The sequence below is a fragment of the Globicephala melas genome, chromosome X (genome assembly GCF_963455315.2).
Source record: "Globicephala melas chromosome X, mGloMel1.2, whole genome shotgun sequence".
NCBI lineage: Eukaryota > Metazoa > Chordata > Mammalia > Artiodactyla > Delphinidae > Globicephala > Globicephala melas.
In genome coordinates, this window is record NC_083335.1 from 2,507,708 (window position 1) to 2,576,964 (window position 69,257).

At 45.9% G+C, this 69,257-nt stretch overlaps 2 protein-coding genes across 3 annotated transcripts; one reads left to right on the forward strand and one right to left on the reverse strand.

The window, feature by feature from the left end:
* Positions 1–2,311: 2,311 nt before the first annotated feature.
* On the reverse strand, positions 2,312–29,117 carry NSDHL (NAD(P) dependent steroid dehydrogenase-like). The gene is made up of 8 exons (XM_030851513.2): positions 28,881–29,117; positions 22,699–22,813; positions 18,949–19,107; positions 12,261–12,407; positions 7,771–7,899; positions 5,309–5,451; positions 4,459–4,561; positions 2,312–3,694 (listed from the first exon to the last, which is right to left on the reverse strand). The coding sequence occupies exons 1-8, from the start codon at positions 28,928–28,930 to the stop codon at positions 3,362–3,364; spliced, it is 1,179 nt and encodes a 392-aa protein (XP_030707373.1). The 5' UTR covers positions 28,931–29,117; the 3' UTR covers positions 2,312–3,361.
* Positions 29,118–29,183: 66 nt separating this feature from the next.
* CETN2 (centrin 2) lies at positions 29,184–33,529 on the forward strand. Of its 2 annotated transcripts, none has more exons than XM_030851514.2 (5): positions 29,184–29,282; positions 30,145–30,303; positions 30,562–30,690; positions 32,096–32,233; positions 32,665–33,529. In XM_030851514.2, the coding sequence occupies exons 1-5, from the start codon at positions 29,184–29,186 to the stop codon at positions 32,752–32,754; spliced, it is 615 nt and encodes a 204-aa protein (XP_030707374.1). In that variant the 3' UTR covers positions 32,755–33,529. The 2 variants fall into 2 exon arrangements, with proteins under 2 accessions (XP_030707374.1, XP_060148176.1); XM_060292193.1 differs by lacking the exon at positions 29,184–29,282 and adding an exon at positions 29,287–29,419.
* Positions 33,530–69,257: the final 35,728 nt, after the last annotated feature.

Here is a 69,257-nt window from a genome sequence, read left to right on the forward strand (position 1 = left end):
GTGGCCAAAGGCCTCAACCATTCCTGTCCTGTCTGCTGAGCCAGCGTCTGCCTTGGTTCCAGTCCTTCCCTGGTTTGGAGTCATGGACCCCACAGATGGAACAGCTGGCCACAGGCACCCCCTGTCCCAGGAGCACACGCAGATGGGGGTGCCCATGATGCCTGGGAGCCCCAGTCTGGGCTCTGCCCCCTCGGCTTGTCTCTCTTGGACCCTCTGTCCAGGGCAGGCTTCTCTGCAGCTGCTGGCCCCCAGCCCACTAGCTCGAATTTTGTGTTGGGCCACAGTCATCTGTGAAAAGCTGATGACAGCTCTGTGCCTCTCCTGCCAAAAGACACACACTCACAGATGCCCCAAAGGCCATGTCCAATTTATGGGGTTCACAGACCTCCCGAGTCCACGCACGAATGCCAGGCCTGGAACCTCTGCTCCAACTAGGCCCGCTGGCTGCTGTTCCCCATTCCTTGGACTGTTTCCTCTGCTCGCAGCTGTTACTCCAGGATTATAGGCCAGGCAGGTGCTTACCCACGCTTCCTGACCTCCCCTCTGTGCTGTGGGGACACTGGTTGCCTCTACCGCCAAGGAGCTCCTGCCTGGCGTGGGTAGGAGGAAGCACACAGAGGGAATACAGTAAACGACGTAAAGATCGAGAGCCTTGGGCTGGGAGCCCAGAGGAATGGTCTCCAGTCGGGAGGCTCAGGGTAGGCGTCGGCGGGGAAAGGGAGCTGGCCATTCTGGACTTGGGGCCACACGGGGGAGGGGACACTGCAGGCGGCGGGGGCAGCCTGGGCAAGGGGATGGATGACACGGCCAGAGCAGTCTGCCGAGGGCACAGCAGGTGGGAAGCCCAGGGAAGAAGCTGGCAAGGTGCACTGGGCCGTTAGGGACTGGCTGCAGAATGTGCTCAGGAGAAAACTGGGACCCACTGAAGTGTTTCCGGCAGAGGAGAGGCAGGATCTAGTTGTGGTTTAGGAAGGACACCTGTATGGGCGTAGAGTCTGCATTGGAGGGGACACAGATCAGCTCAGCCGTCCCAGTACACCTGACCCAGGTGCGCATGGGGCCACGTGTGGAACTAGGTCAGCACGGATGGGGAGGGGAGAGGGCCTGAAACAAGAGAGCTCCCCAATGAACATGCAGAACCGGGCCTGGACTTGTAGCTGTCCCCAAGCTGGGAGACAACGGCCTTCCCTCAGGCCTGAGGCTGCACAGGGGTGAGCCACAGGCCGGGTCGGTCATCCAGTGTGTCATTTTAGGGACGTGCACTGCACTGCCAGGTTCTGGTTGGCAGGAGAGGGACGGGGTGGGAAAGCGGAGGGAAGGCGGTGGTCCAGGGATCTGGGCAAGTTCAGTCTTTCGGGGGCTGACGCGAGGTTCTAGCTGTACTCAGTGACCTGGTGGGAGCCCACTTCAGTTGCTCTGAACCACCGGGGGGGCTTGTGAAACAGAGTGCCAGGCCTGCCCTCCAAGTCTCAGTTCAGGTCTGCGGTGGGGCGCCAGTTTCTAACAACTTCCCAGGGCTGTGCAGAGTCTGTTTTCCTGGCTGTCACACTTTCTACAAACGGGTGGGGGGGCCGAGAGCATTTTGGTCCTCGGTGCTCCTCAGCGAGACCCGCCAGCTTCAGTCTTCCCGGCCTGAGACCCCTCCTTCCAGTAGCTCCAAAAGCGGAGTCTTCCCTTCACTGCCCTGGCCTCCTCCTGCCTCTCACCCCCCAGAGGAATCCTGACTCCTTTCCAGGCCCTTCCACTAAGGCTCCATTTCTAGTTCCATGGACAGCTGCAACATTGCTCAGAGTTTTGTTACTTCCTATCTGGTCTCTCAGGCTCCACACAGGGTGGCTGGAATGAGCTTGTGGGTTTTTGCTCCCCATTGCTGGAACTGTCAATGGTTTCCCAGGCCTACAAGATAAAGTTCAGCTCAACTAACCTCCAAGGCCAGCTGGACATTTCTGTACTTCATTGAATCTGAGAGACAACACATTGCTAATGAAACTATGACAAGCCAATGCCTGTGAACCTTACCTTTTACCTTGAAACGCCATCTAGGGGCCTGCACCTCCTTACTCTTTAGCCATCCTTCAAGGCCTTTGCTGGAAGCCACGTATCCTTCCTCTGAACTTACACCACCTCGTCTCAAGTGTGTCTATCATTTCCTACCTGCTATTATAGGGGCTTGTGAACGTATCTTAACTCCTCTGTTCTAACTGCCTTAGGGGCAAAAACCCTGTTTTATTTCTGTTTGTGTCCCCCCACCCCAGTAGCTGTTTCCCCCCAGGTGGGGGTCAAGTTCAAATCACACAAACTGCACAGCATGTACAATACCTTCACTTTATTCCAGTCTCCCCAGCTGTCTCCCCACCCTTGCACAAAGGCAGAGAAGCAAACAGAAGTCTTTAACGTTACATTTCAATGAGTCTGAGAAGAAACCAGATTCTGTAAGCAGAGCACCAGAAAGTAAAGAATGCTGAATCACTATATGTGCTATGACTGTCAGAAACTGGCCTGAAGGGTTCTATGGGCGTGAGCCGCAGGGAAGTAGCCCTTTCTGCATCATCTCGTGCTGTTTCTGCCCAAACTCCAAGCAGATAAAGGGGGTACTCTTCTCTCTGACCTTTTCCACGGCTTACTGTCAACCTGCCCAATGTCCCATGTTAGGAGAGGTGCTAAACAGCTTCAAACGGCATGCCACTCGGGCAGACCACCACCTTGCCATTAAAAGGACACAGGGCTCTGTGGGTAAAGAGAAAGGCGCCCATGAAAGAATGCTGTATGAAAAAATACTGCAGGCAGGCACACCAGCTGCACCTGAGAGAGAACTTGGGAGCATGCAAGGAGATGAGCAACTGGTCGCTCTTCTCCCCAGGGATTTGGGGGGTTTACAGTTATTCAAGCTTTTTAAAAGTTTTTGCTCCAAACTCTGTGTCTATTTAAAATGTACACTTGAAGCCTCACCATGTGTTTAGAACTTCTGCTTTTCTCTAGGGTATCTGTCATCTGTGGCTCCTTGAACAGTCTGCATGGAAATAAGTCTAGGACCCCCTCCTCGATCAGCAGATGGCTTGTTTCTTCCCTAGGCTTCTTTGATTGTTTACAAGGTCACTGGAATAAGGAACCCAGGAGGAAGCGGGTGGGGGAGAGGGAGAGAATACAAAACAGAAAACCAGGAAGCTGCCCTATTTTAAGAAATCTAAATCCAGTCCTACGAAGAAGAAACGTCTGCTGCTTTCGCCACCCTCGGAGTCACAGAAGGGTGGGTGTGCCCTCGCAGAACCAGCCGGAGGAGACCTAAGCTCAGAAGAAACTCACTGCGAGGAGAGAGTTATCGGCTGGGGAGTGCGTGGAAGGGCCCGGGCTCCAGGCCGCCTCACTCCACCTTCCGCAGGTGGCGAAAGCTCCGCACCGTCCTGTCCACGGCGTCATCCATGCTGACCAGCGGCCGGTAGCCCATGACCTTTTTGGCTTTCTCACAGCTGTAGTAATGGAACGTGCCAGCCAGCGCGACCCGCATGGGCGTGAAAGTGGGCTGAAGCTGGGCTATGGGACTGATTACCGTCACCAGGAGGGACAGCAGGAGGGCCAGGTAGTAGGCCACCCAGTAGGGGATGTGGTACTTGGGGGCCTCGTAATTGAGGCCTGTCAGGATGCGGGACAGGAAAGTCCAGAAAGGGATGGGCTCATCGTTGGTGATGTGAAAAGCCTGCAGGGGGGAAGGAGAAGTTAGGAACTGCTCCCCAGCAGGATGGGGCGGCAGGCCATGCTTGGAGCTTGGAGCTCAGCCAGGACCAATATTTTGAGAAACCAGTGGCCACTCCCTGCCTGCCCGCCCCAGTTCCTTTGCAAGGCAGCTCGAAAGTGAGGCGGTTATTAAGCCTACACAGGCCGCAGGCTGCAGGCAGCTTTCAGGCGATGACAGGATTTCAAGGGAAGCTTAGATTGCACTTGGGAAGGTACGTTTGTTAATTTAATAATTGTGTTAATCACGGTAAATGCAGTAAATCATCTTATCTTCAGATGCAACAAACGGGTCATATGACATTTCTGAAACGTGCTGTCTTTGGTATAAACTAAAAGCCATACCCACCATACCCCCGCCACACTGAGAGTTACAGGAGGGGGAAAATGGCAGAGGCCCAGGAGAAAAAAATGAGCCCAAATACGGGGGATTCCAAAGGTCGGAGTGAGAAACAAAGAAGACGGGGGCCCTAGGAGTGGGAGTGAAAGGAGCCCGCGTGTGCTCTCTCATCTCTGCGTGAGAGCTGACCTCACCCCACCAGAGGGGCTCAACCGTGGCCCAGTGGGATCCTAGAGCGGCTTTGCCAGGATGCAGGGTCACAGAAGCCACTTGCCAGTGGGTCCAATCACTGGGAGGAGAATTGTGAAGGCAGGCGGACACACAGGGGCAGGAAATGGTGGGCCAGCTGCTGCCGAGCAGGTAGAAGTAGGAAGAAGCAGGTGCCTTACCTTCCCACCCAAGGCTGTGTCTCTGGAGAGGTGCTCTGCAGCCAGGATGTGTCCGTGGACCACGTTTTCCACGAAGGTGAAGTCCACCAAGTTCTCCCCGTTCCTGCATGTGCACAAGGAATGGGTTCCCTGCGCCGGGGGAGAACCTGGTAGAGCCCCTGCACGTGGACCCAGGGCCAGGACCCGCCTTGGCAATGCCAGCCCCTGGCACACCTGGGCATCCGTAACAGTTGAAGATGGGCAGGAGGCCAGGGCTCCTAGGCCCTCAGGGCCAGTGGGATATTTAAGGGCCCACCAATGAATCTGCAAGTCCCATGCCCTGCCTGAGAGGGTTCATGGGGCAGAAGAGTGTCCTGCCACAATCCATGTCTCCCTGGAACTTGGGACTATGACCTTATCTGGAGATAAGGTCTTTGAATATGTAATTAGTTTAGATAATGTCACACTAGTGTAGGGTGGGCCTTAAACCCAATGACTGGTGTCCTTATAAGAGGAGGGACGTTTGGGTACAGACACACAGAGAAAAGAACGTCACATGAAGATGTAGGCAGAGACTGAAGTGACGGGTCTACAAGCCAAGGGACGCCAAGGGTTGCTGGCAGCCACCTGAGACTGGGAGACAGGCCTGGAACAGACTCTCCCTCAGAGCCTCCAGTGGGGCCAACCCTGCCCACACCTGGATTTTGGAGTCCTGGCCTCCATCACTGGGAGTGAATCCATTTCTGTCGTTCTAAGCCTCATTTGTTGTGGCAGCCCCAGGAAATGAGCAGCGGGCAGCAGAGAAGGCCACGTAAGGCAAGAGCCGACTGTGTCCAGGGCGGGGGGTGCGGGGAGGAGAGCAGCAACTTACCCGATCATGAACTTCATCTTGCCTTTCCTGGCCGCCTCGATGAGAATGGGGACCAACTGGGGGTCCCTTGGGCCAAAAATGCCATGAGGGCGGATGGCTGTGGTTATGAAATTCTGGCCAGGATCGTTGGCACCCAGTACCGCCTGCGGGAGAGCAGAGGGACCATGTGGGCTGCAGACATGCTCCCCAGGGAACAGGACCTTGCACAGGGGCATGGATGCCGCCCACTGTCCCGGGCTACAGACTCACGTCAGTGACACTTATAATTCGGGACTACTTCTGTATCCCTTTCCCCACTCCAACACCCAAATCTGAAAACACAGGAGACAGCTGGGTCGAAACCAGTAGAATCTAACAGAAAGGCCTGGGTTGGGGTTTAAACACTAAAATGCATGAATGCAGCAGTTTGTGGAAAATATCTGAGAGATCCAGTTAATGAGTTAGCTGGGGGCCTTCAGTAAGGCTGCTGCCACCAAACCGGCTCCTGACTTAAGTTCCATGTGCCAACTGTATGTTTCCACCAGTCCTGGGCTGTTGTGGTCAGAACTGAGTACCACCTCCTAGGAAGGGACTCTGATGAAGCCAACTGGGCTGGAAGAAGGGGCTGAGAAGGGAGAAGGTCTGGGAGAAACAGGGCAGCAACTCAGTAGCTAAACAGATGGACCAACATGTCGGGTGAATCCTCAGAGCCATGTTCTGTGTGGCTTAATGTACAAGCTAGAACTTAAGGGCTTCAAGTACAGAGAAACAAGTTTTGTCTCAAAGGGAACAAAACTTCCCAAAGGATCAGATAGGTTGTTGTTAAAAATGGGGACCACGATGGTACTACTGCCAAGGCTGTGTGCTGCTGAAACGAGATGGCCCACCTCACCTAGGATTTCTACTCCGTGGTGGCAAAATCCTCATTCACGTTTCGGTCCAGTGAGCTTAAGCCACTTGTTGACTGTGTTCACAATGATCCGAGTTACCCAAAGGTGGAGCTGCCTCTCCCCTCCCCCCACCAGGCCCTGGTCCCCACAGGGGCAGAGGAAATGACTAAATAAGCCTTCAAATGCCCTCTAGCCGAGGCTCATCTCTGTTACTAAAGAGGAGAAAGCTCTGGGAGTCCTAGATAACACCACACTCCATCTATTATCTGTCAGCACGTTTGAAAGCCGGCAGCAGCTTGACATCTGCCGCCAACTGGAGGCTCCAGCACAGTTACTGCCAGAGGCGTTTACAGGCTGAGCTCATTTCCAGCAGAGCACCCAAGAGTCAGTGCAAGTGACACGACGATGGTCTGAACCACAGCTGCCACTTGCAGCACCTGAGCCCAGGGGGTGGGAGACCCAGGAGCGCTGGCGGAGGGTGCACGGGGCCCAGTGGAAGCTTTAGCGCTCCTCGGGTCAAGTCTGAGCAGGTGGGAGCTACGTGAGGCTCTCTGTGCTCCAAGGAGCAGGCGGGCAGACCCAGGACTGGAGCTTGCAAAAGCTAGGCCTCCATGCGCTGCACCGGGAAGCCCTTGGGTCTCCCGGCAGATGAGGTCTTTGGGGACTTTCTGGGTTGGAGTAATAGCAAACAGATGGGAGGCGGCTGACACTCAGGCCACGCAGGGGGACTCTGGCCAATCTGGCGTTAAGCTCTGGTTCCATACATACCGGCTGCGAAAGAAAACCTCAGTAGGCGTGGCCCGCTGCCAACAGCTGGGAGAGGCAAACTCACAGCTGCCTGGCTAAGGTGAGCTGCCTGTGGCCGATGAGCATCTATGGCCTACAGTATCGGGTGTCCTCAGGGTAATATTCTCCTGGACGTTAGTCCCGGAGCTGGCTACTGTCACAGTCTCTGCTACTTGGCCCAGACTGCTGCTACAACCAGGTGCTCCCTGGTGAAGCTGGCTTGCCAAGTGGAAAAGTACTTTTCCTTAAAATAAAGCAAGAGCCTTCCATTGTTTAATTTCAAAAAAAAAAAAAAAGGACAGAGGGTGCAAGAGTGCCACTAGGAAGGTGTGTTCAAATCAAAACACACTTGAGTGTTTAGCCTGAGTTCTGCCTCCCACTTTGGGTCATCATAAATTATCTGATTGCTGGAGCAGTTCAGTAAACTCGCATGGTATACATGTTGAGTGCAGGCTCTAGAGCTGCGCGACCTCAGGGAGCTTCCGAATCTCTCTGCACCAACTGTCCTCCTCTGTAACCTGGTGACGGTAACAGTACCTGCCTTATGGGGTCATTGCGAAGTTTAAATGAGGCAGCTCCTCGTAAAATACAGAGTAGCGTCTGGCCACATTAAGCTATTATGTTATTATTTTTTCTGTTATTATCCTTGAAATTGAATTCCATCCACAGATTTTACTGCCCAATTTGCATATTAGGCATCAGAATACTAACTTCCTATGTTCATAAACATTCTTCTTAAGAATCTAAATTCTGTAGACGTTCATGGACCTCGTTTGTCACTCACTCAACCAGTTCTCAGGTACGTACTCTCTCCTGTAAGATCTTCGTCTCCGTGTAGTAGTCAATGGGTTTCCTGGCATAAGGGAGGTCTTCGGTTCCATTTTTGATGTCGACACCCTCAAAGATGACACTGGCACTGCTGGTTAAAATGAGTTTCTGGCAGAGGAGAACAGAAGATTTAAAAAAAATGAGTCAGGAACGATCGCTGTTTAAACATCACGATGGTCAGGTAGGAAAGAGAATCAAATGGGACGTGCTCACAACCCTCGCCCCATACAGATTCTTTGCTATGATGCCTTCCCTTTTCAGGCCTTCTTAAAATAATGCAAAGATCACCATCTTTTGCAGGTATGGGGATTTGAGACACATTATGGTATCACACTCTAAGACAGTGAATTTCACATATTCCCCCCTCTCATCACAACCAAGGGATAGAACAGACTTCCATTATTCATGGTATCTCACTATGGGAGTGATTCTCCATGGGGGAAGGATAGCCCACAAACTTCGAGGGAGATGCCTGTCTGCAAAAGACCCTGGTGATTCTGATCCCAACCTTGGCACGTCAGCACACACGAATGGGCACGTGCACATGTCCACTGGCGAAATGCTATTTGAAAGGAAGCTGCTTTCTTACGAGGGTTCGTAGCTTCCAGCTACCTGGTTAAGGGCAGCCCATCCTAAACTGAACACCATTAGCTCGAATCACATCTTTATCACTTTTATTCAACAAGGTCCTGGAAGTTCTAGCCAGCATGGTAGGATAAGGGAAACAACAAAGTATAATGATTTGAAAAGAAGAAACAAAACTATTGCCACTTACAGGTGTTGCAAATGTCTACATACAAAGCACTACGAATATACAGAAAATATTAGAGTTCAGCAAAGTTGCTGAGTACAAAATCGATATACAAAAATTAACTGTGCCCCTACACAGTAGCAGTTGAAAATGTCATGTGAAAGATATTTCAACCACCAAAAGCAAGGTACATGGAATAAATTTAACAAAAGATGTACAAAACCTTTATGAAGTAAAGTATAAAGCTCTATTGAAAGACATTAAAGAGATAAATAGACATATTATGTACGTATTTATGGATACGGAGACTCAATATTTGAAAGATATCAATTCTCTCCCAAATTACCTTTAGGTTTGAGGCAATTACAGTAACATTTCCAACAGGTTTTATCAAGGAACTCGACAAGCTGGTTCTAAAATGTATACGAGCAAAGGGCTAAGAATACACAAATTCTTTTTTTTTTAAATTTTATAAAATATTTTCAATTTTTAAACATCTTTATTGGAGTATAATTGTTTTACAATGGTGTGTTAGTTTCTGCTTTATAACAAAGTGAATCAGTTATACATATACATATGTTTCCACATCGCTTCCCTCTTGCGTCTCCCTCCCTCCCACCCTCCCTATCCCACCCCTCCAGGTGGTCACAAAGCACCGAGCTGATCTCCCTGTGCTATGTGACTGCTTCCCACTAGCTAGCTGTTTTAAATTTGGTAGTATATATAAATCCATGCCGCTCTCTCACTTTGTCCCAGCTAACCCTTCCTCCTCCCCATGTCCTCAAGTCCATTCTCTACGTCTGCGTCTTTATTCCTGTCCCACCCCTAGGTTCTTCACAACCATTTTTTTAAAAAAATCCATATATATGTGTTAGCATACGGTATTTGTTTTTCTCCTTCTGACTTAGTTCACTCTGTATGACAGACTCTAGGTCCACCCACCTCACTACAAATAACTCAATTTCGTTTCTTTTTATGGCTGAGTACTATTCCATTGTATATATGTGCCACATCTTCTTTATCCATTCATCTGTCAATGGACACTTAGGTTGCTTCCACGTCCTGGCTATTGTAAACAGAGCTGCTATGAACATTGTGGTACATGACTCTTTTTTTTTTTCATTTCATTTATTTATTTTTGGCTGTATTGGGTCTTCGTTGCTGTGTGCGGGCTTTCTCTAGTTGCGGTGAGCAGGGGCTACTCTTCACTGTGGTGCGCAGGCTTCTCTGTGGTGGCTTCTCTTGTTGTGGAGCACAGGCTCTAGGCGCGGTTTCAGTAGTTGCAGCATGCAGGCTCAGTAGTTGTGGCACACGGGCTTAGGTGCTCCATGGCATGTGGGATCTTCCCAGAACCAGGGCTCGAACCCATGTCCCCTGCATTGGCAGGCGGATTCTCAACCACTGTGCCACCAGGGAAGCCCCATGACTCTTTTTGAATTATGGTTTTCTCAGGGTTTATGCCCAGGAGTGGGATTGCTGGGTCGTATGGGAGCTCTATTTTTAGTGTTTTAAGGAACCTCCATACTGTTCTCCATAGTGGCTGTAACAATTTACATTCCCTCCAACAGTGCAAGAGTGTTCCCTTTTCTCCACACCCTCTCTAGCATTTATTGTTTGTAGATTTTTTGATGATGGCCATTCTGACTGGTGTGAGGTGATTCCTCATTGTAGTTTTGATTTGCATTTCTCTAATGATTAGTGATGTTGAGCATCCTTTCCTGTGTTTGTTGGCAATCTGTGTATCTTCTTTGGAGAAATGTCTGTTTAGGTCTTCTGCCCATTTTGGGGTTGAGTTGGTTTATTTTTGATATTGAGCTGCATGAGCTGCTTCTATATTTGAGAGATTAATCCTTTGTCAGTTGCTTCGCTTGCAAATATTTTCTCCCATTCTGAGGGTAGACAAGCAAATTCTGAAGAACATGGTTGGGGGAGTGACTTGTCCTACACTAGATACTGAGGTTCATCCTAAGGCAGGGCACAGGGGCCAAGAGAGTTTGAGAGCCGGGAACAGGCCCGCACAGATGTGCTGCATAGGGCGCTGAACAGCGGGGAAAGGATGGATCGTATAACACATGCTGCTGAGCACCAAAACATCCTCTGTCTACTTCAGAACATATACGGACATAAATTCCTGGTGGATTAAGGATTTAAATGTGGGAAGTAACACTTTAAATCTCTGAAAAGAAAAGCACAGTAACCAATCTTTTGATTGCTCTATTGAGAGACATTCCCTAAATACTACATTAAAAAAAACACTTCCTGCACTGTTACCCACTGAGCAATCCTGCCACTTCAGTGAATATACCAGAGCTATGTATATCAAGATGGAGAAATCTCAAAAACATAACGTTGGGGAAAAAAAGCAAGTTGGGGGCTTCCCTGGTGGCGCAGTGGTTGAGAGTCTGCCTGCCGATGCAGGGGACACGGGTTCGTGCCCCGGTCCGGGAAGATCCCACATACCGCGGAGCGGCTGGGCCCGTGAGCCATGGCCTCTGAGCCTGCGCGTCCGGAGCCTGTGCTCCGCAACGGGAGAGGCCACAACAGTGAGAGGCCTGCGTACTGCAAAAAAAAAAAAAAAGCAAGTTGCAGGAAGATATATTCAACATGATATTATTTTTACAAAGTTTTAGATTTTCTTTCTTTTCTTTTCTTTTGGCCACGCTGCACAGAATGCGGGATCTTAGTTCCCAACCAGGGATTGAACCCACACCCCCTGCAGTGGATACACAGAGTCTTAACCACTGGACTGCCAGGGAAGTCCCCTACAAACTTTTTTTTTTTTTAACGTTTTTATTGGAGTATAATTGCTTTACAATGGTGTGTTAGTTTCAGCTTTATAACAAAGTGAATCAGTTATACACATACATATGTTCCCATATCTCCTCCCTCTTGCATCTCCCTCCCTCCCACCATCCCTATCCCACCCCTCTCAGTGGTCACAAAGCACCGAGCTGAGCTCCCTGTGCTATGCGGCTGCTTCCCACTAGCTATCTATTCCACGTTTGGTAGTGTATATATGTGTATATATATATATATGTATATATGTCCATGTCACTCTCTCGCTTCGTCCCAGTTTACCCTTACCCCTCCCCGTGTCAAAACCTGGAAACAGCCCTGGTGTTCTGACACCTGCTACAGCACAGACGAACCCTGAAGATGTTACACTAAGTAAAGTAAGTCAGACACGAACGGCCACATGTTGTTTGATGCCACTTCTATGAGGCCCCTAGAGTCAAATTCACAGTGACAGGAAGCAGAATGGTGGGCGCCAGGGGCGAGGGGAGGAGAGGGTTAGTGTTTAATTGGTACAGGTTTCAGCTTAGGATGATGCAAAAGTTCTGGAGACGGATGATGGCGGTGCTTGTACAGCAATGTGAATGTGCTTAATGCCAGTGAACTGTACACTTAAAAATGCTTAAAATGGTAAATTTTATGTTTTATATATATTTACATTATATATATATATATTTAAGCCACAATAAAAAAATACAAGCAATTTCTAAATTGTGTAGCTCTTTAACCAAGACTAATAAAGCTTAGGGTCCTCAGATGGTCTGTTCAGATGCTCAGCAGGTCCTAGGGCTGAATTTCTAGGCTCTTCACACTTTAGGAAGCAAGCCTGGCTAAGCACAGGAAGAGAACAAGAGCCCTGGTCCCCACACACTTGGAAAGGGCCATCACACGCTCCCGACAGCACTCATTCCAGCTTTCCCCTTACCTGAACCCCAGCCTCTTTGCAAGTTTCAATGACATTCTTGGTGCCAACGTAATTCACTCTGTAAAAGAGTTCCTTGTTGTTACTGGATGGTGGGGGCGATGCGCAGTGGAAGACTGTGCTTACACCTTTCAGAGCTGGGTACAGATCCTGGAGAAGCAAACAAAGACAAAAAAAAATCCCTCCTGCTTTAGACAAGTAAACATCCTCCTCACATTACCACTCTCCAATCTGGGGCATGTAGGTGTCTTGCCCTTTAATAATTCTACAATCAACACAGAAATACATTCTCACTGTAAAAGAGTCAAACAACACATAAGTACACGGCACAGAAACCATATTGTCCCTTTAACCACCCCCCTCCCCATTACCTGGGCCCAAATAAAAACTGGTTTGGGGCATGAGAAGCCTGTGGGATCCAGAGAAAGGCAGCATCTTTGCCTTTGCGCCTCATGGGTGGTGGGTGGGTGGGGTACAATTCAGGGCACCTGCAGTTAAAGCTCCTGGGGAAGATGAGCCCATAGATACACATTATGAATCATATGAAAAGACAGTGTAAATACCCAATACACAGCAGCATTCCTTTCCGTGAAACTAGACATAAAACAGTAACCCAAGACAAAAACATGTGCGTTTAATTTATTGCTACAGGGAAGCAGAGCTCCTGAGATCGACGGCTGATTGCAGATCTGGGGCAGGAAACAGACAAGATGAGCCAGGAACACCTTGTCGCACCAGAAAATAATTCCTGTTAAAAGGACTCGAGAGCCAACTTGAAGACGCTCCCACTGGCCAAAAAGGAAGGGACAATTTGATCCCCAGTATGAGTAAGAATTCCTTTTGCAAAGTGGCAAATAAAGGGAAAGAGTCAAGCATTTAATCTGCACAAGGTACAAAGATTTGAGCTAAGAAATAAAGAGAGAATAATAGCATGTCACCATTTTGTGAAACCTTAACTGAGTAATAAGATCTAGGAATGATCAATAGATACTAACATCACCAAAAGAAAGACAACCATGAATTATGTGCCTAGATCCACCGATTATTAGCATTTTGCCACAATTTTCTCTATGTAGACATGATGTTTTTCCTTGAAACCATTTGAGAGTAAGCTGTAGACATCATGCCACTTAGCCTCTCAAGTCTTCACCAGGCACCTCCTAAGAACAAAGACATCCCCTAAATAACCACAAAACATTCATCGCATGCAAGAAATGTAACAGATAGGATACTCCTACGCAATCATTAGTCTCTATCCAAGCTTCCCCAACTGTCCCAATAATGCCCCCTCAATTTGGATTAGTCTTTTAGATTTAATACTTTTGGCAAGAACATCACACCAGTGACATTATGACCTTCTCAGGGCATCACCCAGTCTGTCCCATTGTTGGTGATGTTGATCCAATCATTTGCTTAGCGGGACGGCTGCCCGATTCTGGCCATCAAAAAGGTACCTTTCCCTCTGTGTAATCCACTACTATTATATTTGGTGAGGCTCAAAATGTCCCAGATTTGGCCAGTGGAGGCTCTTCAAATTGGTTCCTGTGTCTTTTTGACATATTCTCATTAGTTTTTGAGTACGTCCTTAATTTTGTCCTAGGAAAATATTCCAGGCTCACCTTGTGCTACCTACCCTGCCCCAGAGTCCTGCATAGGCTATTTTCCCAAGAAGCCCGGGTTCCTATTATGGGCGGTGGTGTGTAGAAAGCAAAATCTGAGCACCGGGTGTGCTTATGGCTGTTGGGGTGTCAATCCATGATGCCTCAACGGAAAAAAACCAAACCAGAATCAGATGCAGTCTTTACTCCACTAGAAATATAATACAAAGCACAGATATGACTTCAAATTTTGTAGTAGCCACATTAAAAAAGGAAAAAGTGGGAATTCCCTGGCGGCCCAGTGGTTGGGACTCTGCGCTTCCGCTGCAGGGCGGCGGGGAGGCCTGGGTTCAATCCCTGTTCGGGGAACTAGGATCCCGCGAGCTGTGTGGCACGGCCAAACAAATTAAATAAATAGAAGTAAAAAAATAAAAAAACATAAAAAAGTAAAAAGAAACAGGTGAAAATAATTTTAAATTATAAATTAAGAGAGACTTAAACATTTCATTCCTGTCCTGCCTCTTCAGTTGACTGCAATATTCCTCAACCTTTTTGGTTCCTTATTTGGAAAGACAACTATACAAAAACATTGCGAGACATTCAGAGATATCTCAACACTGGTTAGAAATTAAGCAATTGTCAATATGTTTTAGGTGTGGTCATGGAGTTGTGTTTTTTCAAAGGATTCTTATCTTTTAGTAACAAATACTGAAATATTTACAAAAAAAAAAAGACAAGATGTCTAGGTTTGGCTTTAAAATAATCTGAGGGTGGGGAGGGGATACAGATGAAACAGGCCTGGCTGTGAGTGTATATGGAATAGAGAGAATCTATAAAATATTACAAAGACAGAAGGAGAAAGAACACATGGAGGAGAGACTAAGAGACATGTAGAATATAACGAAAGACTTTACTGTATGTCCAGTAAGGCTGCCAGAAAGAATGCGGGTAGAGTCAATATTTGAAGAATTTTCTCAAAATGAGGCCCACTAGGTGCTGAGTGGGGTTCAAAAAGAAAACTAAAATTCAGACCATAAAGGACAAAAAAGAAAATCCTAAAAGGCATGAGGAAAACTCAGCTGACCTACAGAGGAACGATGCTCAGATTGAGCGATGGGGGGAAAATTGTGAAACGAGAATTCCACCTGCAGCCAAACTAGCATTCATGAGTGACGGGAAAACAGAGACATTTTCGGGCATAAAAGGACTCAGCGAGTTTACTGTGTACAGATATTCGCTGGGGGGAATGCTACAGGAAATGCTTCAGCAGGAAGAGGAAGGAACCTGGGAGAGAGAAATGGGATAGGAGAGGTGCTGATGAGTGGAGACTTCAGTCGATCCCTCCCTCGTCCTTCACCGTCTTCAGGGTGAAGAAAATCTGGAAGCGAAATACTGGCAACGATAGCATGGGAGTTGTGGGGGAGTGGTTTGGAGGGGAGCTGAAGTTTGCTAAAGAGCCTGTCTCCTTTGAGGGGACATGTCAGTGATCAAATGAGACCATATCCCTGCCATCAAGGAGGGTCCATTCTCTGGGTGGGGGGCACAGATACCTAAGTTTACACAGAGTATATCAGCTAGTGCCAAGTGTTACACAGAAACAAAGTGGAGTAAGGGAGATCCAGAGGGGCTGAATGCTTAGCATAAGGCGCTCAAAGACTTACAGGAATTTCCCGAACAAGCTCTGCGGTTCACAAAGAGCATTCCTGACAGAAGGAGCAGCGAGTGCGAAGGTCCTGAGGCAAGAACTCAGTTGGTGAGTTTGAGAAGCAGTAAGGAGGCCAGTGTACCTGGACAGGAGCAATGAGGGGGAGTGTGGGAGCGGGTGAGGTCGGATCACGCAGGTTCTTGTGGGTGATTATTCAGGTCTGTATGTTTGCTATAAATAGGACTGGACACCCCTGGAGGCTTCTGAACAGAGGAGCCCTGAAGTCTGATTTATGCATTAAAAGGGTGGTGGCTTGGACCAGGGTGGTAATGGAAGGGGTGAGGAGCTGATGGATTGGAGATCTACTTTGAGAGTGGAGTCAACAAGATTTGGTGATGGATGGGATCGAGGGTACGGAAGAGAAAGGAATCAAGGATAAATCTAAAGTTTCTGGCCAAAGCAATCCGAAAGACAGAGTGGGCATTTATCAAGATGGTGAGGACTTTAGTAGCAGCAGGTTGGCTGTGCTGGGGGAGGGGGCCGGCTTGTAGCAGGGAGCCAGGAGCTGAATTTAGATACAGCACAAAGAGAGATAGCCAGCAGGCAGCTGGACAGACACGAGGCTGGAGATCTCAAGCTTGGAGCTTATTAGCTTCTAGACTATTTAATCTGTGAGCCGGAGTGGATTCACCAGGACGCTAAGTGTGCTTGGAGAAAAGAGATCTAAGGAATAAGCCCTGGATCCTGCCAAGTTTAGACATTACAGAGATAAGGAGACTGAGGAGGGGCAATTGGTGAGGCAGGAGGAGAAGCGAGCGGGTGGTGAGTGAAGAAACTATCAGGTGCCGCGGAAGGGTCCAGGCAGATGAGAAGCACGGTGTGGCCACCAGATCTGGTCGCTTCCAGGTCCCTGGTGGCTGTATCAGTGGCTGTTAGGTGAAGACCTAGCTGGAGTGCTGCTATGAGACAATGGAGGGAAGCAGTCAGAGGTGCTGAGAACAAATTGCCACAAGGGGAAAGTGGGGCAGTAGCTAAAGCCGCATCAGGGCGTTCTGTTTCCTTAAGATGGTGACGCTGTGCTGATGGCTGCGATCTGGTAGGACAACTTGCTGATCAAGGAGAGAGGGTGGAGAATCCCTAGAGGAATCACCAAGCAGGGAAGAAGACACGGGCTCTAGCTGGTGCCTGGACCATTTCCAGGGCTAAGCACGTGAAGAGTGTAGGTCTGTGGATATGGTGCCGGAAGGTACATGGGTCGCTTGAAGAGCACGACCGTGAAGAAAGAGGCAACAAGCTTGTGTTTTCTTCTCCAGCCCCGTTTGGCTGCACAGAGACACCCCACGGAGGTAGAACTGGATTTAACCAGGGCTGGGGTTTAACCCAGGAAGTACAACATGATGGGGAGGTTTATGTGTCCATTTTTCCAGCAGACACTAGTCCAGGGGCTGCTCTGAAGATATTCTGTAGCTGTGGTTAACATCTACAATCAGTTGACTTGAAATCAAAGGAGACTGTCCTTGATAATCTGGGTGGGCTTCATTCAATCAGTCGAAAGGCCTAAGAGTAAAAGCTGTGGTTTCAGGAAGAAGAAAACCTGCCTCAGGACTGCCTGAGCTTGCAGCCTGCCGGCCTGTCCTGCAAATTTCAGACTTGCCAGCCCCCACGATCCATGTCTCCCTGGTTATTTCTCTGGACAACTCTGACTGATACATACAATGAGGGCTGAGAATCATGCAGGAGAAAGTCAGCCATAGACTTGACAGCAGGGAGGCTCTGAATGGGGTGCGGGATAGTGGGAAACGGCCAGATGCCTGGGTGGGTCACAGACCTGGTAGAGTGGAGGTCTTAGAGGCTGTGAACTGGAAAGATAGGAGCTGGGGCTCACAGTGCAACACCTGTAAGTGAGATCACGGAGAGGACACACTTACTGGGGACAACCGAGGTCCGGGTCTAGGGAATGACAATGGGAGTGGAGGCCAAGGCGAGGGTACTGGCAGGATCATAGGTGTGAATACTGAACTTGCCAACAATTACGATGAGGTTGACCTTGGCCAGGAGCTAAAACCACTGAGAAATGAGATGGAGTCACCTGGGAAAGGGAGAGGGTGGCTGTGGATCATGGCCACAAGGAAGGGTACGAGGGTATGTACAGCCTGCTGGTATTACCTTCAAAGCTGGAGGGAGCTCGAGTCAGGGTGAGAGAAGCAGTGATGATGAACAAGGAAGACTTCTACCCCAACTCCAGGCCCACAGGTGGGGAGGGTTGGGTAAGGAAGACAGCCTGGAATTTGACAGGGCTGCAGGGGAAGCCATAGCCTTAAAATCCAAAACAAACAAATAAACAAACTATAGCCAATGATGCCAAAGCCGAGAAGAAGAGCCCAGTGACAGGCTGAAGGAAGCCACTGTGATACATACAACATGCGAAGGACTGTCTCAAATAGAAAGGAATTACACATCCCTAGGAAGAACAAGGTAAAGCCAAAGACTAATGAGCGAAGGTCAGCGACACGCATTTCACAGAGGAGGGTCAGGAAAAGGCGTGGCGCCTAGCCACCCGTGCAGGGGGCACATGTGACACTAAGCGTCACTGAGGTAGCACTTCACACTCTCCAGAAGGGCAATACCAAAACGTCTAAGAATACCAAGTGCTGGCAAGGACATGAGCAATGGGGATCCTACCACACGGCTGCTGTGAACTTAAGTGACAAAGCAGCCTTGTTGAGCAATTTGGCAACATCTTAAAATTCAAAATATTAACACCCTTATAACTCGGCTAAATCTTGAAAACATTAAGGGAAAGAAGTCAGTCACAAAACGACAAATATTATGATTCCACTTATGTGAAGTGTCCAGAATAGAGATGGGAGATGTATGGTTGCCAAGGGCTGGCGGCGGTGGGGAGGACAGGAAACGGGGAATGACTGCTAGCAGGCCTGGGGTTTCCTTTTTGGGTGGTGACAATGTTCTGGAATTACATAGCGGTGAGGGACGCATCACTTTGTGAACAGACTAACAACCACTGAATTGTACACTTTAGAAATGTGAAATTTATGGAATGTGAATTATATCTCAATTAAAAAAAAAAACTCCAGCAATTGCACTTTTGGATATACACTCTGGGGCTACAGTCGGCACACTATGGCCTGCGGACAACTTTTTGTAAATAAAGTTTTATTGCTACTCAGCTACACCCACTCATTTATGTATTGGCTACACTTGCCTTCGAACTACCAGGGCAGAGTGGAGTAGTAGTGACAGAGATGACAGTTACTCATTCTCACTAGTAACAATGTGGGTGTGTGTTAAATTCTTTCCTATAACTTTACAATTTTTCAAAAAAACTTTTGTTTTAGAAACAACAACTTGGCTGGCCTCTGAGCAGCGTAAGTCTGGTAGTCTCCCTTCAGGGGCCTGGGGCAATCGGCAAGGCTGGGTGGTCTGTTACCTGTTGGCTGCAGAGGTCGCCCAGGAAGAACTGCACGCGGGGATCGTCGAACCCTTGCCGAATGTCAAATACGTTGACAGCGTAGCCTCTTGCCAGCAGCTGCTCCACCATGTGCTGCCCCAGGAACCCAGAGCCTCCGATCACTGTGCATTTCATGGCCTGCAGAAAGGGAGGGATGGCAGTGGGGTACGGGTGTGCTGAGAACTATTAAGAGCCTGGACTCACAGACCATGAGCCACTACGATGGCAGGTCCATCTCTTAGTTTGAAACTGTTCTTGAGCCAAGTTGGAAGCTTCATATAATTCTGGTGTCCTATCACCAATGCCAACCTTCTCTCCTGGGATCAGGAGAGGCAGGATAGCAAATGATACTGAGGCAGACTTTGGTGAGACTGGATGACCTGAGGGGAGTTCCCTGGCGGTCCAGTGCTTATGACTCGGTGCTTTCACTGCCGTGGCCCAGGTTCAATCCCTGGTCGGGGATCTAAGATCTCACAAGCTGCACAGTGTGGCAAAAAAAAAAAAAAAAAGTGACACCTTCTTGTTCCCAATAGCTGATCCATGGGCACTTCTAAGGCAAAAAGCAAACCAACCAACCGACCAACCACACACATGAATGGAAAACCAGAACAAATCAAAACGTGCCACCCACTCAACTGACAGTGTGCACTTAAAATATCAGAAAGGAGAAAGCAGAGTCTTCTTACTTCTTACAGAGTCTTCTTACTTCTACTTACAGGGCAAAGTCAGCCCCCTTTGTTCCCCAACCACTATAGGGCTGGCTGTGTGGCTTAGGACTCGTCACCTAACCCCTTCTCGCCTTAGCACATCCATGTAAGACTGTGCTTTTGTCTGATGGGATCTCCTGGTGGGGTTGCAGGGAGGATGGGTGAGCTGTTCATCAGCCAGGCCCAGGGCTTTGCTTCCCCTTCTCTGAGCTCTGAGGAAGTTGTTGAAAAATTAGGGGAGAGCTATGGTGTTTACATTTCAGTTTCTGCAACACATGCACTCTTGGCTAAAGTCCAACTCTGGTAATTGGGGATAAAGGAAGGACAGTGCACCACATGCAGGCACTTGAATATTCTGACTCCAGGGAGTCGATGCAAAACTGTAGCTGGTGTACGCTGATGAAGCTGGCTACAAGGGGCCCAGATGGAGGCCCTGGTATATCCCTCCTCCCTGGGGTCTTTGTAAAACCATATCTGGGCTTCCTTAAGATGACAAACCCCCATTCTTCCCTGAGCTCATGTACAGTAAATCAAAGTTGGGGATGAAGTAGAGATCGTAAAGAAATTCTGCTCCTGATTAAAAAACCAACCAACCAACCTGCTATGTATGCCTTAAATGCCTATATAACTGAGACATGCAGGAGACTGCAGGGGTGCCAGAGCCTCTTCTACGGCTCTACCCCTCTCAACCTGTCATCCCATCTGGAGTGGTATTGTTAGTGGAGTCCACCAGGCCCTCTGTAGATGGCTCCGTAGCTTTAGCATCATTTGTTCAGGCATTTGTAATCTCCTGACAGAGTCAGCCTCACTGTGCCACCCCCCGCACCAGATTATCTTTTAAGCCCATTCTCGTCTATGCTTCAGTTACTGCCATATACATGTAATCACAGCACACTACATTATTTGTACCTTTACTAAAATTTCTAACACACCCCCAGGGCATAGGCAAATGAAATTACACAAATCCCACTCGATCCCCCTTTCGGCAATCCCTTATCCTCCCGTTCCCCCCCAAGTCAGCTGCACAGGCAAATGCATTTTTTTAGAATAACTCTGAGCATCCTTGCTTCCCAAGCTATTTTTTCTTGGTTTAGTAAAAATCTGCCTGAGCCCAAAGAGGGTCTGAACTAGACATGTCTAAGGGCATCCCAAAGGATTTCAGAGTCTCTTGTTTATATTATCTGCAATCTCTAGTTACAGTTGTTTCAAAAGGCTGATATGGTCTAATTAAAAACAAATCAAATAACCTTGCTACTATGTCTAGTGCAATCTCGTTTCACGATTTTAAATGTGAGCAATCCGTACTCCTCTCTTTGACAGTGACGTGGATTTTTTTATGATATTGAAATGTTGCACCAATATTGCCTGGGAAGCGTGGGTCAGCAGCTGTGCCACAGAGAGTTTTGTAATGATGAGAACAGAGCTGGCATTTACCCCAGAGAAGTCAGATGTGGGATGGAACCATGGTATTCGGTTACAGGAGATCATGTGAAATAACCACTTAACTTTTCATGGCCATGAAAGATGGCACGGGGCAAGTGGGCCCAGCAGACAGAAGGAATATGCACTAACAAGTAAGAATGAGACTCCACACTGGAAACAGGTAGCGAGACTCAAGAATGGGGTACTGCCGGGAGTTATAAAATTGACATCTTGGAGACAGTTTTAAGAATAGGAAAAGGAAAGAGGGGCTTCCCTGGTGGCGCAGTGGTTGAGAGTCCGCCTGCCGATGCGGGGGACGTGGGTTCGTGCCCCGGTCCGGGAAGATCCCACATGCCGCGGAGCGGCTGGGCCCGTGAGCCATGGCCGCTGAGCCTGAGCGTCCAGAGCCTGTGCTCCGCAATGGGAGAGGCCACAACAGTGAGAGGCCCGCGTACCGCAAAAAAAAAAAGAATAGGAAAGAAAGCCATCTAGACATACTATTTCATTGCAATATGATCTTGAGAAAAGAGAATGCTCCAGGTCACTGGGTTTATTCCATCCTTTTCTGTTTTCCCTTGTCTTTAGCCGTGGGCCATTTTCTCAGAGAAGTCTTACACAGAATGTATATATAAGTTAGGGTGAAAGTGTTCTTTCTATTGTAGTACTTTGTGTAACTTTTACTCCCTATAAAGTCAATCAATGAGAACGAACAACCATCCGAATCCGGATTGTTTCTGGTTGCTGAGTAAAGTCCTGGTTCACACAAATAATGAGCTACAGACGGCAAGGAGCTCTGGTGGTTTGTCTGAGCGCTAGAATCTCAGATTAACGCTCAACTACAGAGGCAGAGAGAAGACCTTACTCTGAGCTGTACACTAAAACCAGGGTGATCTGCTGACCTCTGGCAACCTCCTGGGAATCCCTAATTTACTAACATTTGATATAAACACATTTTTTACCTTGGTGTGATTTCATTTCTGAAGTGTTCGTTCAGCAAAAGTGAATCCAACCCACTCTTTGCAGATCTTTGTGGAAAAATCTCCAAGAGGCCTGACAATTCCTTCAAGTCCCTTCTGACACTTGCGACGCTAGACTTTAGGAGGCCTTGCTACCGCCCTTGTTGGCCCTGGAAAGGCTTCTGCCATTCTACCCAGAAGCACAGTCTAACCTGCTGGAGGCCACGTGAAGGCAAACCGAGGCACCCAGCTGACAGCCAGCAGTTACTGCCATGTGTGTGAGGCTGCCTGGAACATACACCTCAGGGTCCCCATGATAGCGGCTGTGACAGCAAGCCCAGGGGAGACCCACCAAGGAACCCCTGCCCCCTGCTGGGCCGAGCCCAACCTGTAGAATCGTGAACAAAGAAATGGGTGTTGTTTTAAACCGCTACATTCTGACAGAGTTTGTTACACAGCAGTAAGTAACTGGTGCCTTAAATAAAGATATATATCTTCTATAAAGAAACAATACTCAACATTGATTGATTTAATAAATGAACCAAATACGATTTTTAACCCATAGCTATGTATCAATGTCTTGTTGGTATGTATGTGTTCGACTTTCCCCTTACCTGGTTTTGGTTAACCCTTTTCGTACTCACTTTTGGAATGTCTTCTGTCAAATGTGTCCATGTGCCCTGGTCTCGCACTGGCTCACCAGCTGCTTGTTCCATTTCAGCTACAAATTTGGCCCTGTCTGCAGTCAACTTTTCGGTCCTTAAAGACATATTTAGAGACAGACATGTTATATAAACTGAACCATCTTTTAGTTATTAGTGTTCTGTGTGGATGCCCCCCTGCACACGCACACATGGAGTTTTCACAAAGAGCTCAACCACAGCTTCAGCTGCTGGATGAAGCACTCAGCGAACATTCCTGTGATGCAGGCTGCCCTCAGAGAAGGGCCTGACTGGGCCCATAACTCACTGTATATTTGGCTCCAGGCAGAACAGGAAGCCAGTTAAATAATCTCATCCATCAGTTACAATGAAAAGAATATGTCTAACATCACAGCTTTTCCCACAGCACTTCAATTATTGTCTATTTCTCTCGAGTCGATCAGTAGACTAGTAGACTGTGGCAGCGCAGTGGGAAAACGCACAGACCCGGGGAGGCCAGGTTGCAGTCCTCGCACTGTCAGAAAGCGTATCAATCTGCTCATCCCCATGGTGCCAGGGCATGGGATGCTGTGAGGAGGAAGAGTAAGAAGAGACAGAGCTCTCCTTGTTGGTGGAATTAAAGCCACCCTGCCCACATATAGAACTCAGAGTGTCTGGGGCCACCGGAAACCCTCGGGAAGTGGCCAGAGTGTGGTGGGGACCCAGCAGTTCATAACCAGGAGACAGTAGCAAAGCATATCAGGTGATAAAGTCCCACAACAAGACCAAACCACTGAACCGCAAACAAAGAGAAGCCGTTCACTTTGGGGTTACAGTGCATTAGGTCTTGATCTGCTTTCTTGGCAGTGGTCAATCTACCTAAGTCACAGATCCCCTAACACCGGCGGGTGGCAAAATCCATGACAAAGAAAGTCTAACTGCTTGCAAAAGGCTAGATTCAGAGAATGCTCTTCAGTGAGGAGGTGGCAGGCAGGCAGCCCGATCACACACACACACACACACACACACACTCTGCCACGTGTCCCTGTAGGAGCTGATTTTGTGGCCTGGAAATGGATGTTAGGGTCCTCAATGTCTGATGGAGCCATTTTGGGGACACATTTCTGCGACCACAATGGAAGTTATTAGGAAATATATTTCAAAACTTCATTTTTCACAGAACTTTTTAGAAAGCACACCAACGAATAAGTGAAGTTCACCTGTAGCTCTAGGCCTATCCCGTCTGCCTTGTACACCATAATCCTCTTTGTGTCGGCAGATGGCCCTGTCATCTGTTCTCCCTAAACAGATGTGGCTGGCGAACATTTTATCCATTTGGTTCAATGTGCATCTGCCAGGGAACAAGGATCTGGGCACTTGCACCAAGGCCTAGCAAACAGTGTGCCTAGAGGTCCTGTCTGTCTTGCTCACCACTACATCTTGGCCCTCACACGTCCACTGGACTCATGAATACATGGTGTGTGTACGCACCCATGCTTTCTGCTTTCAACCGCGTACACACAGACACCCCCATCTAAGATGCAGGAGCTTCACTGGGGGCAAATGGGTTTGTTATTTTTCTGGTGGTGTTACACTCACCAATACCCACTGCTGGTTTCTTACTCAATCTCTCCTGATACTCAGGGAAGCATGAGGAAATGAGAGGGCAGACAGCATTTGGAGTGCTGTGGTCACAAGCCCAGGGACACCTGGAACCCCCAGAAGCTGGCAGAGGCAGGAAGGATCCTCCCCCAGGGCTTGCGGAGGGAGCCTGGATCCATAACATAACTTTCAAGTAATGCATATACAATTCTCAGCAAACCAGCCTCTTTAAAAACAAAAACAAAATCAAATCTAATTTGTCTCAAATTATATACAAATTATTTTAAAGTTTGTAAATACTTTAAGCCAGGTAAGAATTTTGCTGATATTTTAGTGGTCTGTAGAGGCTGGGTACCCAGGTCTAGCCTAGGGAATGAATCAGATCCCACTGGCAGCCCCCCTCCCCTGCAACCTAAATCCCCCATGTGATATATGTTCACGTCCAAATGAACACCAAGAAGAGTTGTGATTTAACAGACATTTCTCTAAAAAAGATATACTTTACAGATGACCAATGAGCACATGCAAGTATGCTCAACCTCCCTAATCGTCAGGGAAATGCAAATCAAAACCACAGTGGGCAATCACCTCATACCTGTTAGGATGGCTATTATCAAAAAAACCCAGAAAACAGAAAATAACAAGTGTTGACAAGGATGTAAAGAAACTGGAACCCTTGTTCACTGTTGGTGGGAACGTAAAATGGTGCAGCTGCTGTGGGAAACAGTATGGTGGTTCCTAAAAATATTAAACATAGAATGACCGTAGAATCAAGCAATTCCACATCTGGGTACATACTCCAAAAAACTGAAAGCAGGGATTTGAACAGATATTTGTACACGCATGTTCATGGCAGCACTATGAACCGCAGCCAAAAGGTGGAAGCAAGTCAAGTGTCCGTTGATGGATAAACAGATAAAATGGAATATTATTCAGCCTTAAAAACGAAGGAAATTCTGGCAACTATGGAATGGGAGAAAATATCTGCAAAACTTGTATCTAATAAAGAGTTAATCTCCAGACTGTATTAGGAACTTCAAATCAATAGCTAAAAAAGAAAAGAAAAAAAAATCCAACCCAAACTAATAACCTGATTAGAAAATGAGCTTAGGACTTGAATAGACATCTCTCCAGAGAAGACATACAGATGGCCAACAGGTACATGAAAAAATGCTCAATGTCATTAATCATCAGGGAAATGTAAAACAAAACTTCAATGAGATACCACTTCACCCCTGTCAGGATGGCTGTTATCAAAAAGTCAAAAGATAAGTGTTGGCAAGGATGTGGAGAAACTGGAACCTTTGTATACCGTTGGCGGGAATGGAAAAACGATACAGCTACTGTAGAAAACAGTATGGAGGTTCCTTAAAAATTCAAATAGAACCACCAAACCACCATATGATCCAGCAATTCCAATTCTGGGTATATATTCAAAAGAGTTGAAGCCAGAATCTTGAAGAGATATGGGTACTCCTAAGCTCATTGCAGCACTATTCACAACAGCCAACATGCAAACAACCTAAGTGTTCATTGATGGATGAATAGATAAAAAAAATGTGGTATATACACACAACGGAATACTATTAAGCCTTAAAAAAGGAGATTCCACTATATGAGACATGGATGAACTTTGAGAACATTATGCTAAGTGAAATAAGCCAGTCACAGAAGGACAAATACTGCATGATTCCACTTATATGAGGGACCTAAAGTAATCAAACTCACAGAATCAAAGAGTGGAACGGTGGTTGCCAGGGACTGGGGGAGGGGGAAAGGGGGAGTTACTGATCAACGGGCAGAGAGTTTCAGTTAAGCAAGATGAGTAAGCTCTAGACGTGTGTTGTACCTATTGTACATTCAAACATTTATTAATATGGTGGATCTCATCTTAAGTGTTCTTACAACAATAAAATAAAAATGAAAAGAAGGGACATTCTGACACATGCTACAACATGGATGAACTTAAGCTAAGTGAAATAAGAACCTTGGAGACATTATACTAAGTGAAAGAAGCCAGACACAAAAGGACAAATACTATATGATTCTACTTACATGAGGTCCCTAGAGTAGTCAAATTCATAGACACAGAAAGTAGAAGGGAGGGTGCCAGGGGCTGGGAGAAGTGGGAGAATCGGGAAGTGATGCTTAGTACATATAGAGTTTCAGTTCTACGAGATGAAAAGAGTTCTGGAGACGGATGGTGGTGATGGTTGCACGACAATGTGAACGCACTTAATGCCACTGAACTGTACACTCAAAATGGTTAAAATGGTAAATTTTCAGTTCTGTCTATTGTACCACACATACACTCACACGAACAGCTGTAAGTGAGAAAATAAGACCCCAAAGAGCAACGTTCTAAGGTTCACACATCAGAAGCCTCAAGTCTTTTTCCTTTAAAATGATAGGTGTCTGAATTAAAACCAGTACGTATGCCCTTGTTCCTCTATACACACTGGGACAAGGCCTTAGGCTAAAAAGAATCTAGGAAGAGAACCATCTTCTATCAGGGAAACCCAAGCGCCTGGCTCCACTTCTGGGCAAGGGGGAGGAAGGTCACTGATAGGATTAGATACCGGGAGAAGGGAGTGAGCCCATCACCGTCTTCCTGCTGGGGAGAGTCTCCAGCTAGTGAGTCCTGGGGACAAAAGGACGGGATAGTCTGTCCATTTCGAACCAGATAGAGACAAGTGTTCCTTCCTTTGCGAACGTGGGAGACCAGGCTCTTTGTGAAGCGGAAATCCAGAGCAGCTCAGAGGGGTGTGTTGGGGTAGTTGGGGCCTGGCCTGCTGCTGTCCACAGACTCAGTGCAGGAAGCTAAACTGTGGCCACCACGAGCTCGATACCCTAGTCTGTGGAAGAACGACGCCAACAACATCCAAGGCTTCCCAGCACTTCCCCAAAAGTCTCAATCAGCTCAGTCTTGTCCTTTCATGGATCTGAGGTGTCTCTGTGCTTCTGTCAGTCATTCATCTCTCTGCTGGTCTACTGACTTTTAGGACACAGAAAGGCCCTGATTTTGAATTTGTGGTGGCCACTGACAAAGCCAGCCTGAGAGCTTTAGCTTATGCTGTTCCCTCCACCTGGAATATTCTCCCTGTCCTCTCCATGGTGAGCTGCTCTGCTCAGCTGTCCCCTCTGCGAAACCTCCTCCTCCTCCCCGGGCAAGGTTAGCAGCTTCCTCAGAACAGGTTTCTCTTCTCATTCTAACATAGCACACAGCTTTAGGCTTTCTCCCCGCCACATCTGTCCTGGCCCGCCAGGCTGTGAGCCCCTGGAGGGCCAGCAAGGACCCTGGAATGGAGAGTATGGGTTGAACTGTGCTGCTGCGGCTGGTGTAAGAGGCCTCATCTGTAGAGCAGCGATCCTTCCCACAGACTTCAGAGTTGCTGTAGGGCTGAAAGAAGCCCCAGGGGTAAAAGGGGAGCTATAACTTGTCAAAAAGTTGTGAAAAAGCACCCTGGTGTCAGCTCACTCACTCATACATTCCCTCATTCACAAGGCCATTGCCAAACAGAACCTTGCACAGCACAGACATTCAGGGAGTCCAGCATCTGGGGTGGGAGTCAGGCTTAGCAGAACATTGCAGAAGTGCCTTTGACTTCCGATGAGGGTAAACCCAGGCGGGGAGGAGATCCCTAAGCCAAGTTCTAAGGCCCTGGAGGCGTGAGTCAAACAGGGGGGCTGGCTGTCTGGCTTGTACTCATAGGGAGGCTGCTGCTGAAGGCCTGAAGTGGGAGAGGAGCGAGCAGCAGAGGTGAGAAAGAGAAAAGAAACGGCATTTAAGGGGGAAAATGGATAGAACTTGGAGGCTGGTTAATGGGAAGGGGGCACGAAAAGAGTCAAATATGACTGCAAGGTTTTGGACCTGGTTTATGCTCAAAGAGGAAGAGGGTAAAGGGCAGAAGGTCGGTGAACACTGTCGTTTAATGAATGTCAGTAAACCTCAGGCTTTCTCAGCCTGAGAAACTTATGCTCTGTCCCCTGCCCAGAGGGGAAGCAGGTAAGGGCTGAGAGCACACGTCCCGTTGTAATTCTCCAGGCAGGTCTCACACTTGCAAAACTCCTGTGACTTTGCTTACGAGGTGTCTCCGCCTGCAATGCCCCTCGCTATCCACCTGGAGTGTTTGGGTGCCAAAAAGAATATATTTTGATGACCTGCTCCCTCTCACGCTCATATCTGCTTCACTCCCTTCCAAGTCCGCTCCCAGGCCTCCAGCTCACTTCCCTGGGCTGCTTTAAGCCAGGCGAGAACTACAGTGATCCTGTCTTGGAACCTACTTGAGAGGCAGGGGGTGCTCTTGAAGGGACACGCTCAAAGAAAGAGCCTCAGCTGCATTTGGCCGCTAACTCCCAGACGTCCGAACCTCTGCGACAAGGCTTGGCACGTCCCTTCCCTTCTCCGGGTCTCAGTTGCCCAGTGAGTACAGTGTCTGCTCCAACACGAAAGGTGACGCTCTTCTCTGGCCTCTCTGACCCTAACTCAATCTCAGGCCAGACCAGAGAGTCCCCGAGCCGGATCGCCCCACCCAACCCTTCCAGTCCTGTCGCCGACACAAGGGCGAGGTCGCAACCCTTACCCGTCCGTAGGCGGCCCCCTGGCTGTCCCCAGCGCGTCCGCAGCCTTCATCCTCAGCGCTCCAGCGGCCTGCAGCCACCCTTTTCTCCTCGCCCGCGTGAGCCGAGAATCTGCCGAGGCTCTTCCACCAAGGGAATTGGCTCTGTTCGGTGCTGGCTCAGCCAGTCGCCGCTCGCGGCGTGATCCTGCCCAATGAGGCCAGGCCGCGAGCGCACAGCCCCCGGCCCTGCGCCGGGAGTTCTTCAGATTAGCCCCACCCACTCCAGCCCTGTGCCAATGGGGAGCGGCAGCGAGCGGTCCGCCAATGGGGAGCGACGCCGCGCGCGCGGGGCGGTGGGAACGGAGTCGAGTCACTGTGTACGTCGGTTGCCGTAACAACGGGAAGTGGAGTCCATCCGCGATGGTGAGTGCGTGCTGCCGTCTGGAACCCCGCGTCCAGAGGCTGAGCCCTTCCCAGGCCTTGGCAAGGCCCCGCCGCTTCTCCTGCGCGGTTCTCGGCCTTGGCGCACTCCTTCTTCCTCTGAGAGCTTTCCCGGAAGGGTAGGGTAGAGATGCCGGCTGCCCTGCTGGGCCTGTGCTTCGTCGCTGTGTCCCCTTCAGCCACAGCCGCCCCCTACCCGCCCCTCGGGTTCCCCTGGCCTTCTCCAGCCCCTTCGGTGACCGTCCCTGGGCAAAAAAGACTCGGGTTCCCCCCAGGCCCCGACCCCTCTCTGACTCTGGCCTTCTGGCCGCCTCTACCAAAGTTTCCACACAGAGCTGGGGGGCAGTTTATTATGTTTGATGATTAATGCATTTAAAATGTTAAATATAGGGACTTAGGGAAACGCTTTGAGCTTCTTGGAGAAGGCTCAGAGTTACCAAGGGGATTGAATTTTATTATTCGATATTGACAGAACATATATCTTACCTTAGTAATATTTGGCCTAAATCTAGAAGTAATCAGAAAATCGGAGAACTTAGAGTGAAGCGGAGTAGCGTTCTAAGGACATTTTTATAATTAGGATTCCCAGATTCAGGGAGAACTGGTTATCTGTACAGTTCTCCCCAGTCAGCTCCTTGGCTAGCTCTCTTTTGGGATGATTTTTCCATAAGAGACGTCCAAAAGAACAAGAAATTTCCTTGCTTCTACAAACAATAGTTTGTTAAGCAAAGTTTTGGAATTCGTTGGTATAAGCTATCTTAAAATACGTGTGGTTGTAACTATTTTATGTAAAATGTGGACTCTTACTTAATATTGTGCTTCTGTGTTTGTAAAACATATAAAGGCCTCTAACTTTAAGAAGGCAAACATGGCATCAACTGCCCAGCGGAAAAGGATGAGTCCTAAACCGGAGCTTACTGAAGAGCAGAAACAGGAAATTCGAGAAGCCTTTGATCTCTTTGACGCTGACGGAACTGGGACAATTGATGTTAAGGAACTTAAGGCAAGCGCTATACATTCCTGCTCTGCTGACTTATCTTTTCTCTGCCTCTTTGTCTTCTGTGCTGTGTTTTCCTGTCTTTACTTACCTCGAGAATTATTAAATAAAATTGAGCGCACATATCAATTTGCTTAATGTTATAGTGTTTCTTAGTCATTTTAACAGGATTGTGGCAGATGCTAGCTTAACACCCTCAGCACTGTCATTGTTTCGCGCCTGGGCTTAGATGTGCCTATTGAGATGATCCTCTTTTTGTTGTAGGTGGCAATGAGGGCACTGGGCTTTGAACCCAAGAAAGAAGAGATCAAGAAAATGATAAGTGAAATCGATAAGGAAGGGACAGGAAAAATGAACTTTAGCGACTTTTTGACTGTGATGACTCAGAAAATGGTAAGTTAGCTAAGATGATCAGCATATTTTCCACCAATAATGGTGGACAAATTTGAATCTCGATATGGAAATGTCTTCACTGAAGAAAAGTTAACACAAACTGGAGAGTTCAGATAAAGGAGAGTATTTGTGACTGAGAATTACGATGTTTAGGTTCTACTTGGCTTTCTTCAAGGCCACAGAGTCACAGGGAAAGTCATTTTACCCTCTGAAAGGAAGTAAAAGTCTTCCTGCTCTCATGTTTTTTGCTATTACCTTTCTCCAACTGGTATGTCAGTGTGATACCCACAAGCAGTAAAACTTTTCATAACACCAACAATATTACAGTGTCTCGCATTTTGACAAGACAAAGTCCATGTATTTAAAGTTTGAAATTCTTTTCTCTCCTATTTGTCGTTATTCTGGGCAGCCTCAGCCTGAGGCTGTGTTTTTATCGCACTGAGGATTTGGTCTTTCACCACTTCCAAGGTTGAATTCACCCATTTTCTAGTCTCTTGGGTGTCACCCTTTTAAAGGGTCCAAATGGTCCAGAGAGACTCTAAGATGACACCTCACCAGTCTACCTCAGTCCCCTGAGTGTCCCACCCAGGAAAGATGTTCACATTGGTCCATTTCTCTTTCGTTGACCTCCTGGCTCCTCCTTAATGTGGCTCAGCTATGTTCTATTGGCCTGTGGAAAAGTAACTCCATCAGTGTTTCAAGTGTGCTTCCCAGGGCACAGGCCCGTTCCTACTCTAATAATCCTGTTGCTTTGAAATGATCTAATCACACCTATATTTTTCTTCAGAGACTAGTTCAAGAGTTCAGGAAGTTTAACATTCTGTGAAAACCTAGTAAAGCTGTCCCACATTCAAGGTTGATTCCCAGATTGGTCTTATTAGAGGCTCACTCTATCTTTAGCTACGTTTCAGGAATATTTGGACTTGGAGCTCTTGGAGATCTTACTCTTTTCCTCTGTTAGAGTACTTGGGATCCCAGTAACGCTTTGTGATCTCGTAACAAGTGAAATAGTCTTCTCTTTCCTCCCTCCCCCTCCCACCTCACCAAGATTCTCCCTCCTCCACCAGCTTAAGCAGTATATTTCCCCTAAATTTAACTCCACCGTCTGCTTGTATATCTTAAAAACAAATCTACTTTCTCTTTGGTTTATACAGAAAGTGTTTTAAATACAATCCTTTATATTTCCTTTTTAGCCTCTGGGTTTCTAATAATTTCATCGTTTGTCCCCTTTTTCTACCCTGGTTGATGTGTGATCTTCTGTGATCTAGCCCCTGTGGTCATGAAGGCTGTTACCAAGATGTCTGTGCAGGGCAGGGGGGATGGGCGGTGGTGGGGCTGCAGGAGCCAAGTAAGTATGAGTCATGACTGTCTCCGTATTCATGTGTTTTATGTTCTACTTGTTAAGTCTGAGAAAGATACCAAAGAAGAAATCCTGAAAGCTTTCAAGCTCTTCGATGATGATGAAACCGGGAAGATATCGTTCAAAAATCTAAAACGTGTGGCCAAGGAGTTGGGTGAAAACCTCACCGATGAGGAACTGCAGGTTTGTGATGCATCAGCCTGGAGCCCTGTGTGACTTTTCTGACTTACATTTTCTCTGGTTACATATGAAGGAAAACTAGTGTTCTCTCGTCGCTCTGTTGACCACTTAATTTCTCTTTTGATAGTGTGACAAACCTATGGACGCTGCTCCCAAAAAAATGCACACATGAACAATTTTACTTACTATTTTTGGTTTTAGGAATCTCCCTAGTCAACATGATCGTTGAGCTTCCTTCTAGGTGATACACATGTGGCAAAGTATGGCTTGGTTTTCAAATGACTTTTCAGGACCCAAACCATTATAAAAAGCAGCACATTTGCATCAGGTGGACCACAATTGTCTATTCATGTAGCATTTTAAAAGCCTGTTACTTAGTCACATTTTCGTTTCATTTATGAATTAATCTAACCGGAATCTTTTCTGTGCTGAAGGAAATGATTGATGAGGCCGATAGAGATGGAGATGGAGAAGTCAATGAGCACGAGTTCCTGCGCATCATGAAGAAGACCAGCCTTTATTAAGATCAGTGTCATCTGTTATAACGCGAGCACGTAGAACTCGATTTCGTGCCTGCTGTTGTCTGAAGCCTGGTTTTTGAGAACGTAAATTATTTTTCCCCCACTGACCTCTCTGTATGACTTTAGTACTAACTCTGAATCTATTTTCAACTTTTGAAAGTGTTCTTTGAAACTGAGGTTCTTTGCAAGGTGACCTACTGACTGCTTTAATTCCCCAGGACAGCACGAGAGCACGTTAGAGTGGAGAAGAGGGTCTTTGAGCTTTTGCACAACTGCTGTTCTGCCTTGTGTCGCTTAACTCTTGTCCCGCATTCCCACATTTATGCCACCGCAGAGCAACTTCTTCACAGGCACACGTTGTACTTGTGTCACCACAAGCAGGGGGCATCTCTTCAATGGTTCCAATTTTAATTGGCACCTGAGTGCAGCTTTCTCTCTCTCTCTTTTTTTGCGGTACGCGGGCCTCTCATTGTTGTGGCCCCTCCCTCCGCGGAGCACAGGCTCCGGACGCGCAGGCTCAGCGGCCATGGCTCACGGGCTCAGCCGCTCCGCGGCACGTGGGATCTTCCTGGACTGGGGCACAAACCCGTGTCCCCCGCATCGGCAGGCAGACTCTCAACCACTGCGCCACCAGGGAAGCCTGCAGCTTTCTCTTTTATAAAACCCAGTGAACTCTCTTACTTGCATTTGGATGTGTGTGTGTGTGTGTGTGTGTGTGTGTGTGTATGCGCACGCGCACTATTTGTTTTGTCTTCAAATAAAACCTTTCTTATTTTGAGCTCTTGTTCTCTAAGGATGACTTCTTTAGCCTTGACTATGCGTTCAGCTTCTAAACCATTTCATTGAACGTAGCCTGGTAGATCCCAAACTCCTTGCCAGCCCGTGAACAGAAAACAAAATGATCCTTTACTATGGATGCGAATTGCTTTTTGCCCTGGGAACCCATCAGTTTCTAAAATTAGTTGACTGTTTTGCATAAGCCTAAATGATGCCCAAAAAAATAGTTTTGGCAAAGTGTACAGCTGGAAAAGAGTCTTATTGGTAATTTGTGCTTGGGACAAATTGGGGAAAGCCAGGTGATTATGACAGTAGGTTGAGCTTAGCCAACCTCTGGTGGTCAGTTTATTTGCTGGATGGTGTCTCAGAATCTCTGTGTGGTTCGGGTCCAGTGACCTTGTCTAGCGCCCTCCTGGCCCCATATGGGATGACCTATAAGAGAAATCCCGGCAGATGGCATTAAAGTCTCTGCCCCAGGCTGAGGGTGAGAAGCAAGAAGGGATGAGGAGGAATGGAAAACCGATTAAGCTGATAAAAACAGAACACCTAGGTTAATTTGAATTTCACATCAATTTTTTTTTAGTGCAAGTGTATCCCATTTGGACATTTTGTTGTTTATTCATTGTTGATCTGAAGTTCAACTTTACCTGGGTGTCTTGTATTTCAACTAGCAGCCCTGTGTGGGGTGCATGTTAAAGAGGTGTGACCATGGGCCTCATCCTGGAGGACTTGGGGGTCCCCTGGACAACTCTCCTGCAGAGGGACTTCTTGAGAAACACTGAGGTATGTGGGGGGAGCCCAGAGTAGCTTCAGACCTGGGTTCTCACAGGGGCTCCACCACTTTCTGGCTGTGTAATTTGGGGCAAGCTGCTTCTCTAGGCACCCCAGTCTCCTTGTTTGTGAATAGGGAGAAGAGTGGTACTTAACTCAGAATCGCTGGTGGGGCCAATGAAAACTTAACAGAAAGGGCCTGGATTTATAGTGCCGAGAAGGAGGCATTTCAGAAGTATTTGTTCTCACTCATTCCTTTGGTATGGTTGTCACATAAGCTTTTGGTTAAATGTGGGTCCATGAAACTTTTATGATTACTGTCCCCAAAGTCGAGTTGACAGCTTTTCCTGTGAGGATTTGACCTTTGTCATATTGCTGGTTTTTAATAAGAGGCATATGATCTGATAAAAGACGTACAATATTGGAAACGAGTGAAAAAACTGGGCCCTACTTCCCATTTCACTGTTAGCTGTCACCCTGGAAACATTCTTATCCCCTCCTGCTTAACGTTCTCCTCAATGAAATAAAGTCAGAATCTCTTGGAGGGAGGGAGAGTGGCAAGTAATGTGTTATCCCTAAGGATCGGGACAGACATAATGTGCTTGCCATATGTATGTCTGGCAGCCATTCTAAGATAGGTTTTTTGGGTTTTTTTTTTACACCTTTATTGGAGTATAATTGCTTTACAATGGTGTGTTAGTTTCTGCTTTATAACAAAGTGAATCAGTTATACATATACATATGTTCCCACATCTCTTCCCTCTTGCGTCTCCCTCCCTCCCACCCTCCCTATCCCACCCCTCTAGGTGGTCACAAAGCACCGAGCTGATCTCCCTGTGCTATGCGGCTGCTTCCCACTAGCTATCTGTTTTACGTTTGGTAGTGTATATATGTCCATGCCACTCTCTCACTTATCCCAGCTTACCCTTCCCCCTCCCCATATCCTCAAGTCCGTTCTCCAGTAGGTCTGTGTCTTTATTCCCATCTTACCCCTAGGTTCTTCATGACATTTTTTTTTTCTTAAATTCCATATATATGTGTTAGCATACGGTATTTGTCTTTCTCTTTCTGACTTACTTCACTCTGTATGACAGACTCTAGGTCCATCCACCTCACTACAAATAGCTCAATTTCGTTTCCTTTTATGGCTGAGTAATATTCCATTGTATATATGTGCCACATCTTCTTTATCCATTCATCCGATGACGGACACTTAGGTTGTTTCCATCTCCGGGCTATTGTAAGTAGAGCTGCAATGAACATTGTGGTACATGACTCTCATTCTAAGATAGGTTTGCACGAATCCGTGGCTGTGGCACTGGAGCAGAGTCACAGGAGGGTCGGGAAGATGGGGATGCAGGAGGATCTGGAGCCAGTTCATGTGGAGGCAGAAAAGAGCTGCAAGGGAGTGGGGAGATTTGGATGGAGAGGAGGCTGCGGTCAGTTCATGTGCGGCTGGGTCAGATAGACTGATGGGATGGGAACGATGGGGGGAGGCAATGGTAGGCGAGGCTAGCACAGGTGCAGTTGATGCAGAGAGTGTAGGGTGAGTAGGGTCATGAAAAGGGAGAGGAGTAGAGGTTGGTTCATGTGGGGCTGGACCAAGAGATGTAGGCAGAGTGGTTGGGTAAACTCTGGGCGGTGTGGGGGTGGATAGGGAAGGAGAGACAAGGTAGGTCAGTTCCTGAGGATGGATGGTCTACAGAGCTGGAGGGGGATGGTGGGGGATGGGCAGGGAGAGAGCGGGAACGGGTCAGCCCCTGTGGGTGGACCAGAGATGTTGGGGGAGTATGGCAGCGTGGACTGGGAGATGTAGCAGAGGTCAGGTCAACTGGTGATGGAGCAGAAAGATAATTGGGGACTGGGAAGTGAGGGACTGAGGTCCATCCATGTGAGTAGGAAAAAGTGATGGGTGGGGAAAGGAGAGGGAGAGGGAGAAAGGGTTGGTTTCTGTGCAGACGGATCAGGGCTGTATGGGCTTGGGGGTGACGAGGAGGGGAAGGCAGCAGGTGTTAGGTCATGTTCAGCTGGAACAGAGAACTATAGTGGGTTTGGGGTGATGGGGAGGGAAAGGATACATAGTTCAGTTCATGTTGGGCTGGACCAGAGAGTTGTGGGAGAGTGGGGGCGGGATTTTGATGATACAGGATTTTGACTGGTTTGCGTTAGCATAAACCAGAGAGCTCTATGGGAGTTGGGGGAAGGGGGAGGAGGGACCAGGGGTTCCTACATGTGGGGCTTGACCAGAGATATGCAGGTGGAGTTGGGGGGAAGGGAAACAGAGGTCGGTTCATTTGAGGGTGGAGTAGAGAAGCATATGGGTGTGGGAGGATGGTGAGTGAGAGAGGGCATTCCGCGTTGGGCTGGGCATTGGGAAGCAGCGGGAGCTGAAGTTAGTTGATGTAAGATGGACCAGAGACGACCATAGTGAGGTGGCAGGGATGTGGATGGAGAGGGAGCGGAAGTGCCTTCACATGGGGCTGGAGCAGAGGGGTGTGGGGAGATGGAGGGCCGGGGATGGAGAGGGAGCCGCCATCAGTTCCCATGAGGATGCCGTGGAGAGATGGGGAGATACCGCCAAAAAAAAAAAAAAAGGAGGAATCTCAGTTCCTGTCCTTTTCAACATGGAAGAGCTCCTGGACCCAGAATGTTGACCCGGCATCGAAGGGTGAAAATGCACATTGGGTGCCCTAGGGGGCCCTTTTGAAGTCCTTTCACCCTCTATCAGATTTTAAATTCTTGTTTTTGTCACACTTTCAAATAGTAGGAATTTTGGAAGCACATTCAAAGGGAGAGTACACTCAAAACAACACTTTACCTACAATTACAGCTCACTCACATTTCTGTAAAAAACAGCCGGTAGTCATTTCACTACACACTTAATCACCCTTTTGTTTGCCTAGACCTGCTTACTCCCCGATAGCTCACTCCACGAAGGGAAGTTCTGCCACAGGCCAGGAAATACCCTTTTATGAGCCCTCCACGGCCTTCATGATAAGTGTCTTGCAGCAAGTGGCTCCCTCCTCCATTCCATGTCTCATGACCCGCTCAGCTCAACATCCTATATTCTTTTTTCTTTTTTGCGGTACGCGGGCCTCTCACTGTTGTGGCCTCTCCCGATGCGGAGCACAGGCTCCGGACGCGCAGGCTCAGCGGCCATGGCTCACGGGCCCAGCCACTCCGCGGCACGTGGGATCTTCCCGGACCGGGGCAGGAACCCTCGTCCCCTGCATCGGCAGGAGGACTCTCAACCACTGCGCCACCAGGGAAGCCCTCAACATCCTATATTCTTGAAGTCACTGGAATATTGTGCATCTTCACTTGTAGCAAAAGTTATCAGTCTTCATTGATTACAGCTGTGGAGCAATGACGCCATCCTGGTGTGCCATGCTGTGACATACGGGACATATTTAGTGACCCAAATCCCTATCGCCAGTGCCCCAAACTCTCACAGGGGCTCTGAGCCCAATTCTGAAAACATCACCATCAGGACTTGATGTATCTGGAAGCCAAGTCACCTCTTGTGCTTTTCCCTGCTGACCCTCAGTCTTCTAAGCCTTTCCCCTTTTTCTTTGTGAGTGCCATGGTTTAGAGGCTTGTCATTTTCATCGCCTTTCTCCTCTTTGCACTGAACATCTATTATGTCACCAAGATTTCCCTACAGTAGCCACTCTGATCCTCCTCTTCCTTTTTCATTTCTGAAGCCACCACCTCAACCCAAATTTGGAATGCAGTAATGTCCTCCTAGTTGCTTTTTCTGTCCTGTCTTTTCCCAAGATGATCTGTGGTACCATCTTCCTTGTGCCACTATCTTGCTTAGGAAAGGAGCCTGGCCTTTAGACTGACTCATACCTGCTTCAGATCTCAACTCTTCTACACAGCAGCTGTGGCCCCGGGGGACATGACTTAACTGTGTTTTTAAATTTTAATTTTATTTATTTATTTATTTATTTATTTATTTATTTATTTATTTTGCGGTACGCGGGCCTCTCACTGCTGTGGCCTCTCCCGTTGCGGAGCACAGGCTCCGGACGCGCAGGCTCAGCGGCCATGGCTCACGGGCCCAGCCGCTCCGCGGCATGTGGGAACTTCCCGGACCGGGGCATGAACCCGTGTCCCCTGCATTGGCAGGCGGACTCTCAACCACTGCACCACCAGGGAATCCCCTGTGTTTTTTTAATATATATTTATTTTTGGCTGCGTTGGGTCTTCGTTGCTGCGCGCGGGCTTTCTCTAGTTGTGGCGAGCAGGGGCCACTCTTCGTTGTGGTGCGCGGGCTTCTCATTGCGGTGGCTTCTCGTTGTAGAGCATGGGCTCTAGGCATGCGGGCTTCAGTAGCTGTAGTTCGCAGGCTCTAGAGCGCAGGCTCAGTAGTTGTGGTGCACGGGCTTTGTTGTTCCGCAGCATGTGGGATCTTCCCGGACCAGGGCTCGGACCTGTGTCCCCTGCATTGGCAGGTGGATTCTTAACCACTGCGCCACCAGGGAAGTCCGTGACTTAACTGTCTTGAGCCTCAGTTTCCTCCTTAACTTGGACTGTTTTGTCCTTAATCAGTGCCTATATATGTTATCCTTGGTATACGGTTAATTTCTATATACGTACTTATGTCCCTGCCATCGTCCCTATTGAAATATAGCCCCCATTTCCGCCTAAATCTGTATTCTTCTCATGTTGTGAAACTCGACCTAGGAGTCCCCTCCTTCCAGAAAAACTTTTGTTTGACGGTAGGAGTATTTGTGGTCTCCTTCCTAGCTGGAATTGAGAATTGAGACAGCAGCCTTGCAGATATGTCCCTTGCCACTAGGTGGAGTGCCAGGACAGAGAGGCTCCAAGGCACCGAGTCACTTGGAGTCCAGTGGTTCAAGCTGGATCTTCTCAGGTGCCCTGAGAGGGCTGTGGTCCCAAACAGCCTTGGAGTGTGATGGAGAGGATGCCACAGTGTCGAGAATCCTGGCAGAGCTGTGAACCCCTCAGAAAAGCTACCAGGTGCGGAGACTGATGGAAGGATGGCTTGTCTGGTTGGAAGCTTGATTAAGTCTAATTAAAAGAGAATAAAATGACATGTTTGCATTTCTGAGTGTTTGCAGGGAAAATTGTTTACCTGCTACATGGCCTCATTGAGATTCCCCAACTACACCGAACATTTATCAAGGGAAGGGCACAGATGTGCTTTTGATTTCTTCGTAGCCATGCTTTGTACCCAGTAAAATGCTCTGTTCACAGTCACGCCTCCTCATTTGCCAGCTTTGTTGATCCTGTAGCAAGGGTTTATTAACTCATTAAAAATTCCAGCATTCTGTGGCTTTTTTTCTGACCACTGTGCCTTCTTATGGCTTGAATTGTGTTCACTTAAAAGATACGTTGCAGTCCTAGCCCCCAGGACCTCAGAATGTGACTATATTTGGAGATAGGGTCTTTACCAAGTTATAATGAGTTCATTAAGGTGGGCCCCGATCCAATCTGACTGGGGTTCTCAGAAAAAAGGGAAATTTGGATGCAGGCATGCGTAGAGGGAAGACAGTGAGGAGACCGAGAGAGACAGTCATCTATGAGGCAAGGAGAGAAGCCTGGAGCAGGTCCTTTCCTCACAGCCTCGGAAGGAACCAATTCTGCCAACACCTTGATTTTGCACTTCTAGCTTCCAGAACTGGGAGACAATACATGTCTGTTGTTTAAGCCCCCAGATCTGTGGGACTTTGTCTTGGCAGCCCCAGCAAACTCATACATGTCTCTTTTACTGAAAAACTTCCTTTATTCCACCAAGTGTCCTGACCAGAAGTGCACATGGTAATGTCAAGGAAACAAAACTTGGACGTGGGGGTATGCAGCCTTGAACCCGCCCCCCCGAAACATTTTTTCTCAATTTAGAGTGTAACCTTGTACATGGATGTGAGGCCATCTCCTTGTGAGATGTTGTATGTGGGTGAATATTTGTGCAATCCCTCATACAAATAGGTCCAATGATGGCAAACTGAGTCTGAAAAGCATTGGAAAGATCAGTAACCAGAGGCAGTGTGACAGAATTTCTGAGGTTGTTGTTGGTGGATGAACCTGGCTCTCTGAAGAACAGACACCAACCTCTTGAGGGGCACCGTGGAGTAGTGGTGAAATGTCTCTGGAGCTAGACAAGTGAAATCCCATTATGTGACCTCTGGCAAGTTACCTAAAGCCTCAGTACTTCATTGGTTTCATTTGTCAAAGGTTCCTTTAAAAAAATTTATTGGAGTATAGTTGATTTACAATGTTGTGTTAGTTTCAGGTGTACAGCAAAGTGAATCATTTATACATATACATATATCCACTCATTTTAGATTCTTTTCCCATATAGGTTATTACAGAATACTGAGTAGAGTTCCCTGTGCTATAAACTAGGTACGTGTTGTTTATCTATTTTAGATATAGTAGTGTGTATATGTCAATCCCAAACTCCTAATTTATCCCTCCCCCCACCTTTCCCCTTTGGTAACCATAAGTTTATTTTCAAAATCTGTGAGTCTGTTTCCGTTTTGTAAATAAGTTCATTTAAATCATTTTTAAAAATTAGATTCCACATATGAGTGATATCCTATGGTATTTGTCTTTCTCTGTCTGACTTACTGCACTCAGTATGATCATCTCCAGGTCCATCCATATTGCTGCAAATGGCATTATTTCATTCTTTTTAATGGCTGAGTAATATTCCTTTGTATATATGTACCACATCTTCTTTATCCATTCCTTTGCTGATGGACATTTAGGTTGCTTCCATGTCTTGCTACTGTAAATAGTGTGGCAATGAACATTGGGGTGCATGTATCTTTTCAAATTATGGTTTTCTCTGGATATATGCCCAGGAGCGGGATTGCAGGATCATATGGTAACTCTATTTTTAGTTTTTTAAGGAACTTCCATACTGTCCTCCATAGTGGTTGTACCAATTTACACTCCCACCAACAGTGCAAGAGGGTTCAAAGGGGGTTTATTAACAGAACCCACCTCAAGGGCAGTTGTAAGGATTAAATAATCCAATATACCTAAAGAGCTTAGAACAGAGCCTAGCACATGGCAGGCATTCAATAAACATTTGGTGAATGAAAAAATTCAGAATTTGGCTAAAATCCTCAACTATAGGGTTTGGGAGTTACACCATTCATCCCAGTGGTACAATTTAGGGAGATACCTTTAGAACAAGGATTCTTAACCTGCGACACTTCCACTTCAGAGGTCCACGAATTACTCCAAGGACGTTCTTAAATCTCCTAAAATAACATGCACAATTTGAAGGTACAGGCAGGTGGGCAACTTTCATCAGAATTGTTCAAAGACCATGAGCCTAGAGATTCAGACCCACTGCCTTGGAATTGGGCATTGCCATCTGGGGCGTGGAGAGAAATGTGCAAACCCACAGCATTGTGTAGTGGTAGCAGCAGTAGTAATAATAGTAGTAGTGTGTGAGACCTGGTTTTGTGGTCATTTGTCCACCCAGGCATTCCCTGAGATCTGTTTCCTGGCTCTGCCTGAGGACCTGAGGCTGCTGCTTTCTTGCCACTCGGGCTCTGGGAATCTCTACAATGCTGTTTCTGTCCCTGTCTAGACCTCCTGGCGACCCTCCACTCCGTGGAGCCTTTGGATTCCAACAATATCACCACTCGCCTGGGTTTCTGGTCATCTCCTCTCCCAACGCTTTTAGCCTTTTTCAGTTTGAAGATCAATCTTCTTGAAGTAAAATGCCAACAAAAGAGGACTTATTTTCTTTAAGAAGTTGTTCTTTCCCCTCCTTATACTGTTTAAAAGGCCTTTTACTTATCCGTCTTCAGCAGTTTTCAAAAGCCTCAATCCATTTTGAGGTCTAGCCTTCCTGAAATTGTTGTTTTGGATTCATACCATTGCTTTTTGTTTGTTTGTTTTGAATCAATCATTAGATCTTTTCTCTCCTTCTATCATTTATTTATCATTTATTCAGCAATAATGAGCATCTATTCTGATTCAGGCCCTGAAGTAAACAAAATACAGACCTTAGCCTCATGGGATTTACATTCTGGTGAAGGAGACAGAAAAAAAATCTCAAGAAAGTAAAGCAGGAAGAGGAGATAGAAAAGGATGTAGGGGTGCTATTTTAGACAGATGGTAAGGGAAGGCTCCTCTGTGGGGATGACATTCAAGCAAAGACCTGAAGCCATGAGGAGATCTGGGGAAAGAGTACCCCAGCAGAGAGAACAGCAAGTACAAAGGACCTGAGGCAGCAGTGGGGTTGGTGTGAGTGAGGAAAAATGAGGTCCATGTGGCTGCAGCAAAGTGAACAAAGTGAAAAATGTCAGGTTGGAGAAGGAGGCAGGGGTCAGGTAAGATAAGGCCCCGTAAACCCCGTAAGTAATGGTTATGTTCTGCAGACGATGGGTTGTCATCACTGAGAGCTGATCAGGAAGGTAAGCTGACTTGTAGTGGAAAGTCTCACACTGGCAGCTGTGTTGTGAATGGCCTACGGGAGCCAGGGTGGAAGCATATATCTTTTCGTAATATGAGCTCACTTAGAGGTCTCCCTGCATAGCCACATGGCTGACTTTTTTTATTTTTAAATCTCATTTGGATGACTTGAGATTGGGAACTTTGGGAATTTGAAGTAATGAAGGCAGATTTCCCCTTTTTAGAATCCTCATCGTTTGGAACCACTTCCCTTAGAGTCTCTAGCAGTAGGACTGCAAATTGTGTTGTGTGCTATTTTGCTTTCTGTCCTTTTCCCCCTGGAGTCTGCCTTCTCAGATCCTCTAATCTAAGTTCATGTCTGATTTCCACCCAAGCTTGTCTGCCATTATTATGAACCTCAAAATGTCATTATTATTTTTTCCCAAATTCTGGTCATTTCCTCACCCACAACCAGTTCTTCTCTCTTGCTGGTCAGGTTTAATCAGTCATTCTTAGTCCTTTCTAAACCATAAAGAGTTTGGGAAATATTGATCCTTGAATTATCAGCGTTGGGCAAGGATTATTATTACCCCATTTTACAGATAAAGTAGCTGAGGCTCAGAGTTTCTGATTCTGAAGTTCATGATCTTTCTACTTTATCACTCTGCTCTCTAAGACAACGTGCTCCTTGTTTCGATTGGTTTTAATACTTTTAACTGAAAACTAGATGGTTGAGCCTATTCTTTTTCTCTCTGGGATGGTTTACAAGTTTTCTATTCTTAATTTCTTACTTAGAATTTTGATTGCTTGCAACACCCATCAGGGCAATTGCTTAAATACACCACAGCTTCCTGCTCTGGGTTTGGTCTCCAAAGCAGTTCACATGACCAGTCCAATGGTAAATTTTATGTGTCAACTCAACTGGGTCATGTGTCAAACATTATTCTGGGTGTTTCTGTGAAGGTGTTTTTGAATGAGATTAACATTTACATCTATGGACTGAGAAAAACAGATTGCTCTCCCTAATGTGGGTGGGCCTTATTCAATCAGTGGAAGACATGAATAGAACAAAAAGCCTGACCCTTCCCCTGAGTAAGAGACAAAGAATTCCTCCTTTGAACTGGGATATTGGCTCTTCCTGGGTCTTGAGTCTACCAGCCTTCAGACAGGAACTACAACACTGGCTCTCCCCATTCTCAGACCTTTACACTCAGACTGAAACTTATGCCATTGGCTCTCTTGGGTCTCCAGCTTGCTGACTCACCCTGCAGATCTTGAGTCAATTCCTTATAATCTCTCTCTCTCTCTCTCTCTCTCTCTCTCCATATATATGTATATATATATGCAAAACAGAACCAATAGGAGATTAATTATATATATATATGTATGTATAAAATCTCCTATTCTGGAGAACCTCGACTAATACAGCCAGCAGAGGGCAATGTCTTGTCAAACACTACCTGTTTCCCATTTGGAACTGTTGGACAGTTGTTTTCTTCAAAAGGGAGAAAATCTTTCCAATTATTTTTTTTCCCCAGACAAAGGAAGCAATTTCAGAGAGGGAAAGGACTATAAAGAGTTGTTGGTATATGTGATAGGAGAAGGTCATTCCAAAATAAGCCTGACACTTCCTAGGTGATGCATTCTGCATGAGAAAGATACTAAAATTCAGCTGCTAGTGACAAAACTCCTCAACGCAGCTTACTCTTCCAGGACATCAATGACCACATTATAACCAGTGGGATAAGCTATAGGGTAAGATTTCAGAGGTGGAATTTAAATTTCTTAAAACAAGATTGTATTCATGTATGATTTTCTTATTTAAAAATATTATTAAATAACACAACACATGCACTAGGATGGCCAGAAAAAATGGAAAATGACAAGTGTTGGTGAGGATGTGAAGACAGTGGAACCCTGGTTCATTGCTGGTGGGAGTATAAAATTGTGCAGCCACTTTTGAAAATAGTTTGGTGACTTGTCAGAAGATTAAACATTGAACTACCATATGACCCAACAATTCCACTCTTAGGTGTATTACAGAAAGAATTGAAAGTACAGACATGAGAAGACATTTGCATACCTGTGTTCATAGCAACATTATTCACAATAGCCAAAAGGTGGAAACTCAAGTGTCCATCGACAGATAAATAGATAAACAAAATATGGTTTATATAACACAATGGAATATTATTCAGCTATAAAAGGAATGAAATTGAGCTATTTGTAATGAGGTGGATAGACCTAGAGTCTGTCATACAGAGTGAAGTCAGAAAGAAAAAGACAAATACCGTATGCTAACACATATATATGGAATTTAAGAAAAGAAAATGTCATGAAGAACCTAGGGGTAAGACAGGAATAAAGACGCAGACCTACTGGAGAACGGACTTGAGGATATGGGGAGGGGGAAGGGTGAGCTGTGACAGGGCGAGAGAGAGTCATGGGCATATACACACTAACAAATGTAGTAAGGTAGATAGCTAGAGGGAAGCAGCCACATGGCACAGGGATATTGGCTCGGTGCTTTGTGACAGCCTGGAGGGGTGGGATAGGGAGGGTGGGAGGGAGGGAGACACGAGAGGGAAGACATATGGGAACATATGTATATGTATAACTGATTCACTTTGTTGTAAAGCAGAAACTAACACACCATTGTAAAGCAATTATACCCAAATAAAGATGTTAAAAATAAAAAAATTTAAAAAATAAAGGGAAGTAACCATAGTAAATAATACCAGTGTGGTATAGGGCCAGGAAAAAATTGGACTATTGGAATAGAAGAAATGGGCTTGAAACAGACTTAAGTGTATATGACAGTTTGGTATATATCAGGGATGCTGTGAAAAGATGGACTGTTTCTGCTGCATGTATGTATGCGGCTACCTATGTATATATTTTTCTTTTTTTCAGAAAGGATTTAAGGATACTTGAAAAGATACATTCTGGTGACAAAAATAAAACAAGTGATTAAAGAGGGAGAAAATGACATGCTGGCACAATGAGGTGAAACATGTATTTAGGTTTGGTAACTTTAAACATCTCTGACCACTTTAAACATTGGTGCTAAGCTGATTTTAGATACCTTGATCAATTTGTGGTGAGATCTATCAGATGGATAATTCCATTTATGTAACTTGCTCTGCAATATCACTTGTCGGGGAGAGACTCACATTTATTCTGAACGTTGCTACGAGAATCATGCAGTCCTTGGTTTTTGCCCTGTGTATTGTACAACAGCATTTGACAACAAGCAATAAAACCTGACATGAGCATTAGACAGGCACTGACTGTTCTGGCTTCAGAAAGAGCTTCTAAGTCACACAAGAACCTTGGGTTCATTTCTCTATAATCATATCTTCTTTCTGACCCCAAGTGGCACCCTATGAGCCATCCTATGCTGTGTTTACTCTGATGCCTTTCTCCTGAGCTGTTTGATACCCCTAAGCCTTCACATGTCTTTATGTCTACAATGTCCCCTTATTTTTTCTCTTCCCCAGCAGACTCATTCTTATCCTACAACGTCCAACTTACTTGTCACGTGCTCAAGGGGAATCTTTCATGACTGGCCTGACCTGGATCTGTGCTCCTCTCTGTGCTTCCCTAGCCCCTGTCCTCTCTGTCATAGCTCTGGTTCTACAAGATTAGCAAGGTCATCAACTCCACTGACCTTGTGCTTCAACTCTGCATCCTTGGGACCCAATACCTGGCATGATCAGAGTTGTCACACTATGTGTGGACAGCTTGTAGTAGACAAGTGGGGATTTCCACTTAAAACCACAACTACCATTTCTATCTGCATGATGATTACATTGGAGTATACATTTGTCAAATTTCTCAAGTTTTACACTTATGATCTGTGCAATTTTTTTATGTACGTTGTACCTTGACAAAGCACTGTTAACTTAAAAAAATTTTAAAAGAGAAAAATCCATCCCCTTAACCACCTGCAGTTGCTTTTGCTTTCCAGGGGAGAGGCATGGTTTTCTCTGGGTAGATAGTTCTTTGCTTACGGAGATGCTTGGCTGCCTCGGGGTTGAAAGGAGAGAGTCACAGAGAGCTGAATTTCTCCCCCGCATGAAGGCGGCAGAATCTGGAATTTCTTGATTCTGAAAGTGTCCCCTAGTGTTAAAGGGCTTAGGGACCCCATGAGACTGCTACTTTGCTTAGTGACACTTTTCAAAGGCCTTTCATATCCACTCTTTTGTTTGTCTTCAGGACAGTAAATGTCAATATGGCCTCAGGGTCCTTCTGTGAAAGGATCCATCCAGGGTGATCATCTCAGCCTGGGGCACAGGTGCCAATGACCAGGAAGTTTTGAGAAACTGGAACACAGGGCAGAAATGTGCTGGTCATGGGCCCGGGGGCAAGAGAGTCATACCAGAAGTCCCTTAGCCCAGAGGACAGCAGAAGGAAAGGGATCTGGATCTTCTGAATTGGATAAGCTGGGGTGCAACTCACTCAGGCTTCCTGAGGTGTAAACACTGGTTTGGGGGTCAGACTAAGCTGAGTTGAGTCCTGCCCTAGGCTGCGTGGTAGCTTGTGTGACCCTGAGCAAGGTAGTTAACCCCTCAGAGTCGCGGGTCCCTCCTCTGTGAGACAGTCATAGTCTTTACCTCACACAAGTGGGAACAGAGAAAGATATTATATTAGTCTATTGGGGCTGCCATAACAAAATACCAGCGACTGCGGGGGCTTAAACAATGAAAATGTATTGTTTCCCAGTTCTGGAGGCTGCAAGTCTGAGATCAAGGGGTCAGCAGGGTTGGTTCCTTCTGAGGCCTCTCTTCTTGGCTTGTAGATGGCCATCTTTTCCCTGTGTCCTCACGTGATCTCCCCTCTGCCTGTCTGTGTCCTAATTTCTTCTTCTTCTTCTTTTTTTTTTTTTACATCTTTATTGGAGTATAATTGCTTTACAATGGTGTGTTAGTTTCTGCTTTATAACAAAGTGAATCAGTTATACATATACATATGTTCCCATATCTCTTCCCTCTTGCGTCTCCCTCCCTCCCACCCTCCCTATCCCACCCCTCCAGGTGGTCACAAAGCACTGAGCTGATCTCCCTGTGCCATGCGGCTGCTTCCCACTAGCTATCTATTTTACGTTTGGTAGTGTATATATGTCCATGCCTCTCTCTCGCTTTGTCAGAGCTTACCCTTTCCCCTCCCCATATCCTCAAGTCCATTCTCTAGTAGGTCTGTGTCTTTATTCCTGTCTTACCCCTAGGTTCTTCATGACAACCTAAGTGTCCATCATCAGATGAATGGATAAAGAAGATGTGGCACATATATACAATGGAATATTACTCAGCCATAAAAAGAAACGAAATTGAGCTCTTTGTAATGAGGTGGATAGACCTAGAGTCTGTCATACAGAGTGAAGTAAGTCAGAAAGAGGAAAACAAATACCGTATGCTAACACATATATATGGAATTTAATCTCTTCTTCTTATATGGACATTACTCACATTGGATTAGGGCCCACCCCAATGACCTCATTTAACTTTAATCACCTCTTTAAAGACCCTATCTGCAAATACAGTCACACTCTGAGGTACTAGTGCTGGGACTTCAACATATGAATTTTGGGGGACCACAATTCAGCCTAGAGTAGATATCATCCCAGGGTCTGGCCAACAGGAAGTCTCACTAAATATGTGCGTACTGTTGCACGGGGCTTTGCCTGTTACTGTAGAAGTAGATCTAGATCCTTTAGAAAGTGGACATATTTCTAAAATATGGGCAGAACTAGTGCTGCTACCAGCAACCATGGACTCACTGCCACCTCATTCCCTATTCCAATTGTATCTCCTTAATGCTGGCAGTACCCTCTACTAGACTGGGAGCTCCCCCAGAGCAAGGCTTGGAGAAGCCTTGCTTTCTCCAGTTTTCTGTTGAAGCCCTAGAACAAGTGAGGGGACCATGACTCTAGCCATCCCTATCTCCTTGTCATGGGGATCCCAGAGGTGTCTTCTCATGCTGAATGCCTGTTTGGGTCAAACCCTTCCAGCTTCTGGTGTCTGAAAGCAGCTAAGGGAAAATATAGCGGCCCCTAAGGTGTGCTTTCTGACACATGAACTTGGGTTAATTACATCTACTCCCTATAGGTCAGTTCTCTCTTTTGTAAAATGGGGGTTACAACTAGGACTGGCTACATAACTTGTGGAGCCCACTGCAAAATAAAATATCAGGGCTGCTTGTTTAAAAATTAAATTTCAAGATGGTGACAACAGAGCATTATACCAAGTATGCAGAACCTTTCTAAGCATGGGGCCCTTGGGGACCGCCTAGGTGGCACACCCTCATCCCTGAGGCTAGCCTTAGTTCTAACCTTGGGCTTTCTCCTTAACCAAAGCAGGTGTGAGCTATGTGATAATCTTGGGGAAAGTGCTTTACAAACAGCCAAGTGCTAGACTTGAAGATTGAAGAGCTTCCTGAAGCCCAGCATCTTCCAGTTCTTGGCATCTTTTGGGCTCATTTGGACTTTTCTAATTAGTTTGCTTACCCCACTGCACTCCTTTCTCACTCCCCTCTCAAGACCTCTTGCCCAGTGTGCAGCCCCCTTTCACTTGGCTATGGGCCATGGTGACCTGAAAGGACCAGAGTGAGGGGGTACCATCCATTCCCTGGGGCTCAGACCTACAGCTGTGCTCACGTCTCTGCCCTTGGGCTAGAGCAGTCTTGCTCTGTGGCAGCCTGGGAAATCCCAGCGTTCCCTAGCAACAAGGCCGAACCAGAGCTGTTGCTAGGGAAACCCTGGGATTTCCATAGCTACCAAGAGCTCAGTGAGCATCTGCATTCCCACAGCTGAATATATTTGTCGTTAGCAGAAGAGCAGAAAGGAGAACCGATGTTCTGCTGCCAAGGGGGGCAGGGTCGGCTCCTCTGAATCTCATTACCTACACAAAGAGGGTCAAAAAAGTCACCAGGGGCAGGATAACTCCTCCAGGCTGACAAATGGATGGTCTCTCCTTTTACATAAACCTCCAGAAAATGGCTGGTCCGCTTGGAGTTGAGTAATCTGCTGGATTCTCACAGTGCCTGGTGCCCCTGGCACAGAAGTCACCATAATATGTTGCATCTACACATCTGTGTGCCCTCCCACTCCCAGTGGCTGGATCTTACTGAGACTGTGTCATGGGCTGCTGTGTCCCCAGGGCCCAACATAGGGCAGGGCTTCTTAACCTCCTTGCTCATGTGGGGGAGACTGGGGGGGATCTGTCTGAGAATAATGTTTTTGAATGCAAGAAACAAAATAAGTAGGGTTCCAAAGAAAGCAATTTTATTGAAGTACAGTTATCAAACTATTTAAGAAACACAATTGTGATATTGTAAAATATATGTGTATCTTCACTGATGCATTAAATAATATGACTGAGTAGTATGTCTAATAATTACTGTAATTAGGAAGTAGTGACAAGGGTAAAGAATATTTGGAGAGAGCTGATGCCATGGTAACATGATATAAAAATACCAGGGATTTCTCCTGGTGACAAAGTTGCAGGTGCTGCTAACCTTCCTGTGGTTGGTTGCCTGCATTAGTGAAAATAAAGAATATTCTTCCCCCATCTAATACCACAGAGATTCCTAAATTCTACTAGGTTGTGGGCTCTAAGTTTGGACACAGCACGTTGTATGAATGAATGAATGGGTGATGAAAGAGTAGGAGCTGAGTAAATTATCCAGTTTCCTTGAGAAACTGAGTGGCTCAGAGAGAGGAAGGACCTTGTTCACAGTCATTCAGTCACCTTCAGACACCCTGCTCCTTGTCACTCTTCCTTTAAGAGCTGAGGAATTTCAACAAATGGTTTTGGAGCAACTGGGTATCTACATGCAAAAAGATGTTGAGCCTTCATCTTACACCATATAAAAAATTAACTCAAAATTGATCAAAAACCTTAACATAAGTGCTAAAGCTAAAGCTCTTAGCAGAAAACATAGAGGAGAAACTTCATGACATCGATATGGCAATGATTTCTTGGATATGACACTAAAAACACAGGCAACAAGAGGACAAGTAGATAAACTGGACTACATCAAAAATTAAACCTTCTGTGCAACAAAGGAAACAACCAACAGAGTGAAAAGGCAACCCATAGAATGGGAGAAAATATTTGAAAATCATATATCTGATAAGGGGTTACTATCCAGAATACATAAAGAACTTTTAAAACTGCACAAAAACAAAACAAACAACCTGATTAAAAAAATGGGCAAAGGACTTGAACAGAAATTTCTCCAAAGAAGATATATAAATGGCAAATAAACGCATGAAAAGATGCTGAACATCATCAGTCATTAGGGAAATACAAATCAAAACCACAATGAGATACCACCTCACACCCATTAGGATGGCAACTATTTAAAAAAACCCAGAAAATAACAAGTGTTGGCGAGAATGTGTAGAACTATCATATTGATCCAGAAATTTCACTCCTGTGTATATACCCCAAAGAATTGGAAGCAGGGTCTTAAAGAGATATTTGCACACTAATGTTCTTAACAGAACTGTTCATAGTAGCCAAGAGGTGAAAGCAAATCAAGTGTCCATCAGTGGATAACTGGATAAGCAAAATGTGATACATACATACAATGGAATATTATCCACTCATAAAAAGGAAGGAAATTCTGACACCTGTTACAACATGGATGAACCTTGAAGACTTTCTGTTAAGTGATAGAAGTCAGTCACAAAAAGACAAATACTGTATAATTTCACTTCTATGAAGTCCCTAGAGTAGTCAGATTCATAGAGACAGAAAGTAGAAAGGTGTTTGCCCAGGGCTGGGCGAGGGGTTGGGGAGTTAGTGTTTAACGGGAGCAGAATTTCAATTTTGCAAGATGGAAAGAGTTCTGGAGGTGGATGGTAGTAATTGCGGAACAGAATTGCAGAATGTGCTTAATGTCACTGAACTGAACACTTAACAATAATCAAGATAGTGAATTTTATGTTATATATATATTTACCACAATTGAAAAGATTGGAAGGAAAGCAGGAGGCAGCTTCTTGGCTTGAAAATGCCTTGTCAGGGAAAAAGGTGCCCATGAATCCTGGTGGGGGACTAGCAGGAAATCAACAGCCTTTCTTCATTGTCCTGCAACCTGAAGATGAGCGAGCCAGTATTCAGGACAAATGACCTGTACAACAAAACTGCCTAATAGGATATCAGAGAAGGATGCCTGCTACAAGGAACTCTTTGTAGGGACCTGAGGGATCTTCCAACAGCTCTCAGCTCTCAGGCTTCCCAGTCTTCTCACTTTCAGCTCCTCAAGACTGCAGACTGGGCTGAGACCTATGCAGCCAAGCACCCAGGGAAGTGAAGCCAGAGGAGGCATAGCCCCACAATCCCACGACTGAGTCATCAGAAGGGTGGGGACCTGGTAAGCCTGAGCCTCTGCACAGGGAAACCCTCACAAGCCACAGAAGCTCAAGGGCACAAAGGCAGTGTCCGTAGGGGCCCTCAACATGGCAGGTAAGAGCTTTGCTTGAGGGGTGAGGTAAACCTGGGCCTCAGATTGTAGCCAAGTGGGGAGAGTGGCAAGGTGCCAGGCTGGCTAGGTGGTCAAAGTCCTCAGTGTGTAGGACCCCATGAGCCATGGAAAGGAGTTTGGAATTTATTCTGAGGAAAGTAGGGAGCCACTGGAAGGTTTAAGCAGGAGAGAAATGGGATTTAATTTATTTTTTAGTCAAGATCCATCTAATGACTGTACAGACAGGAAGAAAGATGCAGGCCGCGGGTGTTGGGCTCTTCCACAGTCCTCCCCACTAGCGGGAGCTCAGAGAACCGAGGCCCCGGCCCCGTGGCGTTTCCCGGCACTGGCTGAGGCACAGTGGGCAGACGCTGGGGCCTGTCATCCTCTTCCCGTGTTGGCTTGTGCTACCGATTTGGAAGTAGGGCCTTGGGGGTCCAGGCATCAGTTGCAAACTAGTAAAGTTAGTCAGGGCAAGGGGCTCCCGGTGGGCTTGGGCGAGCAGGGGCAGCTGAGAGGGCCAGTTGGGAAAGCGGAGATTCTCTCCTCGGCCAGACTGCTGTAGGGCAGGGGTGCCGGCTGGCAGCGTACCTTGGTGGCAGAGGCAATCAGGCCACTAAAAGTGAGGAGGTGGCAGGGGCAGATATAAGTGTTGCTACTTCTCTCTCCTAAGCTGGCCTTACCCTCAGGAAAAGGCTCCCTCTTCTCATGATGGTTGCCTCCTGTGTCTTCTCAGACTCTCTTGCCAGAAATCTTGCTTCCTACCTCCAGCACGGTGGGCTCAATTCACAGTGCAAATCATGCATTTCTAGGTACACCATTTGCCAACTTTTGTGATTTTGATTTCTGGCCATCCGCATTGTCATATTCTGCAGAGTTATCCGATGAGGAAAGGACTGCGAACCATCCACTGTATTTAGCAACAAAGAGACAGTGGAGTCTGAGGTTACATTCATTCATCCATTCATTCAACTAAAATGTATTGAACATCTGCTACATGACAGGCACGTTGTTAAGGAAAACAGAAAGAACCACAAGAACAGGGAAGGAGCCAGGTTTCAAAGAAAGGAGGAAGTCTAGGACCAAACCTGTGTCCCTTCTGCCCTCTCAATTCCTAAAAGATGCTCTGGCAGCCATGAGCCCTAACAGTGGGCCCATATGACCCAATCCACCTGCCTTCTCATGAGCAGGCTTGCCTAGGTGACAATATCCTGGGAGATCATGGGCTCAAGCAGACTGAGCCCAGAGCTGGGAAGAGAGATATTCCCCTACCCCTTCATGCTTGTGGGAGTCAGGGTAAGATTTGAGGCAGCTTCGGGGGTCCCATGGCCTGGCTTTCACAGGTCCATCACAGGCACCTGCAGAACATGCAGCAGTGTCCAGGGACAGTGACCTGGGACCTAGCGCACTACAAGATGACAGACCAGGGCTGGGGTGGCATGGCTTTTGCACAAGGATCTTAGAACATTTTAATTCTGACTGCCTTTTCCCATCTTTTATGTTATTGTTGTGGCATATTCCCCTATACAGTTCTGAGTCACTGTTCATATATTTTAAAAATATATTTATTGGAGTATAATTGCTTTACAATGGTGTGTTAGTTTCTGCTGTATAACAAAGTGAACCAGCTATACGTATACACATATCCCCATATCTCCTCTCTCTTTTCTGCTCTACAAAATACACTACCAAGAGGATGAAAAGACAAGCCACATACTGGGAGAACATCTTTGCAAATTCATAACTGATAAAGGACTGTTATCCAAAATATACAAAGAACTCTTAAAACTTAACAAGAAAATGCACAACCTGATTAAAAAATGGTCCAAAGATCTGAACAGGCACCTCAGCAATGAAGAGTTACAGATGAGAAATAAGCATATGAAAAGATGCTCTATCTCATACATCATCAGAGAAATACAAATTAAAACAGCAATGAGATACCACTGCATACCTATTAGAATGGACAGATTCTGAAACACTGACAATGTCAACTGCTGGTGAGAATATGGAGCAACAGGAACACTCATTCATTGCTAGTGGGAATGCAAGATGGTACAACCACTTTGGAAGACAGCTTGGACGTTTCTTACAAAACTATACTCTTAACCACAAAACCCAGCGATCACACTGCTTGGTATTTACTCAAAGTAGTTGAAAACTTCTGTCCCCCGAAAACCTGCACATGGATGTTTATAGCAGCTTTATTCCCAATTACCAAAACTTGGATGCAAACAAGGTATACTTCAGTAGGTAAATGGATACATAAACTGTGGCACATCCAGACAATGGAACACCACAATTCAATGCTGAAAAGAAATGAGCTATTAAGCCATGAAGACATGAAGGAATCTTCAATGCTTATTACTGAGTGAAAGAAAGCCAATCTGAAAGGGCTACATACTATATGATTCCAACTATATGACAGTCTGTAAAAGGTAAAACTATGGAGACAGTAAGAATTCAGTGGTTTCCAGGCGATGGGGGAAAGGAAGCATGAACAGGTAGAGCACAGAGGGTTTTTAGGGCAGTGAAACTACTCTGTATGTTATCATAATGGTGGATACATATCATTATACATTTTCCCAAACCCATAGAATGTACAACACCAAGAGTGAACCTGTGGACTTTGGGTGATAATGATGTGTCAATGTAGGTTTACCAGTTGTAACAAATGTACCACTCTGGTGCCAGATAATGGGAGAGGCTACACATGTGTAGGGGTAGGGAGTATATTGGAAATCTCTGTACCTTCCTTTCAATTTTGCGCTGAATCTGAAACGTCTCTGAAAACCAAATTGTGTTAAAAAAATAAAATGTCAGACTCAAGCTCGAACAGTTCCATAATTACATTAAAACACATGGTCTAAAATACATCAATTAAATGACAGAGAGTGGAAGAGTGGATTTAAAAAATGACCCAATTATATCATATGTATAAGAAACTCATTTCAAATATAATGATATAAGTATAATGAAAGCAAACAGGAATATAATTGCAGATTTATTTTTGATAGTAAAAAAGTTGCAAACAACCGAAATGTCCTTTACTAAAGGAATGATTACAGAAACTGCTGCTTGCATACCATGGATTACTACTCAGCAATAAAAATGAGCAAACTCTTGATACATGCAGTAATTTGTATGGCTTAAAGGACGTTATTCAGAGCGAAAACATCCAGTCTCCAAAAGTCTCATACTGTATGATTCCACATATATAGTTTTCTTGAAATAATAAAGTTATAGAGATGAAGAAGAGACAATTAGTTTCCAGGGGCAGGAATTGTGAGAGTAGAGGGATGAATATGATTATAGAGGGGTAGCACAAGGGAAGACTTTGTGATGATGGAATAGCTCTGTATCTTGATTATCTACACTTGTGATAAATAGACAGAACTATACTAATACATTGTATCAATGTCAGTTTCCTGGTTTTGATATGGTATTATAGTAACCCTTGGGTGAAACTGGATGAAAGGTACACAGAACATTTCCGTACTATCTTTTTAGCTTCCTTGAATCTACAATTATTTCAAAATAAAATTTTAAAACAAAGCAAATGCAGACTTCCATTTTTTACAACATATTTTAAAAGACCCTGAATAAGCATCCTCATGAAAACGACTAAAACACTGAGTAAGTCAAAGCTTCTTAAATGCATCACTCCTTGGTATTCAAGTATGGAATTCACAGAAGCCATAAATGAAATGATAGCAGGACTCCTGGGAGGTGAGAGTATCAAAGTCAGCTTTTATCCTTGAGGTTTCTGAAAAATTTGGAGGCATTGTGTTCCATTTTGATGGCTACATAAAGTACACAGGGCAGGAGATGAAATTTAGAGCCTGCCTAAAGTGGAAGTCTAATGGGAGATTAATAGGAGGTCTAATAGAAGATCCCCTGTTTGGGAACTTGTTACACTATCAGTAAAATGATAAATAATAATAAGCCTGCCAGATAGATGGAATGACATGGAAATTTGCTTTGGGTAGAGGAAAAAAATCTTACCCTGAAAAATTATAATACTTGTAGATTGTATACATTATAAGGCACTGGTATCCAGAGTATATAAAGAATTCTTACAATTCAAAAATAAAAGGACAAATGTTGCAATTTCAAAACTGGCAAAATATTTAAATACACATTTCTTCAAAAAAGGTATATGAGGGCTTCCCTGGTGGCGCAGTGGTTGAGAGTCCGCCTGCCGATGGAGGGGACACGGGTTTGTGCCCCCATCTGGGAAGATCCCACATGTCACGGAGCGGCTGGGCCCGTGAACCATGGCCGCTGAGCCTGCACGTCCAGAGCCTGTGCTCCGCAACGGGAGAGGCCACAACAGTGAGAGGCCCGCGTACTGCACACACACACACACACACACACACACACAAGTATATGAATGGCCAATAACTACATGAGAAGAAGCTCAAGATTTTTGGTTATTAGGGAAATGCAAATCAAAACCACAGAGATACCACTTCACAACCACTAGGATGGCTAGAATCTAAAAGGCAGATAATAATAAGTGTTGGTAAGGATGTGGAGAAATTGGAACTATCATACACTGCTGTAGGATTGTAAAATGGTGCAGCCACTTTGAAAAACTGTTTGGCAGTTGTTCAAAAAGTTAAACATTGGGTCACTGTTTGACCCAGCAATTTCACTCCTAGGAATATACTCAAGAGAAATGAAAACATGTTCACACAAAAACTTGAACATGAATGTTTAGAGCAGCACTGTTTACAGTACCTCAAAGTTGGAAACGACCTAAATGTTCATCAATAGATGAGCTCAACACCATGTGGTATATCAATACAATGGAATATTATTTGGCCATAAAAAATAAAAATATTATACAGGCTACAGCATGGATGAAACTTTTGAAAACATTTTGCTACGTGAAAGAAGCCAGACACGAAGGGCCACATATTACAGGATTCCATTTATATGAAAGGTCCAGAATAGGCAAACTTGTAGAAACAGAAAGCAGACTCTAGTAATTGTCTGTGGTTGGGGTGTGGGGTTGGGAGGAAATGGTGAATGAGTACTAATGAATACAGGGTTTCTTTTTGGGTTGATGGAAATATTCTAAAATTGACTGTGGTGGTGGTTGCCTAACTCTGTGAACATACTAAAAACTACTGAACTGTACACTTTAAATGGGTGAATTTCATGGTATGTGAATTATATCTCAATAAAGCTGTTTTTTGAAAAAGCAAGTTGCAGCATAATAGGAGCAATATGATGAGATTTCTGTAAGTTGATGGGAGTTTGGGAGTATTAGAAACTTTTCATAAACAGCTGACTCCTATATTTGCTGAATCCATTACTAATTTAATTAAATGATACATATATCCCTATTGACAGCCTAATTCTGTGAGGTCTGCCTTTCTCCTGTGAAAACTAAGCAGGCAAAGACCTTGGTGGCAGCTCTAAGTCCCCACACATCCCCATTGCACAGATGAAGAAACTGAGACCCAGAGAAGGGATGGCACTTGCAATTTAGTAAGTCAGTGGCAGAGCAATGACTAGAATTTGAATTTCCTAACCCGTTGTCCAAGGCTCTTACCACTGGACAACTTTTCATTAACCTTCTTACTTCCTTCTACTTCCTCCTCCTTTCTGCTCACTCTGTCCTCAAAAACAGCCCTTTCAATTATTTGCTTCATAGATTTTTAAAAAATTATCTTCCTTCCCTCCCTCCTTTCTTCCCTCCCTTTTCCATTTCCTCTATCCCTTCATCTATTCTTCCCTCACTTTTCTTCCTGTTTTTAAAAACTGGTCTACTATTTTCTCAGGGAGCAATTTCAATGGGTTCTTTGTAGTCTACTGTAATCCAGGCCAGACTTTCCCTTCAATCTCCATCATCCCTCAAAGTGTAAGATTCATCCTCTGGGGGTTGCTTTATGAGCCCTAGGCAGTTAGGATTGCAGATCTGGGAGGAGGTGGGGGGAAGGTTGTCACATAAGAATAAGAGTTGGAGAGGGTTGGGGCAATTGCCATTCCACACAGGTCTGAGGCTATGCGCTTTCTTGGTTTCTTAATCTTCTCCTTTCCCCCTCTTCTCAGATCTGCTGAGTGTCTTTATATTCAAAGCGGGAAGCATGCATTTAAATCATTCTGTCTGCTGCTTGGACCAAGGACTGATATTTTTTCCTCCTTACTAGTCTGTCTTGTATTTACAGTCTTTATTTTTCATTATTTAGAAGGTGACTCATGTCTATAGCTGTTGGAATGAGGGAGAGAAGAGGACTTCAGGACTGAGTGTTGTGGGTAGAGGGTGTGGAGAAACTTATTCCTTAATGCCTGAAGTCTTGCCACAGTGTAGATTGTCCTAAGGAGACACATGGGGCCTTAGGTAGGGATGGGTGCTCTGTAGGATAATATTGCCCCAACATAGTGTTTTCCACAACTTGGGGAGGTGTCATCTTCAGAAAACCAGATTTGGGCTGACTGTCCAGTTCTGACTTTCCTGCTGTCTCTCTGCTTGTCAGAGATCCTCACTTTCCCTTTCATAACACCCCAGAATACTACTAAATCAGATTTCTGTATTTGAAATAAAATAACAGCAGAGACTATAAGCCCCAGGATCTCTCTCTTACACACAGAGGATTACTTCTCCTTTCTTTCCTTCCTTGATGCTTCTATTTGGCTGGTGTATTTCTGCAGTCCTTATATTTGGCCTAGAGATCAGGTCTACTCTTCCCTCCTCTTCTCTCTTCTCTTTGTTTTTTCTTTCCACTGTTTCACCTGGAAGGTGACTAGAGTGGAGGCTGTGGCTGTGGTGAACCCAGAATGACGGGAGTGGAATACTACAGAGAACTTTCCTTAGTCAAGGGGTAGGCCCGACCCTGCCTCCTCCCACCTCCAGCAGCCTTCTTGGGCACCAGTCAGAGTCCAGTACACAGTAGGTACTGGTACAGCTGTCTTTAGTCTCCGCTCTGGTGCAAAAATCATATCATGACTCTAACCTCTATTTTTGCAGGCCAAAGAGCTTAGGCTGAGTGGGCAGGTGCCTGGCTGGCCAGCCCATGGTCTCTTCAGAGGGTGAAGCCCTTGGCACCATGGTACCCGGAAGAACCTCTGGTAGTGAGGGTACAGCCTCGGAAAGGCATGGGGCTCATTTGCTGTCTTGGCACCCTGTGGGCTTTCTCACATCTGGCAGCCTGGGAGGGAGTCAGAGAAAATCCTAAGGAAACTACAACAAATCCAGCAAGGTTGAAGGATACAAGATCAACACACAAAATTAACTGTATTTACATACAACTACAATAAAAAATTGGAAACCATTTTGGAAAAAAATGGAAAAAAAATTAAAAACCTACCACTTTCTGGTGAGATTATGGGTGCTTTTGTTATTTACTCTGATTTCTGTGATGAGCACATGTTACTTCTATAGTGACCAAACTGATTCTTTTATAAAAATTTAAAGTTTTAGAAGACTTTCCTGCCAGTCAAAAAGTTATTTGTCCAAAGATATCCACTGCAAGTTTAATTTCATATGTAACAAGAAATCTCACAAATTATCTCCATTAATATATGAATTTCCTCTTTGAAAAAAACTTACCATTTTCAATAGTTAAAAAATTGCAATATTTAGGTATAAGTCTAATAAGACATGCACAGGATCTGTATGCTGAAAACTACAAAATGCTAATGAAAGGAATCAAGACCTAAATGAATAGTAAATAAATAGTGATACCTACTGTGTTCATGGACTGGTAGACTCAACATAGTGACAGTGTCAATTTTCAGTAAATTGATCTATATATTTAAAGTAATGCCAGTCAAAATTCCAGCAGGATTTTTTTGTAGGTATAAACAAGCTGATTCAAAAAGTTTATAGAAAGCCAGAAAAAGTTTATGGAAGGGCAAAAGAACAAGAATAGCTAAAACAATTATGACAAAGTAGAATAAAGTTGGAAGGATCACAATACCTGATTTTAAGAAAAGGCTATAGTAATTGAGATGGTGTGATATTGGCTAAAGGGTAGACCCATAGATCAGTGTTGCTGATTAGAGAGTCCAGAAATAGACTCAGTGGGCAATGAAGAGTTTGGGAAACAAGAAATGGGATGATAACTTATGTTGAGAATGCAGAGGTTAGGGTGATATTTGCTGGCAGTGCTGGCAACCCAGACAGATAAATTAGGAGTCAGTGCATTGGGCAGAATGGAGTCCACACAAATAGGTGCCTGTGCAGGAGCATAAGGTCCATGTCTGAAGAAGGGTCTTCCATGGGCTTCCCTGGTGGCGCAGTGGTTGAGAGTCCGCCTGCCGATTCAGGGGACGCGGGGTCGTGCCCCGGTCCGGGAAGATCCCACATGCCGCGGAGCGGCTGGGCCCGTGAGCCATGGCCGCTGAGCCTGCGCGTCCAGAGCCTGTGCTCCGCAACGGGAGAGGCCACAACAGTGAGAGGTCCACGTAACGCAAAAAAATAAAAAATAAAAAAAATAGTTAAAAATAAAGAAAGAAAGAAAGAAAGAAGGGTCTTCCAGCGTAGAACTTCCCCAGCTGTGGTCAGGAGGACCTTGGAGTTCTGTGGCTCAGTGTCAGGGCCAGCTTCTTCAAGAGGGTAGGCAGGACTCTGGGATCACACTCCTCACTTCCACCGGAGTGGTCTGCCTTGCTCATGTCTGTGGACTGGATTTCTGCGGAAGGCTTCAGCTAGAATAAGAGGTTCCACATCTAAAATTTTGACAACCACTATCCACTAGATAAGTGATGTATCATGGAAGCCCAGCCTCCAGGTACCAGATGTTGCCTCCAGGTCTCTGATCTGTTTATCATCAACAACTTTTGTTACCAAAGAGCTGCCAACTGCCTAAAACTCACACTAGGTTTGAGGAGATAAGTGTCTGGATATTGGGGGAAGCAGAGAGAGAGTGTAAGCTCAGTCTTCCCAACGGCTGTCAAGAGTAAAGTCTTAAAAGTGACCTGACATAGCAAATGAAAGAATGAAAGGTCATTATTGTAGCTGTATGCATGAGCCACAAATACACAGAAAAATATATTTAAATACAGGAAAACTTTCTATAATTGGATTTTCTGGTTGAGTACTTTCTCCCATTAAAGTCTTTCATAAATTTAATCTTTGTGCAACTTTAGTTTCCAACTGTGTTTGCAGGAGAGGTGATGGTATCCTATAGCATATAGGCCACTATCTAAGCAACACTCTTTAAAAAAAATTTTTCTTTTCCATTATGGTTTATCACAGGATATTGAATATAGTTCCCTGTGCTATATAGTAGGGCCTTGCTTTTTATCCATTCTATATGTAATAGTTGGAATCTGCTAATCCCAAACCCCCAATCCATCCCTCCCCCACTCCCCTCCCCCTTGGCAAACACAGGTCTGTTCTCTATGTCTGTGAGTCTGTTTCTGTTTCATAGATAAGTTCATTTGTGTCATATTTTAGATTCCACATATAAGTGATATCATGATATTTGTGTTTCTCTGTCTGACTTACTTCACTTAGTATGATAATCTCAAGGTCCGTCTATGTTGCTGCAAATGACATTATTTCATTATTTTTTATGGCTGAGTAGTATTCCATTGTGTATATATACCACATCTTCTTTATCCATTCCTCTGTTGATGGACATTTAGGTTGCTTCCATGTCCTGGCTATTGTAAATACTGCTGTATTGAACATTGGGGTGCATGTATCGTTTTTTTTTTTTTTAAATATCTACTTCATGTAGATGTTTTTATTTATTTATTTATTTATGTCTGTGTTGGGTTTCGTTTCTGTGTGAGGGCTTTCTCTAGTTGTGGCAAGTGGGGGCCACTCTTCATCACGGTGCGCGGGCCTCTTACTATCGTGGCCTGTCTTGTTGCGGAGCACAAGCTCCAGACGCGCAGGCTCAGTAATTGTGGCTCACGGGCCCAGTTGCTCCGCGGCATGTGGGATCTTCCCAGACCAGGGCTCGAACCCGTGTTGCCTGCATTAGCAGGCAGATTCTCAACCACTGCACCACCAGGGAAGCCCTGCATGTATCTTTTTGAATTATGATTTTCTCCAGATATATGCCCAGGAGTGGGGTTGCTGGATCATATGATAGCTCTCTTTTTAATTTTTTAAAGAACCTCCATACTGTTTTCCATAGCAGCTGTACCAATTTACATTTCCACCAAAAGTGTAAGAGGGTTCCTTTTTCTCCACACCACCTCCAGCATTTATTCTTTGTAGACTTTTTAATGATTGCCATTCCCATCAGTGTGAGGTAATACCTCACTGTGGGTTTGAGTTGCATTTCTCTAATAATTAGTGATGTGGAACATCTTTTCATGTAAGCAACACTCTTTTTAACCTAAACCTATGGTCTCTAATGACCCCTATTGATGCAGCCTAACCTAATGTCAAGCCCAGGCTCCTCTCCTGGTAGACATGTTTCCTACTGTCCACTGGTCAGCTGGAAGAAGCTCAAGGTCTACATGGTCCATACTGACCACATTCTTCACACCTTTCCTCATCAACTCACCACCAGCTCTTCCTCAATCTCAGCTGAGATGAACAGCTTCTGCCTAGTCAGAAACCTCAGAATTCAAGGTCATTTTATACTCTCCTCACCATGTCATGGTTTGTAACTTCCTAAAACTCTCTCACATCTGTCTGTACCTCACCATCCTCCCACCCAGACTGAATTAAGTGCTTTATCATGTTCTTTTTTTTTTTTTTTTTTTTTTGGTTTACTTGGTATTCTTTCTCAGCATGTGTTCAATAATATTTGATGGATGAATGAATCAAATTACTGGAGGGTCTCATTCGCTGATTCAAAATGTGGAGTCTGCCTCCTCTCCTGCCTGGGCCTTCTGCCTACATGGAAGAAACATCAAGTGCTACAACTGCTCACATAACTCATAATTCCCATGGGGAACTTACTGAGGGTGTCATTATGGGTGTGTCTTCTCCAGGTCCAAACACCATCTCATCTTGGAGGTGGGTATGCTCTCAACTGATCGCTCCATGATACTTCCTGCATCAGGCCCCACACATCTCCATCAGTTTAGTAAGGAAGGGTGCCATCTCCAAGGGTTTTCCATTCACCCTGTAAATGTCTGCACCTTGGGCCAATCCTTTATCTCAGACAGTATCTAGTGGCAATGTAGGCCAGCCATCATAGCACAGGACACTTGCCTCTGGTGTTCCAAGAACTCAGAAACCCCAGGAAGCAGTGTGAGAAAGGGACACCATCTGGACAGTTTTTCAAAGCATGTCCACACCCAGCCCTTTAGCTGCAGAGGCTGAAGAGATTAATCCCATGGCTTTCCCCTTCCAATTTCACCCTCCTTGCAGCTGCACACTCCCTTCCACAGCTCATGGGTATTCCTGGCCTATCTCAGCTGTCTGTCCCTAGTGACCCACCCCACTCACTCACATGGCCCCAACCTCTATGGAGGATTGCCCTGCACTCAGGGGGAAAGTCCCCAGCCTCCAGCAGGCATCACAACAGCTCCCAGCCCAGCCCTGAAACACTGGCAAGGGTTCAAGGACCACTAGTATAGTCAGGAGATGAAGCTCCCCTGAATGATGCAGGGACTCAGGTGTACTTTTCCTGACAGAGGTAAGGGGACTCTAAGGTTAGGGTGGGCTGTCTGGCGTGCCTGTGGTCCATTCATCCAATAGACCTGACCACTCAGACCACCCTGCGACTTCTAGCTTGGGAGGGTCCAGAGATTTCCCCAGCCTATTCACGTTCCTTGTCCTGTATCCTTTCCCCTCCCCAACTTCTCTCCTTCGGGGTCCTTTTCCCCCTGCACTGAACTCCGGATTCAGGGCCCTGGCTGTCAGCCTGCCTGGAGCTCTCTGGACTTGGCTTTGCACGTGGTGTCTCTCACGGACTCTGGCAATTGCTTTCCCCATGATGCTCTCAATGCCCCTCCCTGGCAGAGGGTGTCCTGTCTGGTCCCCTTCCCCGGTTCCTAGCCATTCTGACCAAATCGTTCCTTCCCAAAGTAAAGGGGAAATGCCTGCTGATATCTCACAGTCTTAATCATTTGTGATGCTTATAAGAATGTGAATTGGTATAGTACCTTTGGAATAAAATTTCAGAAATATTTATAAAATATTAAACTATTCACACCCTTTTCACACTAACCCAATCTTTAAGTTAGTATGTATACCTTACCAGAAGACATCCATGTTTACCCAAGAATTCAGAGGTGTTGATTTCATTTTATTAATCATATAAGAAAGGGAAAACAACTTATGCGTCTATCAGGAAGAAATTGTTTAATTATGGTTCAGGCACACTTTAGCATTTCAGGGGGTAGTTTCAAAAGTGACGTAGAGCTGTATGTGCTGTTAGGGGAAGATCCCGCATCCTTTTAATTCAGTGAAAAAGTCTAGTGGCAGATCAATATGTACAATATTATATATGCATGTCAAATAAAACCGATATGTTTTTATAGTATATATATCTATGAAAAAGCCCATAGGCCACTTTAAAGCAATGCACCCTAGATTGTTAGTTGGGGTGACCTCTCAGCAGGAGGCTGAATTGTGGAAAAACTTTGTAAAGGGGATACTGTGATTTTTTCTGTAGTTTTAGACATTTTTGCAGTGGGAACACATACACTACTATCTTTCTAATTAAAATATTTATATAAACCCAACAACAGAAATAGTAGCTGTGTCCGTTAAAGTTACTGCAACCTGATGTAACAGGCAAACCCTGACGCTTGAAAGGCTAACACAAGAACAGTGTGGTTTTGTGCAGGTAAATTCTTGTGTGGTTTGGCAGGGGCCCTTAGCTCTAGGGACCCAGGGATCCAGGCTGCTTCCATCTTGTGGTGTCAGCACCTCGACACGGGGTCACCATGTTTGCTGGTGAATCCAGGGAGAGGGCAGGGAAGTGGCATGCTGGTTCTCAAGTGCCTGCATGTGACAGACAATGCTTCTGCTAGTATCTCAGTGGCAAATGGTCATCACATGACCCTTCCTAACTATAAGTGGACTGGCAGGAAGGAGAGCAAGACAAGATGTGGACGGGCATTGGAGCCTCTCCCATACACCGTTACGAAGTAGATGCTCAACAAAAACCAACTATTTTGATTTGCCGTCTTCATTGCTTGGAGGAGTTTCTGAGGTCACATTTGCCTTGAAATTCTCTGAAATTTTCAAGCATCTACTATGTGACAGATGCTTTCAACTACAGGATCACATCTAATTGTCAAATGATTCTGTAAATCTCAGCAGGGAGAATTCACTTCGTTCACTCAATGGCCCTTTACAGAACTTTTTGCAACAATCTGTAATTTCATTAAGCCGAGAATGTTCCCCTTCCATCTGACGCAAGCTCACAATCCTATCCCTCCACGTGACTGAACTTGCCTGAGTCCCTGCACAGGTGCCATTAGGCACACTGCTTGTACCAGGCAAGAGACAGTGGGAGGATGGTTAATTACTTTCACTTTTTAAAATCAAAGGTAGCATGTCCACTGAGGAAGCATTTTTCACCTCCTAGGAGTATTCTAAAGTTTTAGAAATTCAGCCTTAGTGGATGTTTGTTTCATGGTCTTTCCTCATCTAGCATTTATGAGGGAGATGCTATGGACTCAACAGTGTCCCCCAACAGTCATATGTTGAGGGCTAACGCCCAATGTGATGTATTTGGAGATGGAGCCTTTGGGAAGTAATGAGGTCTAGATGAGGTCATGAGAGTGGGACCCTCAGTATAAGATCAGTGCCCCTATACAAAGCGACACCACAGACCTTGCTTCTTCTGTCTATCCGTCTGCCATGTGAGGATGTAGTGAGAATGTGGCCATCCACAAGCCAGGTAGAGAGGTCACACAAGGAACCAACCATGCTGGCATCTTGATCTCTGGCTTCCCAGGCTCCAGAACTGTAAGAAGTAAATGCCTGTTGCTTCAGCTACACACAGTCTGTAGTATTCTGTTATGGCAGCCTGAGCAGGCTAATACAGGAGGCTTTGGGTTTTAATCACCTAGGTAAGCTGATTCATCCGTTTATGTGTTCAGTGGGCAGTTTCAAAGAAAATACGCCATTAAAATCTTACTGTAAATATCAGGTATTTTCAAAAATTCTCTCTCTAGCTTCAGGGTTATATCCCAAGAACTGTTAGATTATGGGCCAAATCACACTCTACTCACCAGTTCATTTGGAAAACATATTGAGAGCATATTGAAGATGCCCAGTAGGATGACCAAACATCGAAAAGTCACTGTGCAAATTCGAAGGGATTTTTGCCATCAGAGGGGTTCCATGGTGAGGGACAAACAGTCAGGGGACTTCTGCAAGGCCAGTTAGGGGAGGGTAGGCGATTCTGGGCAGTTCTACTGGGAGCAGGGTGCAGCCTTCACAAGGGGCAGCAGTGATGAGCTGGTCAGCAGGTCAGGTCCCAGAGTTGGACAGGAGGGCACATGCGGGAAAACCAGGGACAGAGTGCTGTCACGTGGGAAGTTTCTGGGACTGGACAGAAATGCCAGCACCTCAGCTCTCAAAGACGCTGGGACTCGGGCAAGAGGACCCCAGGTTAATAAATCTCACAGACAGCACTAACGTCATGTTTGATTCTCCTTGGCACCTTCCTTTCTTGGGCCTGCTTTTTGTCAACTGAAAGACACCGTGTGACACTGAGAAGAGAAATGAATCGCCAGTCAGAAGGTCAGCCACGGGCTGGGGTGGGTGGGAACAGTGTGGGCTCGAGAGGAATTCAGACCAGGGCTCTAGTCCCCACCCCATCACTTACGAGCACGTGATCCTGGGAAGATTCCCAAGCCCCATGGCCTCAGGTTTGTCATCTGTGAAGCAAGTGGCTGTGATGAGCCCTGTCTTGTAGGGTTTCAGGGATGTGTGTAAAGCACCTCACAAGGCCTGGTCTAACCTTTATGATTAGCAGTTATTTGTATTAGTATTTGGACCTCAGATCCCACAACTCTCGGCTCTGGGAATTTTTCACAATTTTTTTTTTCCTTCTGTACGTGGGCCTCTCACTGTTGTGGCCTCTCCCGTTGCGGAGCATAGGCTCCGGACGTGCAGGCTCAGCGGCCATGGCTCATGGGCCCAGCCGCTCCGCGGCATGTGGGATCTTCCCGGACCAGGGCACGAACCCGTGTCCCCTGCATCGGCAGGCGGACTCTCAACCACTGCGCCACCAGGGAAGCCCTCTGGGAATTTTTGTTGTTGCTGTTGTCTAGGATATCTCAGACAGCATGCAACACAATAGGACAGGGAGTACTAATTCAGCAGGAAACTTTGCTTTGTTAACAAAACTCAGCACAATCTCCTTCCTAGAGGATCTACTATTTAATTCGGGTGTGGAGGAGACTTCCCCAGCAGGATGCAACCCAAAGCTCCTAGAATTTATGTCAAGAACCAACTCTTTCCCTCCCTCCAAGCTCCTCTTCCATCCAAACCATGATTTTCATTCATTCCACCTCCACTAAAAATCTATACACTGCTTAGAGTTGTCCAAAATACTCTTAAGATTACCTAATAATAATGTCATTTTAATGTCATGGGCTCTGGTTCTCACAGACCAGGGAAAAGAGTGCCTGTCCATGGACTTCTGGGCATCACTCCCAAGGAGTGTGACCACACTTCTCCAGAAATCCTTGCAGATGGTGGGTATAAAACAACTACTTCTTCATTGTGGTCAACTGCAATGAGACAAGAGCCAGGATACATTCCTTCCTGCCCCAAGATGAGATTTCTCTCAGGTTTATCCATGATCCAAAAGGACATCTCACAGCAAAGTCCCGTTTCAGACTCTCCTCTCACACTCAAAACACAATGTCTGCATGTCTGATGGCTGCCACCACCCAGCTTCATCACCGTCACCACCCACAGAAGGAACCCCCGCTTCCCAAAGCCCCAAACTGCCCTGGATTGGGGCACTTAACACTCCAGGGCTCGCTCCTGGAGCCCCACTGCCTCGTCCCATGTTGACTTGTTCTTTGGGACTTAGGGGACATCTCACCATCTTCCTCATGTGACTGCAGCTCCTAGACCATCACTCTAGGTGTGGGTGTGTCCTGCTTTTCCTAGTGTCCCCACTACAAACATAGGGCCTTCCAGAGAGCACAGACTCCTTGAATGTTTGTAGAAATAATAAGCCAGTGAGCAGGAGTCTTACGTAGATCAATTTTCTCCAACTTTCTTAAATAAGCCAAACAAATTCAGGTTATACACATATATTTTAATTTTACAAAATGACAGAAGAAAAGGGATAAGAAGCCAAGAATTAACTTTTGTTTCTCTATTTCTTGACCTCATTAATTGTGCTGCTAATTACTTTCACATTTCAAAGTAAATTCCTATTCCAATGCTGTGTTATCTAGTTTGAGATCACAAACTATGATGGAAGGTTTCCCAATTGGTTTTACAAATAGCAAAATTCAGTCTTGAATTGGATAAGTACAAATATATGTGATCAATACTATTCACAATCTTAGAAAATGAAGCTTATTAAATAATACTACTAATATGCAGAAAACTGGTGCATTTGTATACACTAACAACAAAGTATCAGAAAGAGAAATTAAGGAAACTATCTCATTTACCATTGCATCAAAAGTGTAGAATACCTAGGAATAAACCTACCTAAGGGGCCAAAAGACCTGTACACTGAAAACTATGACAGTAATGAAAGAAACTGAAGACAACACAAACAGATGGAAAGATACATTGCATTCTTGAAATGGAAGCATCAATATTGTTAAAATGACCATACTACTCATTTCAACCTACAGAACTGCAATCAATGCAATTCCTATGAAAATAACAATGCCCAGGGTTTCCAGGGCTGACAGTTGGGTCAGGCCAGATGTCTGTGGGCCCCTGTTTGCTCCGGGGATTGGGCTCCCCCCAGTCCTCTCTTGGGGTCCACACCTTGACCCCTGGCAGGTCCTGGGACTCCACCCTCCACTGCCCTGATGTTTCCCCTCAGACCAAGGTCCTCGCATCCCTAGACGCCTCCATCCCCAACCATGTGGCAGAGCTGAGAGCCTGCAACGTCCAGTCAGCCCTGCCCGGGACCTCCCAGGGCTGACAGCATGGGCGAGCTCCTCTGAGGTCCCCTCTGTTCTGGGGTCCAGGGTCCCGTCAGTCCTGCCTCAGGGTCCTCACCCTGACCCCCGCAGGA

What these genes read in the sequence shown, in the direction of transcription:
- NSDHL (XM_030851513.2), bottom strand. Translation starts at nt 28,930, where the DNA reads ATGAAGGCTGCGGACGCGCTGGGGACAGCCAGGGGGCCGCCTACGGAC. An exon ending in GCGACCTCTGCAGCCAACAG is followed by an intron (nt 12,408 to 18,948) that starts GTAACAGACCAC and finishes TTGCTTCTCCAG; the next exon opens with GATCTGTACCCAGCTCTGAA. An exon ending in ACACAGCCTTGGGTGGGAAG is followed by an intron (nt 3,695 to 4,458) that starts GTAAGGCACCTG and finishes TCCCCCCTGCAG; the next exon opens with GCTTTTCACATCACCAACGA.
- CETN2 (XM_030851514.2), top strand. Translation starts at nt 29,184, where the DNA reads ATGGGGAGCGACGCCGCGCGCGCGGGGCGGTGGGAACGGAGTCGAGTC. An exon ending in CTGTGATGACTCAGAAAATG is followed by an intron (nt 30,691 to 32,095) that starts GTAAGTTAGCTA and finishes CTACTTGTTAAG; the next exon opens with TCTGAGAAAGATACCAAAGA. An exon ending in TCACCGATGAGGAACTGCAG is followed by an intron (nt 32,234 to 32,664) that starts GTTTGTGATGCA and finishes TCTGTGCTGAAG; the next exon opens with GAAATGATTGATGAGGCCGA.